The sequence below is a fragment of the Equus caballus genome, chromosome 25 (assembly GCF_041296265.1).
Source record: "Equus caballus isolate H_3958 breed thoroughbred chromosome 25, TB-T2T, whole genome shotgun sequence".
NCBI classification, from domain to species: domain Eukaryota; kingdom Metazoa; phylum Chordata; class Mammalia; order Perissodactyla; family Equidae; genus Equus; species Equus caballus.
The window spans coordinates 40,792,651-40,843,581 of record NC_091708.1 but is presented as its reverse complement, the minus strand read 5'-3'; the positions used below and the strand labels follow the sequence as shown (position 1 = coordinate 40,843,581).

At 60.3% G+C, this 50,931-nt stretch overlaps 3 protein-coding genes across 26 annotated transcripts; 2 read left to right on the top strand and 1 right to left on the bottom strand.

The window, feature by feature from the left end:
* Positions 1-8,295: 8,295 nt before the first annotated feature.
* On the top strand, positions 8,296-13,803 carry ASB6 (ankyrin repeat and SOCS box containing 6). 4 transcript variants are annotated; one of them, XM_023629109.2, is made up of 6 exons: positions 8,296-8,529; positions 10,145-10,326; positions 11,351-11,457; positions 11,554-11,662; positions 12,099-12,185; positions 12,313-13,803. In XM_023629109.2, exons 1-6 carry the CDS (start codon positions 8,417-8,419, stop codon positions 12,978-12,980), a joined length of 1,266 nt encoding a protein of 421 aa, XP_023484877.1. In that variant the 5' UTR covers positions 8,296-8,416; the 3' UTR covers positions 12,981-13,803. The 4 variants fall into 4 exon arrangements, with proteins under 4 accessions (XP_023484877.1, XP_023484880.1, XP_023484878.1 ...); XM_023629110.2 differs by lacking the exon at positions 8,296-8,529 and adding an exon at positions 8,742-9,057; XM_070251625.1 differs by lacking the exon at positions 8,296-8,529 and adding an exon at positions 9,696-9,858.
* A 162-nt stretch (positions 13,804-13,965) lies between these two features.
* Positions 13,966-24,183, bottom strand: NTMT1 (N-terminal Xaa-Pro-Lys N-methyltransferase 1). Of its 20 annotated transcripts, none has more exons than XM_070251627.1 (7): positions 22,987-24,183; positions 22,357-22,541; positions 21,831-21,917; positions 19,688-19,781; positions 16,617-16,830; positions 15,596-15,848; positions 13,966-14,759 (listed from the first exon to the last, which is right to left on the bottom strand). In XM_070251627.1, exons 5-7 carry the CDS (start codon positions 16,776-16,778, stop codon positions 14,503-14,505), a joined length of 672 nt encoding a protein of 223 aa, XP_070107728.1. In that variant the 5' UTR covers positions 16,779-16,830; positions 19,688-19,781; positions 21,831-21,917; positions 22,357-22,541; positions 22,987-24,183; the 3' UTR covers positions 13,966-14,502. The 20 variants fall into 20 exon arrangements, with proteins under 20 accessions (XP_070107728.1, XP_070107730.1, XP_023484884.2 ...); XM_070251629.1 differs by having other exon boundaries at positions 19,643-19,781; positions 22,397-22,541; positions 22,987-23,641; XM_023629116.2 differs by lacking the exon at positions 22,357-22,541 and adding an exon at positions 22,569-22,681 and having other exon boundaries at positions 22,987-23,124.
* A 133-nt stretch (positions 24,184-24,316) lies between these two features.
* C25H9orf50 (chromosome 25 C9orf50 homolog) lies at positions 24,317-30,571 on the top strand. 2 transcript variants are annotated; one of them, XR_011432618.1, is made up of 8 exons: positions 24,317-24,986; positions 25,256-25,346; positions 25,457-25,573; positions 27,822-27,934; positions 28,687-28,795; positions 29,559-29,724; positions 29,870-30,044; positions 30,344-30,571. XR_011432618.1 is itself a non-coding variant. In XM_023629113.2 (7 exons), exons 1-7 carry the CDS (start codon positions 24,461-24,463, stop codon positions 30,449-30,451), a joined length of 1,296 nt encoding a protein of 431 aa, XP_023484881.2. In that variant the 5' UTR covers positions 24,317-24,460; the 3' UTR covers positions 30,452-30,571. The 2 variants fall into 2 exon arrangements, 1 of the variants encoding a protein (XP_023484881.2); XM_023629113.2 differs by lacking the exon at positions 28,687-28,795.
* The last annotated feature ends 20,360 nt before the right edge of the window (positions 30,572-50,931 follow it).

Sequence of the window (50,931 nt, the reverse complement as noted above, 5' to 3'; positions counted from 1 at the left end):
GACAACGCGTCCCTAATGAGATACATTTATTAAAACTCTGTATATCATCACCCCGTCAGGGACGCTGAGCGGGACCCCGTCTCCCTCGTGGCTTGTTTCGGGTTAGCGGGCTGTGCGGATGGCCCCGCAGGCTGGCTGGCTCTCGTTGCCACTGGTCTGCCCCCATCCCTAGTGCAGCCTTCACCGCTGCATTTTGCGCCCGCTCCCCAGCCCCCATTCCCTCTGGTCACTCAAATCTTGGTCCAGCCCATCGGCCGCAGGTCCTTTACCTTCCCACCCCACCCCGGCCTCCTGCTGCTCCGTGCTGGCCCGTCAGGTTCCTGGAGGCCTTCCTCCCTCCCCAGGAGGAAGTACGCCTCTGTGGTTATGCCAAGGACTCTGCCCGAGGCAGAACTGAGTTCCAGTCCCAGCTCGGCCACCAGCCCTGTGACCGGAAGCCAGCTACCCAGTTTCCCCAAACTTTCATTTCTTTATCTGTCTAACTCTTGTTATCTCTCCACCCCCGGGATTCCCTGAGGCTGCCAGAAGGTTCTGCTGAGCATCCCTAGCATCTGCCTGGTGCCCGGCTCACGGCACATGTCCACTGACGGCAGCGGCCGCCGTCCCCACCTTCACTGCTTCCCCAGACCTAGAGCAGAGCTGAGCGCAGGGCCCGTGCTGTGCCCCGCTCCCTGCAGCTCACGAGCTGGACCTGAACGGGGGCTTAGCACCTCTATCAACACGTTTTTATCCAGGGCCTGCACAGCGCTGGGGCACAAGGGAGAGAGCAGTGATGCAGACAGCCCCGTCCCACAGAGACGGCAATACGCCAATCTGGGTAGGGAAGTACGCAGCAAGATGAGGGGAACTGTGGGGCATGGGCTGGAGGATGGGTCAGAGAGGACTTCCCGAAGGAAGGGGTGTTAAGCTGGCTCTTGCAGCATGACCAGGACGTAGCAGGTGACAGGGGGCGGGGTCTCGGGGCCACCAGGCAGGAGACCCAGTACATGCAAAGGACCGTAAGGCCTCCAATCTTACCTGCTCCAAGGGGCCAGGGCCAGCCGGAGCATCCTTTCTGGTCTCACTGTGCCTCACTTTCCCCTCCAGGCCAAGAACTCGAATTATGTTTTTAAACTGCTCTGCACGCACCAAGGTCAGGAGACATCCCTTCCACAAGTGTGCACTGTGCTCCTTCCTGTGCCCACTCTGGGCGGGGCCAGGGGCTGCCCTGGGGACCAGGTTGGAGCTGGCCCCTGTCCTCGGGGCTCACAGCTTACAGAGGAAGAGCCAAGACGATGTTCAACTCAGAGCTGCCTTCAGCCATCCAGTTTTCTGAGGAGGAGGATGGTCATGGGCCCAGAGTGGAGAGCGTATTCTCCGCCTACAGCCCTGTCTCGAGGAGCTGTGGGAGCCCTGTGTGCGCCTGGGGGCTCGGGGCGGGGGGGAAATGGTCTTGGAGACCCTGGGCAGGATTGCTAAATTCGGGAAGCTGGCTGGAGGCCGTGTCCGAGGGTTTGGCCATGGGGGTCAAGGCTGGGAAGCCATCTACTCATTCCAAGGTCCACAAGCACCCACTCTGGCCCAGCTGTGGGCTGGGGCCTGGGGCCTGGGGGGTCCTGCTCCACAGGGGCAAGAGAGAGACCAATGCCCCTGGCCCCACCTCCTCTCTCAGCCAATTCCTGCCCACGCGTGGCACCCGCTGTCACCACCGCTGGCTGCCCAGGCAAGGTCAGCATCTCTGGGCCCGGCTGGGAGCCCCTGCCTGCCTCCCTCACTGCTGCCTCCCGAGAGCCGAGCCGGGTGCCGGCACCACGAGCACAAAATAAGCAGCTGCTGAGGGAAGTCCTGACTGTCCCAGCAAGCCACGCGGCGCATCTGGACAGCATCCAGACAGGCCTGGGGGCAAACCCCAGCACTGCCACTCGTGGGCTCCGTGACCTTGGGCAGGTCATTTCCGCTCTCATCTGCAAATGGGGTGAATACAGGCATCTACACCTCAGGGGTGTCGGGAAGAGGAGTCCCCATGATGCGTGTGTCAGGCAGGGCCTTGATAAACGCTGGCACCAAGGGACTCTCCTGGGCCTGGCGATTTCTGGAAACCTCTGGAACTTACTCTCCTGGTCTGTCAAGTGGACCTTTACCTCTTGTCACTGCTGACACCCCACAGCCAAATCCCAAGGCACAGGCCGGTCACACCCCCTCTCCCCTCCTGGCTCTCCCATCTCTGTCTCTGGCTCAGCAGTCCTCTCTCTCTGCTCTCCTGCCTCTGTCTGCGTCTCCACCACGGTTTCCCTGTCTTTGGTTTCTCTGTCTCTGCCTGCCAGGAAGTCTGTCCCGGAGGAACCAGTACTCCAGGGCTCGACTGCGTTCTCTCTTACAGCAGTGGGATGGGAAGAGGGAGGGAGGGAAGGAGAGAGACAGAGAGGAGGGAAAAAAATCAAAGCCCACATATTGGTTCCAGATGTGGCCCTCTCTCACGGCCCTCTCCAGCAATTTAATTAAATTCCCCCAGACAGCCAGGAGGGTTTCTTAATGATCAAATTTCCCGGCTCCCCTCCTCGACCGGCCCACTCTGTCTCCCTGACGGATGGCCGACGGGACTCTTCCTGCCGTCAGCTTTGCCAAGCTGCGCCCGTGAGGGTGGCGGGGGGCTTCCTGGGGAGCACAAAGGACCCTGCCCTGCCCCCACCCCGGCCCTTCCTCCTTCCCCATGGGCTCGGAGCCCTCCTGGGCTCTCCTTTGGCAGAGCCCGACTGGGCCCAGCTGCGGTGGCTGGAGGGGGCCCACCGGTCCCTTCCTTTGAGGTCTGTCTCAGGTCTGGCCTGCCAGGGACTGATGCCAAGTGGGCACCAGGGGCTCCGATGGGGGAGTCTCTGGGATCAAGACTTGAAGCTCACAGACCAGCCAGAGAGCGGGCAGCCTCAGACCTCCTGGGCACCCTCCCCCCATCCATTTGGCAGCCTGAGAGACCAAGGCTCAGAGAGGGCAGGGCCTGGGCCAGGATCACACAGATCTGCTCTTCAGGGCCGGGAGAGGCAGAGGCAGGTTGACTAGAGGTTAGGAGGGTGGGTCTGCAGAGGGGCCCAGACTATTTCTTGGGATGGTTCCCCCATGTGGAGCTCAGGGTGACTCTCAGTAGGACCTCTGATGCCGGAGTGGGAAGGAACCTAGGCAAACCTTGGAACCAGCATCTTCTTGTGTGAATGGGGCAGGGGGCTGGGAGAGGGCCAGGCCAGAGCCCAGGCCCCAGACTCCCTCCCGTCTTGGGATGAGGGATCTGGGGGGCTCTGTATGGACTGAATATTTGTGTCCCCGGCCCCCAAATTCATATCTGAAGCCCTAACCTCCAGGTAGGGGTGGGGCCATTGGAAGGTAGGCAGGTTAGATGTGGTCATGAGAGTGGAGCCCCCACGATGGGATTAGCGCCCTTCTAAGCAGAGGAAGAGACAACAGAGGGCTCTCTCCCCGCCCGCAGGCAGGACGAGGTCGTGTGAGCACCCAGCCAGATGGTGGCCACCTGTGGGCCAACAGGCGAGGCTGCAGGATGGATCCTACCTTGCTGACACCTTGATCTTGAACTTCCCCGACTCCAGAACTGTGAGAAATGAATGTCTGTTGTTTAAGGCCCCCAGCCCACTGCATTTTGTACAGCAGCCTGGGCCGGCTAAGACAGGCTCTAAGCACCTGCTCACGCTGTTCTCCTGGGCTTCTGAGGCCCTGAACGCTCGCCTCACATGGAAGAGGCTGAGGGTCAGGCAGGGCCTCTGATGTGGGCACACGGGGACGGCAGAGAAAGGCGGGTCCCTCAGTGTCCCCTCTGAGGCTCTGGGCTGCCTACCTGGGGGCTTCACCAGAGCCCCAAACTGGCTCTCACAGGCCCCATGGCCTGGCCGAGCACCAGGACCACCTGAGCGTGTCTGGTGTGGAGGGGGGGGGCCACATGAGCGAGGAGGCTGGTCTTGGAGCAGGGGGCTCTGGCCAGCAGGGGCAGGTGTCCTGGAGGGGTGTATGATGGGGAGGAGCGGGGCAGGCCCCTGGGAGCACAGAGGTCCCTAGAGCTTGACTTTCCTGAGCGTCGGGGTCCCCAAAGTTCTCCTGGGTGCCCTTAGAAGAGCAAATGGAATGAGGAATGGGACAAGAAAGTCTTGCCCTGGCCCAGCCAAAGTCCTACCACTGGCTCCTGCTCCCAGCCTCCTGGTGCCTCAGTTTCCCCCTGAGCCCATCGAGGGCAGGGTGTCTGGGAGCAGAGAATCGGGGCCCTGCCCTTCAGCTGTGGGCCCCGAGGGCGGGCTGGGTGGGCAATAGTGTCCTGAGCTGGGCTCTGAGGAGAGGGGAGCACCAGGCTCTGGGTTCGAATCCCACCTGGGCCTCAGCAGCCGGCCAAGCTCCAGTTGGTCAGTTCTCTCTGAGCCTCGGTCTCCTGGACGATGACACGGGACTCTGCTGTCGCTTACTTCCTGGGTGTGAGGACAAGTCAATGAGGTGACGCGTGTCAAGCTCCCCATCTAATTCCTGGGGCGCAGGACGCACTCAGCCAAAGGCTGCTATTGTTCTCAACTGATGGTTTGTACGGCCCGGCTGGGCCCATGGTACCCAGAGCGCTGGGGAGGTCAGCGAGTGAGGCACAGTCCAGGCTGGGAGGGCCCCAAGGAGGGCCATCGGCAGAGGTGACCTGCATGCTGGGAAGGATGTCACTAGACGGAGTGGGGAGGAGAAAAGGCTTTGTGGGCAGCCCAGGCCTTGCTCTGCTGTTCATGGCTGTGAACCCTGAACCCCAGGTATCAGAGGAGTGTGCTGGCCTGATTCCCGGGCTGTGGCTGATTTACTGTTCTGAGTCTTAGGTAAGACACACTGACTTGTAAAAAGGTAGAAAATATCTTCAGAAGCACAAAGAAGATAAAGGTTCCCCGGATCACAGCCCTAGAAACAATCACCGCTACCACCCCAGCATGTGGCCGTCAAGAATTAGCCCCGCCCACATGTACATGCATACATGCACACACGCAGGCGGGCACACACACGCTTTTCCTCCATGGGATCACACAGTACCTACTATTCTGCAGCTCGCTTTGTTGAGCTGCTGTGGGGCAGTCTGGCACCTAGTCAGTCCCATGCGTCAGCTGTTATCACTGTTGGTGTTGGACAGCTGGAGAGGGTAAACCCTCCTTATGTGTGTTGATGGTTTTTCATGCTTTGTGACTCACCTGTGTGTGTCCTTTGCCCATTTTTCTGTTAGTGTTTTTTGCCTTCTTCTTGTTGATTTTTCATAATTCTTTATATATGAAGGTTATCTCCCTCTGTACATTGGATAGTCAGAGTGACTCCCAGACTCCCTGGGGAGTAGAAGGCAGGGACAGAACCTGCCAGGATCTGAGCACTGGGGGCTTGGCCCCAGGACCCCCAGCCTGTGAAGGAACCCTGGAGTTGGGCAGCAGGAAGTGGCAAGGTTATCAGGGCAGTGAGAGGCAATGACAAGGAAAGAAGAGAGAGGTCCAGAGCTGAAGTCAGAGGCTCTGAGAGACAGAGCCTTAATGGGAGGCAGATGGAGGAAACGAGGTTGCTCTTGCTGACAGGAGGGAGGTCAGGGGTCACAGAGCTTTCCAAAGATAGGAGGCTGGGCGACAAGTCGGCGGCAGGGCCTGGCTCCAAAGGGTGGTGCCGAAGGGCTGTGACAGAGTGGGGGTCAGCTCCCCCCACCCCCGCATGTCCAGACCCTCTCAGGCCCAGAGGCGGAGGAGCTGCAGGGAATCCAAGCCCCAGAGGCCAGACATATGCAAGAGTGCCCCAGATCTGAGCTGGAGTCCCAACCTAGCTGTGCAACATTGGGCAAGCACCTAATCCTCTCTGAATCTCAGTTACCCTGTTGGAAAAATGACAATACCATCACCTACTTAACAGGATCTATTGAGATTGTGATGTCAAGCCTTTAGCACAGCTGGCACATTGAAATGGCTCAGTAAATAAAAGTTAACTCCTGGGGCCAGCCCAGTGGTGTAGCAGTTAAGAGAGCACGTTCCTCTTCAGCGGCCGGGGATTCACTGGTTCGGATCCTGGGGGCGGACTCGGCAGCGCTTGGCAAGCCATGCTGTGGTAGGTGTCCCACATATAAAGTAGAGGAAGATGGGCACAGACGTTAGCTCAGGGCCAGTCTTCCTCAGCAAAAAGAGGAGGATTGGAGGCAGATGTTAGCTCAGGGCTAATCTTCCTCAAAAAAAAAAAAAAGTTAACTCCTTATTGGTGCTATCCTGGTCACGGGACAGCGATAGTTTTCCTCTTGGCAGAGCCCACCAGCGACACCAAGGACCTCTTCATTGGCTCCAAGGGTCTCCAGGTTACAGGAGAGGAAACTAAGGCCCAGAGACCAGAAGGACCAAGCCTGGGGTCCTCCATTAGAGCGGCTTCGTGTCCCCGAAGGAGGTGAATCCAGCCGTAGCCCCTGACCCCCAGGACGGTCGCCTCACTTGGAAATGGGGTCTTTGCAAATGTGATCCAGTTAACATGAGCTCATACTGGATTAAGGTGGGCCCTAAATCCAATGACTGGTGTCACGTAGAAAGGACAGGGAGATCTGGACAGAGACACGGACACAGGGAAGAGGGCTGTGTGAAGACAGAGGGAGCCAGAGACAGGAGTGGCGCCACCACAAGCCAGGGACACCAGGGGCCGCCAGACACCGGAAGAGGCAAGAAAGGAGGCTCCTCTGGCACCTCTGGAGGGAGCACGACCCTGCCGACACTGAGTTCAGAGCAAGGGACCCTGGATCAAATGACAGAGGCTGTGAAGCCCCTGGGTCGCCTGTGAGCTGCTGCGCCATCCAGGGCCTGGGGATCAGTTGAGAGATGGGGTGTGGAGCCTCAGAACAGGGAGAGATATTCCCATGCCCCAGGGCAGTGCCTGGGGACACTGAGGCACCTCGGAGCAAGTGCCCCGTCCAGATGCTCATTGTTGCCAGACAGGAGTCTGGGCCGGGTGCCCTATCTCCTGACTTGACAAGATAAGCTGGAAACCTCCATTCCTGTGTGAGCAAAATCTCCTGATTTCAGCCAAGGAGCACACACTTCTTTCCTAGAGCAAGAACCCAGGCAGACGTGGGCTGGGAGCCATGGACCCTGCGGTCCCGAGACCCTTCTGGAAGCTCAAGGTGGCCTGTCCTAAAGGGGCTTCACCCTGGCTGCCCACCCCTCCTTTTTGCCCCTTTAGGTAATGGAGGGGGAGGCCAAATGAGGCTTTGGAGCAACGGGGGTTTTGATAGCTTGTCTTTTGATCTGCACCACAACCTTGCAAATTTAATAACAGCGAGCAATTTATCCAGCCCCTGCTGCATACTTGACCTACTGGGTCCCCACAGCTGGACCTGGGCATGCTTTGGATTGGGTTTTCTCCTGAAATCTGTTTTGCTCTTGGTGGAGGAGACCCACTCTCCAATTTTTTATGGTTAATCCTAAAACACATCCGGTTGTCTTTAAACGTGCCTCTAACTTTTTCTCCTCCACTGGACAACTTTCCTTTCCGGTAGGTTGCAGCGGGAGAGACCCCCAAGCCCGCATGGTCGGGGGTGGGAGGCCAAGGCGAGATGTGCACCGCTGGGACGGGGACACCTCTTCATAACGGACTTTCTAGAATCGCGAAGACATCACGGCTCCGCTGTGGGACTCGAGGTTGGGGAGGCCTAAATGGGTGGCCTAAGGGAAGATGCCCAAACCCCAGAAAAGTGGCGCCAGGCTTGGTTCCTTCCTGCTCGACTCCACTTCACCGACGCTTACAGAGCTCTCGATCCAAGACCTTGGGTGGGTGCGATGATCCCGGTTTTGCAGATGGAGAAATTCAAGTTCACCGAGTCCATCACGCAGAAAGTGGGAGGAGCCAGCAGCCTGCTGGGCCACGAGCTCCCGGGACAGAGACCAAGGAAGGGTCAGGGTGGGTGGGCGTGCAGTCAGCGTTTGGGGAGGCGACAGCCAGGCCACGCCGGCAGGGGCCGTGGTCCGATCCGTGTCCAGGGTGGCTCGGGGCCCGGGTTCAGTCACCTCCTCCGCCCGGGGGAGCCGGGCCGCGGCGCGCGATGGGCGGAGCTCGGACGGCGCCCAGCGGCCGCTGGCGGGATCGCAGGGTGGCGCAGGGCCAGGCTGGGCCGGGGCGGGAAGGGGCGGGCCCGCGGCGGGGTTCCGACGGGCTGGGCAGCGGTCCCCGCGCTCCCTCCCCCGGCGCCGCTCCTCCAGGACTGCGCCAGCTCGCGCTCCCGGACGCGCCGTGGTCCTCCGAGCCCACAGGGGGCGCTGGCGCCACCGCTCGCTGCCCCGGGCCGGCGCGGACCGGAAGTGCGAGGGCCACTTCCGGCGCGGGCAGGCAGCGGGTCGGGCGGGTGAGTGGGCCGGACGCGGGCGCCGGAGAGGCGGAGGCCAGCGGGGCGGTGGCCGCCGGATTGCGCCCGGCCGCCGAGATGCCGTTCTTGCATGGCTTCCGCAGGATCATCTTCGAGTACCAGCCGCTGGTGGATGCGATTCTGGGCTCCCTGGGCGTCCAGGACCCCGAGCGGCAGGAGCCCCTGGACGGGTAACTCGCTCCGCTGCCACCGGCGCTGCGGCCCTTTCATTGTCACTGCGGGCGGGGCGGGGCTGGGTGGCCATGTCCCCACCTTACGGAGGAGGAGGCCGGAGTTGCGCGGCTTCGAGCGCGAGCTCCTGGGCGCCGGCTCGGCTGCCGCGCCTTGCAGGGCGGAGGGTGCCCCGGGCCGGCGCGGGCGGGCAGGCGGGCAGGGAGGGCGCGGGGCGGTGCGGGGGGAGCGGCGGGTGTCGGCAGGGCCTCCGCCCCGGGGCCCCACCCCGTGCCCTGCCTGTCCTGTGCCCTCCTCCTGCAGCTGCAGAGGAGCAGGCTGGCATCTGTGAGGCCCTCAGCTTTCACCCCAGAGCGGCGCGAGAGGGAACTTTCTGTAGCTGAGTTTGCACTTGATGTAGACAGGAGCAGGTCTGTTCGTGAACCTGCGGGGAATGTGCTAGAACGTGAATTGTTCAGGGTACATCAGTGAGCTAGACAGAACGCCAGCCTCCGCGATGCTTGTGCTCCGAGGAGCGAGCCTGTAATGTAAATACAGTGTGTAGTGTGGGAGGTGTAACGGGGAACAAAGCAGAGGAAAGGGGGACCGTGTGTGTTGGGGGGGATCCTGTGGAATTTCAAACACGGTGGTTATTGTGAGTCTCCTCAGGACCTTGGGTGGTAAGGGAGGCTTTCTTTGTCACTATTCCGCCCCCTCTGAGGTTTGTCCTGAAAATGCACCGTGAGGTGTTTCCTCACCTCCATGGTCGTCCTGGGGGAGGGTGGGGCTGCCTCGGGGGCTGCTTGGCCTTTTCTAGCCCCAGACATGAGGCAGGAGTTCTGACTCAGGATGTTTGCCTTGCACCCATGGTGCAGAGGGCACTCTTGGCTGGGGGGTGAGACGGAATCCTGCCAGGCAGTACGATGGACCCTTGATCCCACTAGTTGAAAGGGTGCTGATGGGGAGACTAAGGGGGTGGGGGGAGCACCCGAGGGGAAGGGGAGCCTCCCCAGGAGGAGGAGATGGTGGCCTGAGAGGGGTCTGCGTGCGTGGTCGTGGAGCTGCCCCCAAGCCTGCATTCTGAGGGAAAGTCGAGGCAGTTCCTAGTGGGCAGTGCTGGCGGGGGAGGTGGGTGGCTGGGGTGTGAAGGGCCTGTGTGTATTCAGCCTTTGGGAGGCCAGGGGCTAAACGTGTGGGTACGCGTGAGCCGGGAAGGAGGGCCGCTGACGGCTGCCTGGGCTGGGCTGGCACCCTCTGCAGCTCAGGGACGGTCAGTGTCGGAGGAAGCAGGGTCTGGGTCTGGTTCTTGCTCCTGCCCGCAAGGGTGCCCTTCAGTCCCGACAGCCCAGGTGGGTGAGGGTTTGTACCCAAGCCAGGGACCAGATTCTCTGGGCAACTTGGGAGGAGGCTGAAGACACCCCCAGTCCTTTCTCAGCAAACCGGAGGAGTCTGCTCCAGTTACAGGGTCCACCTGGGCCCGCCCTCTCCCAGCCCTCTTCCGAAGAGACTTTCTGCCCCATAGAGCCAGGGCCCTGCTGGGGGGCGATGACAGCAGGAGACTAAAAGCCACCACCCACAGGGTGCCCAGGCTGGCTGGTCCCACAGCTCTTTCCACCCTCGCCTCTCTTGCCCCAGGCCCAGTTATGTCGCCAGCGAGGAGAGCCGACTCCTTGTTCTCACTGAGCTGCTGGAGAGAAAGGCCCACTCTCCATTTTACCAGGAGGGCGTGAGCAACGCCCTGCTGAAGATGGCTGAGCTGGGGCTGACCCGCGCAGCCGACGTCCTCCTGCGGAACGGGGCCAACCTCAACTTTGAAGGTCAGCTGGAACCCGAGGGGCTGGGTGGGTGGGGGCCCAAGTGTGGGCGGCCAGGCCTCTGGGCTCTGCTTTCACTGTTCTCCTAGGAGCTAGCGTCCTCACTTCTTCCGTGGGTGATGACGAAGGAAACAGGTCGGTGGCCTGCCGTCTCCTGGGGACTTGCAGATGGCCGCAGCCACCTCTGCTCCGAGAGCCAGTTTGTTGCTGCTTCTCTCTTGTGATGGATTTAGCAAACCTTGCCCAGCCCCCAGCCAAGTCCCCGCTTCCATTAATGTGAAAATGTGGCTGCTGGCCCCGTGCCCAGAGCTAAGGGAAAGTAATTTTCTGCCACTTATTCTGAGCCATCTTGCATTTCCGTTCCTGCCATAGGGAGGGGGAGACAGATAAGCCACGTTGGGTGTAAGTCACTGCAGGATGTGTTGGCTTTTAGCTTGTAAGTTCCGGGGGGTGGGGGCGGGTAGAGCCATTTTCCTTTCTTCTCTGGCTTTTGCCAGGAGAGGGCAGGGAGACATGCAGGGGGACTGTGACCGAATGGGGTCTTTGTGCTGACACAGGATGTGACCAGGCCCCTCTCCCCTCCCTATCTGAGGACAGGCTCCGAGACTGCTGGGCTCCCGGAGCATCAGGGAGCGGAGGAGGGGGAGGCTGTTCTGAAGTCCGTCACTTGAAGAGCCGGCTCTGAGAACTTGGCTGTTACTGCCGGGCTTAAGGAGCCGGCACTCTGGGTGTTCCTCCCAAACAGCCCGAGAGGAGATGCCCTGTTTCATGGTCCCATTTCCCAGAGGAGGGAAGTAAATCCCAAACAGATTGAGTGCCTCACCCACTAAAATGCCCCCAGGGCCTGAACCCAGGTCTGACTGGAACCCACGCTCTGGCATCCCCTGAGGACAGCTCTGTCCTGACCCTCACGGTGACCGGAGCCTGGGCCTCTTCAGGTGGGAGTGCTGGGGCTGGGCTGCCAGGCTGGCTCCCGGGATCCTGCGAGAATGTGCCGGACTGACGTGAGCTGTGTCCGTGCCTTCAGACCCAGTCACCTACTACACAGCCCTGCACATTGCCGTCTTGCGAAACCAGCCGGACATGGTGGAGCTGCTGGTGCGCCATGGGGCTGACATTAACCGGAGGGACCGGGTGAGCCAGCTCCAGCCTGCTCTGCGGGGGCGTGGTGGGGGCCGTGAGCAGCCTCCCAGGCTCCCGGGCCAACCCGGCTGTGCTTTCTTGGCTCAGATCCACGAGAGCAGCCCTCTGGACCTGGCCAGCGAGGAGCCAGAGCGCCTGCCCTGCCTGCAGCGCCTGCTGGACCTCGGTGCTGACGTCAATGCAGCTGACAAGCATGGTGGGTGCCTCCCACGGGAAGCAGGCGGGCTGGGCCCAGGTGCCCCAGAACAGCGGCAGGTGGGCAGGCTGGCTGCGGCCTGTCTGAGGGTGCAGCATGGCCAGGCACGCAGGGGCACTTTGCTGGCTTTCAGAGGCTTTAAAGAGGCAGTGCGGTCATCGTCTGCCAACCCCTTGAGGCTGTCAGTGGGAGGAGACACCGTGTGCATGCCCCACCTGAGGGTGCTGTGTCTGGGTCAGGAGTCCTCCTTTGCTGGCCCTTCTGCTCCTTTCCTCTATGAGTGGAAAGAGAATGGCCAGGAGCCTGTCACCCTCAGCCATAGCTGAGGTCGGTCCTTTTTCAAGGTCATTTTCTGACCCCGAGCCGCTGTATCTCCCCTCCCTGTGGGTTGCCCTGACCTCGGCTCCCGGGCCTCCGCTCCCCTCTCCCTCCGCAGGAAAGACTGCTCTGCTCCACGCCCTGGCCAGCAGTGACGGCGTGCAGATCCACAACACTGAGAACATCCGGCTCTTGCTGGAAGGAGGTGAGGCGCGTCCCCAGGCTGTCCAGCTTCCCCCTTGGCCCCACACTCCCGTGTCTGCAGGCTCCCCCCGTACGCCGTCAGCGTTCCTGTGCCGGGGGTGAGGCCTTCTCCCTGCTGGCTCTTCCAGGGGCAGACGTCAAGGCTACCACCAAAGATGGGGACACCGTGTTTACCTGCATCATCTTCCTGCTTGGCGAGACGGTGGGAGGGGACAAAGAGGAGGCCGAGATGATCAACCGCTTCTGCTTCCAAGTCACGCAGCTGCTGCTGGCTCACGGGGCCGACCCCAGCGAGTGCCCGGCGCACGAGTCCCTCACCCACATCTGCCTCAAGAGCTTTAAACTCCACTTCCCTCTCCTGCGCTTCCTGCTGGAGTCCGGAGCCGCCTATAACTGCTCCCTGCACGGGGCGTCCTGCTGGTCTGGCTTCCACATCGTCTTCGAGAGGCTGTGTTCGCACCCGGGCTGCGCTGAGGACGAGAGCCACGTGGACCTCCTGCGGAAAGCCGAGACCATCCTGGATCTCATGGTGACTAATTCCCAGAAACTCCAGCTGCCGGAAAACTTCGACATCCATCCTGTGGGCAGCCTGGCAGAGAAGATCCAGGCCCTGCACGTCTCCTTGAGGCAGCTGGAGAGCTACCCGCCGCCCCTCAAGCACCTGTGTCGCGTTTACATCCGGCTCCACCTTCAGCCGTGGCCTGTGGACGCGAAGGTCAGAGCCCTCCCTCTGCCCGACCGGCTGAAGTGGTACCTCCTCAGCGAGCACAGCGGCAGTGTGGAAGATGGCATCTGACAGTCCGGACTGAGGGGAGCGGGCTGGGCGCTCAGCCTGTTGGTGGTCAAGTCCCCACAGCCACCTTCGGGGAGGACCTGGGGTCCCAGCTGTCAGAAGGTGCAGGCTGAAGCCAGACTTGGTCCTCTGAGACGGAGAGCCCAGTGGAGTGCCGCAGCTGCCTTCAGTCCGGTGGGAGAAGGCTGCTCTGCCCCAGGGTGACAGCCCCCTCTCCGGTAGCACCCTCAGTCTCACCCACCCTGGAAAGAGGAGAGGGCTTAGATTCGGGACAAGCTCACCCCTCAGCAGGGAGGCTGCGGGTCTGGGTGCTCCTGAGCTGCAGGAGGTGGTCCGTCCCGCACGGATGTGGCAGAAGCTGGCAGGAAGCGGGGTGGGGCTCTGCGGGTGCAGCCTGGCTGAACCCCTTCCCTGCTCTCGACTGGCGCTCACTGAGGCTTCTGGTGGGCTGGGGAGAAGGCTGAGCTGACCCTGCTGGCTTCTGCAGCTCTGGGACCAGGTCCCCGGGGAGCCCCCTGGCCAAGGCACACGGGTGGGCTTTGGTGGCAGCTGTTTGTGCCAAACCTGAGGTCTTGGGGACCACGCCTTCTACAACAGAGCAATCATGCATGACCAGGGATAACCCTTTCCAAAATGTCTTGTTTTGTGAGGGGTTCACCCAAGTGGAAGCTCCCAAGACTGAAAGCCGACTGTCCTGCCCCAAGCGGAGCCCCCACAAAGCTGTTCTCAAGTCACAGTGAACTGTGTAAACACCTTAGGGATAAGTGGAGGCAACAACGTGATATATTTATATTATAAAATTAAATGGATTTCTCTCGGCCAGCAAGCACCTTGTGTACATTTCCGCCCCCTCCCCGCCCCAATTCACAGTGAAGGACCCCCCTTCGCCAGTCAGAAGAGGTGGTGGCGTGGAGGTGCAGCACGTGGGGGCGGTTTTGGGGGAACGTGGCCCCGTGGCCAGTAAAGGACAGCACCACTGCAGACTGGCTCAGGCCTTCACGGCACAGGGGTCACCTTTTATTTTTGATTGAAAATGCCCACCAAGGAGGAGCCTCAGGCACAGCCAAGAGTGAGGAAACAGACCTCTCCCCATGCTGCAGGCTGTCGTGACGATCACTGAGGTCACCAGAGCCCCCTCACCAAACAGGACTCAACACGAACGCCCCCCCAGCTGCAGGAGACAGCAGGCTCGCAGCGCCCGGCCCATCCCCCCGAGGTCAAGTCCTGCACAGCCATGTTAAGGGCTCTGCTGCTCTTAAGGCCGCCAGGCCCGAGGCCATAGGTGATCCGACGGCCTATTTCTATGCAGGGCCTCCCTGCCCAGGCCTCGCCTCTGGAGGCTGCACAGCCAGGCTACCGCCTCACTGCCCCGTAGCCACACCCCTCCCCGCTGGGCCCCATTATGCCTTTTTAAAAAAGCCTGTATAGTGAGTGAACAGCAGACAGGTATATTTGGTGGCCTCACTCCACACTCCCAAACCACCAACGTGGAGCCTCTGGGTCTCGCCCGGCGGCCAGCCCCCGCTCATCGCAGGGCCAAGCTGTAGACGTGGTAGATCTCGTCGGGGAGGCCCTCCTGCCGCTCCTGTGCCAGGAGGCTGAGGCCCGCACTGTGGATGACCCTGTGGACCACCTCGAGGTCCCGGCACACGCTGCTGTCCACGTCGTCCAGGATCACGCCCTCCTGGGCCATGTTGTCTTTGATGACAATGATGCCATTGGGGCGCAGGCCCCGCTTGCAGCGCCGCAGGAACTCAGCCAGGTGCTGGTCGGTCAGGTGGCCTGGCGAAGACAGAGGCATGGTCACCACCGCACGTTTCTTTCAGCCACCACTTAGCACTTACTCTCTGCTTAACACACAGGGCCTCGCTGGCACTCTCAACAGTCCACGGGGGGTTTACTAAGCCCCGTTTTATGTAAGAAGCTGGCTCAGAAGTCACCTACCCGAGGGCAATCGCCAAGTATGCAGCTGGGAGTTTGCCTCGACTGGGGTGACTGGCAGGCCCCGCCCGACACCTACAGCCCGTGCCACCCGCCCCTCCCAGGCCTGGATCACAGGGAGGGCACCAAACAGTTCCTTCCCTCCAGACTGCAGCTTCTCAGGACCACAGAACACAGGGCCAGACCGAGGGTGTTCCCAAAGGGCTGCACTGTTCCCCGTGCAGCGGCTGGCCGACCGCTGGCACAGGCTGCGCCAGGCCCGCAGCCCAGGAAGGGCACCCTGGGCGCACTGCTGGGCTGCGCGGATGCACGGCAGGACGGCAAGGCAGCACCCCCCACTGCCAACAGCAGAGACAGCCAGGGCTTCCACTTCTCTTATTTAAGAAATCCTTACTATAACGCACCTCCACATTTCTGAATGAAGTAAGTTATTGGTCAATTAAATTTTTTCAACAAAAAACTGCCCCTAAATGGGCTGCAGCAGGTATTAAGTTGAAACAAAGGAAAGAAGGAGACGTCCTTTCTAGGCAGGGTCTCCGCCCGTCCTGGGAGCCCTGGGGGAGCTGAGGAAGCCCCGCGGCCCGCCTGCTGCAGGCGCCCCGCTCCCAGGCCCGCATGGGCAGCCCGGCTGCGCAGCGGGACAGCGCAGGGAGGTGGGGAAGGAGCGGAACGCGCACCTATCACCCACTGGATCCAGATCACGTCGTAGGAGCTGGGCTCGGGGCTGAAGTCCTGGAGCCCGCAGCAGAAGTAGTTCCGCACCCTCTTGCCCTCCTCCCCCAGGTAGGTCTTAGCTTTGACCAGAAAGTCCTCCGTCACGTCCACCATGTCCACCACTCCGAAGAGCGGCAAGAGCAGCCGCTTGGTGATCCTTCCAATGCCGGCTCCGCAGTCCAGGGCGCAGGAGGTTCCCGTCTTGTTTGGGCCTTCCTAAAAAGCGGAGCACAGACGCTAAGGAAGGGCTGGAGAGCCAGAGGGACGCTGTCACTGCAAATTCCTCATGAGCCCCAGAATCACTCAAATAGGACTGGGCACAGGCTGGTGGCCGGCGCTAGTGGGGACATCAGTGGGTATGAGCACCGCACACACTTTTCCTGGGCCACACGCTTCTAAAATGAAAGCCACTTCTACTTAGAGGTGACAGCTCGATCAGGTGCACTCATCTCAGTCCTGAGGCCCATTGAAACGACAGCAGAGAGAATGAAAAGAACTCAAGCAGTGAAAGAATGGAAGAGGGCAATGAGCAAACACCAGATTCTAACAAACTGGGGAAGGTGGCAAGTGGGTGGGGAGACCCTGGACAGACGGGGCAGCAGCAGCCTCCCGTGCTTGCCAAGGGAGAGACGAGAGGGCGGCGGGGGCAGGGACTCAGAGCCTGTGTTCAGCAGAACAGCCCAGACGCCACGGACATGGCAGAAGAGCAGAGGTTTCGCTCCTGGCCAAACCGACAGGTGAAAGGAAGACTACTCTGTTCTGGCCTCCGGGAGTCGCCAGCATTGCGGCCGGCTCCTGCCTGGTCACTTGAGCACAGAATAGCAGCTGCCCCCGCCCCACCCTGCTCTTCCAGGCCTGGGTGGTAGACACTGACGGATGACCAGAGACCCTGCAGTGTACATGGAAAGGTGGTGCCCCACGCAGACGGGCAGTGCCACCAGCGCCACATCCTCTCCTCCTGGAGAGCACACCAGACCTGCCTACCCTCAAAAACCTCTGCAGGAACTTCCGGGAGCTGTTGATGTCGATGCTGGAGATGTGGCCATACCCCCCGAGCATGCCGTCCACCGTGGGCGGGACTTCTTTCCAGTACGTCTTGGCCTTCGAATAGAATTGTTTCTCATCTTCTATCACCTCGCTCGTCATGCTGTCACCAGCCACGTCTCTGCTCAGGCACCCAACTCAGCAGCGGCACCTCCTGAATGAAGAAAAGGAGTGAAATCAGCCAGGTCGAGAGCCCCGGCCTCACACCGTGCTTCTCGCCGGTCACACAGTCCTGCCTGAGGCAGAGGAACGTCCAGTGTCCCCAAATCTGCTGCCCCTGGAGACAGTGCCTTCTGTCTCTTCAAGTCGTTTTGCAAAGCTCTCTTCCTATCAGAGCAGGGGAGCCAGCGTCCTGGCTTCTAGTGCTTTCCTTACTCTACATGACACTTGACTTAATGGCTTCTGATCTGAGAATACAGAAAACCTGATCTACACTCGAGAAAGGAGAGCGACACAGGGAACCCAAGTGTCCTGCATGGACATTGCCTCGGGTCCTGGAGGGGCCGGAGGAGTCCCCATGCCTCCCTCCCTCTCACTCCAGCGTGTGCACAGGAACAAGCTCACTGAGGGGGCCGGTCCCTCGTTAACCGTGACCGGCCCGTGTCAGGCACCCTGCTGAGAACCGGGGAGACAGCCAGACGGAAGATAGCTACAGACACAGGAATCACAGCTGTGCGAGGGCTGCGGAGCAGTACGAGGTGCTGGAGGAGCAGACCCCGGAGGAGCCCGACTTCACTGGGGTCAGGAAGGCAGCCCAGGGAAGGGACACCCCGGCTGAAACTCGGGATGAGGCAGGGCTGGCTCGGCAAACCGGGTGGGCAGACTGCTCCAGGAAGAAAGGAGCATGCAGGGAGCCCCTGTGGGTCCCATGGAGGGGATCAGACGGCGCCCTGCAGGGCAGTGGGCATGAAGAGGTATGCTCTGGAAGACTGCTGGCAGCTGTGGGGACTGTGCAGGCAAGAGTGCAGGAGCCCCCGGGAGCGTGTGAGCGGAACGGACGGAGGGGCATGCAGAGCACGGCCGGGCAGCGGGGCGCAGGCCCACGGCGGCGCTCAGAAGAGGGAGGACGGCCGGGCAGCGGGGCGCAGGCCCACGGAGGCACTCAGCAGAGGGAGGACAGCCGGGCAGCGGGGCGCAGGCCCATGGCGGTGCTCAGCAGAGGGAGGACGGCTGGGCAGCACCACGTGCAGCAGCCTGGCCACCTCACACCAGGGGTGAGAGAAGGCCCACACCTCTCCCCCAGGCATGGGCACTCCCCAACAAACGTCCACCACGTTCAGGTGCGCTCCGGCTGCTGTGAGGCTAGTTGAGAAAGGCTGACCCCGAGAGCTTCCCGTCCACTAGGAGAGATGGGGAAAATGGAACCAACTGAAACACTTCACTGTTCAGGGACAAGGGTTGGCACCACAACGAAGACAAGTTCCAATTGCTGTACTGACTGAAGAGCCCTCTGGGCTAACAGCCAGGGGGCCTCGGTTCTAAATGCTGCACCCTCCCATCCTGGCTCACGAGCGTCCCACAGGGTCCCAGCACCTGAAGCCGTCCTCCCCGACCCGGGAAGAGAGGGTGGCACACTGCTTCCAAGAACGAACTCTCACTCCAACCCTGAGGTGCAGGGCAAGCAGAAGAATGTGGAGGCCGTCCAGCCCCCAAGAATGCTCCCTGCAGCAGAGTGGGCCTCCCAGTAGCTCCCGGAGGGCTGACATGAAGGGACCAGTCTGATGTCACCACATAGCTGGGTTTGGGGGCTGCTTATGTGGGTGCGGTCTGAAAGGTCAAGTGGCTGCCAACAAGCACCACAGCACCCGTGTCAGCCCCTCCACCACTGCCCAGGAGGGACACCGTCAAAGCCGACTCTGCCAGGCCGCACCCGCAGCGCTCCCACTCAGACTGGAGCTCAGTGACGCCGGCCTGCCCCATGCTCCTCCCTGCCCCCTCCCTCAGCAAACTTCCGGTTCTGTATTCAAATCTATCTCCCCACTGGACTGGGAGCTCCTTGCAGAGGCAACACCAAGATGTAATGCTGTATTTCTTTTGCATCCCACGCAGCACCTAGGTATTCAACAGAAAGTTCACTCAGAGTAAATCTGGAGCCAAACACGTACCTGGCTGTACTCTCTCTGCCCTGTCTGCCTTCCCGCCCAGGATGTACGCTTCCTGGGGGCAGGGCCATGACCTTGTACACCATTAGCCCAGTACCTGATACAAAGTGGGTGTTTACTAATCAGCTGTTGAACGAATCAAAGAATGAGCTTTGTGCGGCTACAGTCCTTTTCCACTTTTAAGAAAATCCTACAGCCAAGAATCTAACCATTCAGAACTGACAACACTGAAGGCCATTACCGACAATATAATTTTTTGCTTTACCAAAAGCCTTTAAACATGATTCCTTTAAATGTCAAGGTTCCCCGAATAATTTAATTTACAGGAATTCCACTTACAGGCGGATTCTAGGAACAAGCCAGGGGAGGCATATCTAGGCCGGGAAATAGCGAGTATAACTTTGACATTTGTTCTAAAAGCTGATTCATTAGTAAACATGACTCTGGGGGCCCTGTCTGCACTGTGCCTCCCGGTGTCCAGATTGGAGTGGGCAGGGGTGGAGGAACGGCGGGGTCATCACATAGCAGCAAGTCCTTCCATACTCTGTCCACAGCACAGCAAGGCGCTGCATGGCTGCAGGGATGGGGAGGGGCCTGGGCACAACCTGGCTCTGTGTGTGCTCTGGGATAGCTCGGAGGGGAAGAGAAATCCTTCGCTCAGTGAACTTCTGCTCCTCAATGGTAGAATTTGTCTGCGCATCCTTCATGGTCATCTGGCCACCTCCCCCCGACCCCAAGGTATTCGAGGTGACACCTGGGCAGCCGCCCCAGCCACCTTCTCTTTTCCCAAGATCCATGGAAGAGAATGGTATTTGAACTGTCACCATCAGTGCTCTGCAGAGTCATCTCATCCTCCCCATTTACCTGCTCTAAGAAGCGGCCTGGCAGCAAGAGGAGGCAAGAGCCTACCTGAAGTCCCCTCCTCCCTCTCGAAGCCTGCTGGACAGGGCTGTTCCCTGGATCTGTGCGGGAGCAGCTGCACAGATGAGAATGGCAGGGTGCTCTATGAAAAAGAAAGAAAAGGAGGGAGGGAGTAAAAATAATAGAGGAAGAATGTAAAAACAAGGCTCTGATGGAATCAGGTCTGAATCCTGGCCTTGCTTCTCACCGGTTGTGTAAGCTCAACTAAGACACCTAAACTCAGTTAAGTAAGTTTCTTTATCTACAAAATGGGAACAGCAATATTGACTTTACAGGAAGGCTGTGACGATTAAATGTGGATATAAAAGCATAAAGTGATCCAGACAGTACTGGGCACATATTATCTTGACTTTATAAATCTCTGTCAAATGAGAGTCTCGTCAATTTTCTCTGCCAATTGTGAAGATCAAATGAGAAAAATGCACTGAAATGCCTTAAAAATTGTAGGGTGCCGTACACATCTCAGGGATCATTACTGTCACGCTGGGTGGTCAATCCAGCACACTCAGCTCTGCCAGTCTGCAGAGGAAGGGAGCCAGCTTCCCATCCGTGTAAACACAGAAACACCGCAGATTCTGGAGACAGCTATCTCTTGTGATTCTGTGGCTTCCGGTCTCCACCAATGCTTGTACCTCCAACCCTCCCAGTCCCCGGTTTACAGGACAGAAAAACGGTTCCACTAAAGGAGTGATGCACCTTAAAAAACACACAGGGAACCAGGAACAGAATAAGGAGGGAATCCAAACTTCTCACCCCAGTCAAAGCCCTAGTCTTCCCAGGGGCTCATCCCCTCTCTCTGGGCAAAGATCCTGTACACTCTGACCATGGGCAATACCGCCCCACCCACCAGCAGGGCCTGACCCACTGTTTCTACTCCTTATTGTACAGACGGAGAAACCAGCGTCCAGACAGCGCACACAGCTGACGGGCAGCAAAGCCTGGGCCTTTCGATATGGCAGCCTCTCTGCCAACAGGCTGACCTTGGCTCCAAGGGCTCTCGGCGGCCAGCTGTCTTTTGAGCGGCACCTGAGTCGGGCCGTTCCTGGGGCTGGGTCCAAGGTGAAATCCGACAGCAACTCCTATGCAACGGGCGCTACCCTGTGCCGCTCGGAACTGGGCACTGCACTGAATCCTCACCCTCACGCTCCGAGCGGGTGCTCTCCTTACCCCCGTCTCTCAGAGGGGAAACTGAGGCTCAGGGAGGGAAAGGGACTTGCTGCGGCCCGGGGGCCGGCGTGGGGGAGCGACCACCCAGGCGCTGGGGGCCTCAGCCTTCCTCCTCTACCCCTACCCCAGCCCAGGTCCGGCTCGCGGAGCCCCCGGGCGCGCACGTGCGGCCGCGCCGGCTCGCGCCCGGGTCACGTGACGGGCCGGGGCCTGGGCGCCCGGGCAGTTGGGGGCCGGGCCTCCCCTCTCCCGGCGCCGCCGCCCCCGCTCCGCCGCGCGCTACTCACCCCGGGCGGGGGCTCCCGGGACGCGGAGAAGAGGACGCGGAACAGGAAGGGGGCGGCGGGGAAGACCGCACCAGGCCACACCGGCTCCGTCAGACCGCGGCCAGACGCGCCACCGCGCGGCGCACGCCGCCTTTGTCTGCGCACGTCACTTCCGGTCGCCCGGGGGCGGGGCCTCGGCGGGCTCCGCCCCGCGATCGGCTTGCCCTGCCCATTGTGTCCTGACCTGGAAGGACCTCCCCGACTTAAAGGGGCCGCCGCGCCGACCCTCTCCCGACCCCAGCACCCGCACCAGTTCTTTTGGAGGCTGCAAGCCTGGACTTTTAAAAACGAGAGTTCTAGGGGTTTCCCACTGGGTAAAAAGGGGAGGAAAAAGCCTTATTCCTCAAATCCAACCCTCAACGATTAGCATCTTAAAATAATATACACATCCAAAAAACAAAGCCAAAAAGAATACCTTTGGCAGTGCCAAGGGGTTGCCACCCCAAATAAGCAGAACAAGTCCATGATATTTCTATTTCAAAAAGGTTGCCCTCCCTAGGCTCCTGCCATATATAGAAATTCTGGCGCAGTCCTTGAAGCAGCCTTGATGGAGATGTAATTTTGCAGGTGGCTAGACCTTGTGAACCTCTCCGAGCCTCAGTCTCCTCTTCTGCTAGACAGATGTGATAATTACTCACCTTTCAACGCTCCGAGGGTTAAACTTGTGGGATATTGTAGTCAAGCCTTCAGTCCTGCGCTTGCCGCTGGCTCTCAGTAAACAGAAGCTGTTATAATGACAATATTCATCATAAGTTCATTTTTCCTAAACTGACATCCTGGTTTTAGATTTACAGTGCCTTCTTCCGGGTGCTACACATAGGAGGTGCTTAAAGTGTGTACACTCTAATGAAGCGAAAGTTATGGGGGTGTGAGGGGGTGTTGAAAAGCCCCACCCGCAGCAGAGTCCCCCACATCTGCCTATGTACATATTATCTGGCACCCTCTCTAGCGGACTCCAGGTCAGACGTGGTTCCCTGGCCTGGGCCCCTCTCCCAAGCTTCATTTTCCACGTCTCCAAGGGAAAGGGATAAAGCCTGGGCTATCTCAATTGCTGGGGGTGTCCATAATCTTCTTTTGGGGGCAGCTCTGAGCTCTCCTGGGATGCCTGAAAATCCACCCTACATTTTTTTCCTGTTGATGGAAGATAAAGTCCCTTCCCCACACCTGGGTTCCAAGGCCTTCCCAGGTCTGGCCAGCCCCTGACCTCAGAGCCTCTTGCATCGAGTCCCCGAACATCACACGTAGTAGTTGCTCAATAAATGTCTGCGGCGGGCGAGAGCTGGAGAGCTCCTTTGAAATCATCCAGTTAATCTGGCGTTCCTCGTCCAGTTCTTAAAAACTCACATGCCCTTAGAATAAATATCAAAATTTCTCACCTTCCCCATTCACGATTCTAACTTCCCAAGGAGGTAGCCCTTCCATCCCTAGGGGAGGAGTATTTGCAGACAATGGCACACATTGTCTGTCATGCCTCCTCCAGGCAGACGCCCTGTGATTTGAATTACAAAGTCATTTTTTTCATTTTTCAAATTATAAAATTACACCAGGCCAGTGAAATTACTGGTCCAAACTACCCTTGTCCCCCACTCCATTTTCACAGTACAAGCTTCTTCCCTGCCCCTGCCCAGCCGAGAATCACCAACGCGGCCCACCAGTCCATTTGACCATGGAGCCCTGACAAAAGAGACTTGTCCAGCATCACACAGCAAACACAAGCACAGCATGGACTTGAAAGTGGTTCTCTTTGTTTCCAGGCCCACTGCGTTCCTACCGCCCAGCCCAAACATGACCCACCTGGGCCTCCGGATCAGGAAGGGGTAGTGGGACCCTGGGCCCTCTGTCCCTCCTGGTCAGGAGTCCTGCCACGGGCTTGTGACTGCAGTCTTGGTATCCTGAGCACAACAGCCCCGCCCTCTGCCCCCAGGCCTCAGTGCCCTCTGCTCCTTTCCTGGCCTTGGGTGGGGGCGGATCACAATGACCCTGAGGAGGCCCTGGAGGCAGCAGGGAGGGGCCCGCAGAGGGACCAGACCAGGAAGATGGGCTCTCCCAAGGACCGGCCCACCTGTTAGGGGGCTCTAAACTCACAGCACCTTCTCTGGCCCCACCCAGACCCCACCAGGGTGAGTGGGATGCTAGGAGCCAGCTCAGGGCTGACAACAGACTGGGAGTGGGCGTGATGGGGAGGGGCACACTCGAAGACCCCCAGTGACAGAAGCAGGCGGCAGGTCTGGGGGGTCTGCCTCACATATAAAAATACGTGTCTTGGGGGCTGGCCCCACGGCACAGTGCTTAAGTTTGCACGTTCCACTTCAGTGGCCCAGGGTTCGCCAGTTCAGATCCCGGGTATGGACCTATGCACTGCTTGTCAAGCCATGCTGTGGCAGGCATCCCACATATAAAGTAGAGGAAGATGGGCACGGATGTTAGCTCAGGGCCAGTCTTCCTCAGCAAAAAGAGGAGGATTGGTGGTGGATGTTAGCTCAGGGCTAATCTTCCTCAAAAAAAGAGAAAGTCTTGGCCCCACCCCAGACCTACTGAATCAGAATCTGAGGCACCTGTATTTTCAACAAGTGCCCCACCCCAAGGGGCTCTGAGGCTCCAGCAGGACCAGACAGCAGCTGGGCTGGTCTCTCCTTTCAAGATGGTTCTGGTTTCCCAGTTCCCAGTGGAGCGCCCCCAACAGTGACAGCCTCCAGGACTGAACACTCCAGCGCTAGGCCCTCCCTACTACATAGAGAGCTCTCTCCCACGATGTTTATTCCTTCTTACAAAGGAGCAGGTGCTCTGTTATCCCCATTCTACAGATGAGGGCGCTGCGAGAAGGGAATTCATTGGCTCCCTAGGTTACAGAGTTACAAGGTTAGGTTACAAGGTTACAAAGCTACTAAGTAGTGGAGCTGAAATTAAATCCTAAATAATAATAAATTTGAAAGTAAGAAGAAGAGCGGCTAGTCTTTGTTGCAGCAGGTACGACGTGCCTGCCACTATTCCAAGCTACTGACACGTGCTTGCTCATTTAAACGTCACAGCAGCTCAGAAAGGTGGGTAGTCTCTCCGTCACCATTTTTCAGGTGAGGAAACAGAAGCTGGCGAGCTCCAGCCTGAACCACTCACTGTCGGGGGAGCCGGCGGGCCTGCCCCCAAACCACACTGCCCCGCTCTGGGCACGATGGCCTGGGGGCTGGTCCATGCCCTCCTCTCCACCTCCCACAGCACCTCCCCGCCCCCACTGACGTGAGGATGCCCTGAGCCGAGAGCAGGGCCGGACATGCCCAGGCGTCACCCCAAGCCCGGGGCCCAGTGGGTGGCGCTCAAGGGGTTCCCGGGCGAGGGCGACGGCGCCCGCCGCAGGAGACCCCCGCTGCTGCCCAGGCTGCCTCCGCCCGAGCTGCGAGCATCTTGGGGCGCGGACGGCTTAGGGGGCTCGAGGGCCTCGGGGGGCGGCGCCGGGTGGTGGCAGACCCCCCGGGGCCAGGCCTCGCCCGCGGCGCCTGGGGAGGGCGTCAGGAGCCCCCCGCCGCGCCTGCCCGCCCTGCCCACCGTGGCCCCGCGGGCGGCGCAGGACCGGACGGGGCTGAGGTCGCTGCTGCTGCCGCCCCTGTTCCTGGCCCGCGCGGCCCGGGCACCGGCGCCCCCGCGCCCCGAGCCTCGAGAGTGCGAGGACCCCCGGAGGGGCCCGGCCAAGGAGGCCGCGGACTCCTTGGGCGCCCTCCTAGGAGAGTTCCTCCCCAGCAGGTTCCGGGAGTTCCTACGCCGGCTGGGCGTGGAGCGTGCGGAGCAGCCGCGGCCGCGGAGTGAGGCCCTGCCGGGGTCCCCAGGGGGCGGGGCAAGGGCGGGGCTGAGGCATTTCCAGCGGGGGCCGCCAGGATGCGCAGAAGGATGCTAATGTTGGTCTGTGTGCCTAGCAGAGCGCTGGCAGCCCCCCCTTGAGGGCGGGTCCACCATTGCCCCTATTGTACAGATGAGGAAGCTGAGAACCAAGGCCATATGACTAGGAAGAGCCTAGTAAGGACTGTCCCCAAGCAAAGGCTCATAACTCTTTCCACCTCCTTCTGGCTCCCAGCATCCTCAGCAGCGCAACACCAAAGGAGTGTGTCAGAGCGCTGCCAGAGGTGTCCTTGCTGTCCCAGAGCCTCCTTCCTCCCAGACCTGCAGTAAGTGTTGGTGACCTGTTGGTGGGGACAGGGTGACCGTGGACGCTCGGGGTGGGGGGGGGGGGGCGACTCTGACCACTCATGCCAGGTGTGGCCTATTTGTCTTCAAGGGGCAAGTCATCGTTCATCCGGAACAGTCTTAAGAAGATTTTGCTCCATCAGATACCTGCCCTGGGGACCTCGAAGAGAGACCACTTGCAATTCACTACGATCAAGAAGGCCAGCCAGTGAGTTCTGGGAGGATGGGGGTAGGAGAGTGGGGAGAAGAGCATTTCTTCCCTTCCTTGCCTTTGTCTTTCACCCATGAGTTTATACATTTCGCCACCTATTCATCCATCTATGTGTGTGTCCATGAATCAGGTCTTCTGCCAAAGCACCCATAATCCATCCCTGAAGCTCCCCATCCATCCCACCTAGCTAGTCATCCATCTGTTCACAAACTCCCAGAATTCTACCCACCCATCCATGAATCCAATGAGCAGTCATCTACAAATCCTCCCCTCCACTTATAACTCCAGGATGCTGTCCATCTCTGATCTAGTCATGGAGCCACCTGCAAGTCTGCATACCCATTTGCATAATCATTCATGCACCCTCCATACATCCACCCATTCTCCTAAGATCCGGTCCCTCTATTCCGACCTTTTCGTTAATTCATCCATCAGTCCGCCCGTCTACCCACCCACCCACCACTCTTCCACCCTTTTGCCCATGCCACCATTCATTCATCCATTTCTTCCTCTAACTTTTATCAGGTTTTACTATATTTCAAATCTTGGGGGGAATAAAATAAGGAGTGGAGATAGGAGAAGAGCCTGAGCCTTAGAGCTTCCTGGGCCTGGATGCCGTAGCTCTGATGAAGCAGGAGAGAATGCAGAAAGAATTCCTCCAGCTTAAATAGGCTCAAACAGGGTGAAGGGTGGACAGCACTGCCATGAATTCAAAGACCAGAGAGAGCAAATATACTGTAAAATGTACAAATGGAACATACATGCCATTCCTTCTCATTCGGGACCCATGGCAGACAGTACCTGTTGATCACAGCACTTTTCCCGGCTGGGCCTCAGAACCCTTCCTGACACAGTGCTCCAGGCAGACACCACTGATGGATCAGAGTAGGTGCCAGAAATGAAACACATTTGCCAAACCAGGAACTTTCAATCAATCAGGCCAAATAAACACACTACTTCGCACAAGATATGGTAAACGAAAGTATGGAATTCATTATCTCAAATGCAAGTAACAGCAGGGCTGGACATGTTCCCACTGTTTCCTACTCAAGAGCTAATACATGAGCACCGTCCGGTGTGTGAGATTGGCTGGTAGGCCCTCTGGGGGACACCGGGAGCGTTAGAACGGGCCCCAGCAGCCTTTGAGAGGAGAAGCTGAGATTTCAGACCTGTGGGCAGAGCTGGGGCGTGCCTTGGCCTGGCCTGGAGGCCAGCGCAGAGAAGGATTGATAAGCAGATAGCTTGGTAACCAGGTCCCAGTGCCTGTAGCCAGGGGCTGTCTGGGACACCGCCTGGCCACCTGGGTCTTCACTGGGCTGAGGAGAAGCATCCCGTCTGTGTCCACACAGACGTGAAGATGTGGTTAGATAAGCGGATGCAGATACATCACTATGTAAGTACTTGAGGTCAAACACGGCATTTCTGAACCACAGAGCCACGGACGGATCAGGCAGGCTCTCCTGCAGCCTTGCCCTTGGGGCTGAAATTAATAACAACAGAAGTAACAATAAGAGACACCCTTTACTGAGCGCAGGCCCGGCGCCAGGCCCTGTCCTGGATGCCTAACGTAAGTTATGTGATACTCACCAAACTCTTACGAGGATGCTGTCATCGTGCCTACAATATATAATGCATAATTTAAAGGGGAGACCTGCAAAATGGAGACGGGAGGGTGGTCTGCCCAAGTCACGTGCTGGGCAGGGGCGTGACTGAGATGGACGATTATATTAAGAATAGTTCCCAGTTGGAGATGTTTACTGTGGGCCCCGCAGACCCTGGGTGGGGTGCTCTGCAGCCCATTTCATCTCTTCACAGCCCTGTATGGTGGGCACAACGATGATCCCCATTTTACAGATAAAGAAAATGAGGCTCAAAAGGGTTAAGACTGAAACCCAGGACTGCCTGAATCCGGAGTTCATATCTATTCTCTCTGCTGAATGGCTTGATGTGGAAGAGCACTGGCTCTGGAGTCAGGATTCAAATCTTGGCTCTGCCCCTTACCAGCTGTGTGCTCTTCGGCAAGTTGCAAAAAATCTCTGTGCCTCAGTTTCCTCATCTGTAAAATGGGAGTAATAATCGCGTCTCACAGGGCTGTGTGGCTGAGTGGGCTGATGGTGTCCAATGCTTGTGACCTGACACGCTTGGTCAGCTGTTGTGACTGTCAGGGGCCTTCCCCTGCCCCCGCGCCTCTCAGCAGGCCCCACAGCACACAGGCCCCCCCGGCTCAAGGCTGTGTCCCCCACAGCTCCTCGGAGGAAGGCTCAGGGCACTGCAGGCGGTGCTCTCCATTCCGAGTGCGGTTTGCTGACGAGACCCTGCGGGACACAGCACTCCGCTACTGGGAGCGCAGCTGTGCGGGTAAGCAGACAGGATGGGGAGCCCTGGGACTCCAGAAGGTTCCAGCCTGGAGCAGGGAGAGCAGAGGCTAAGGCCCTGGCTCCCAGCGTAAGGGAGCAGCCTGCAGAGGTTAAGAGGCTACTGGCCCTGCCGGGGAGGCACCTCAACTGGCCTCTCCAAAGCATGTCAGGGTGACCTTCAAGGGCCAAGTAGAGGGTCCCAGGCCCAGCAGAGATGTCCCACGGCAGGTGGCACCAGAGGGCAGCTGCAGTGGTGGCCCAGGAGACACAGGCTGCCCAGGCCTGGCCACCACTGAAGGACTCCTCCTTGCCAAGGGTTCCCACCGCCACGTCTACCCACCTTGGAAGCTGCGCCTGCAGCCCCCAACCCCACGCCTGGCCTCACACACGGCCTACAGGGGCTGGAGATGGTTGGAAAGCACCAGAAGCATCTTCTCCCCATATCCAGGAAGGCAGACCTCAGGGACCTGGAGGAGGAGGGGCCCAGAAAGGTCCAGAAGATAGAGTCTTCTCTCTCCTGGGGAGGGGCAGCACCACATGGTATGGCAGAGAAACTGGGAACCACAGGCCAGGTCCCCCGCAGATGTGCGTGCTCAGCCCTCTGGGGATGGACGCGATGGTGTCCGTGGGCACAGTTTCCAGTGTTTTCTGAAGTGGGCGTCAGGAGGCAGGTGGGAAGATACCTGTCTATGCTCTGGTGTGCCCTTCACCAGCCCCCCCTTTCCCCATCTGCCCGGCCTCTTCTCTTCTCAGCATCCAGCAGCCCCAGGGCTTCCAACAGTCAATCAACAGCTTGCATCCATTTACCAAGCGCCTACTGCATGCAGTGTCAGGAAATAGCTGCCCCAAAGCCTGGCTGTGGGTAAAGCTCTAAAAATCCAGGACCCTCCCTGATTCAGGAGGGCCCCTGCCCAGCCCCCTGGGGCCACAGGAAGTTGGAGATAGAAGCTGGAACTTTGCACAACTTCTAGTTGTCTGCTGGGGAAGCCGAGGCCCTGGGAGCAGGTGACACGGCAGCCTAGAAGCCAGGTGCCCCCGGCCACTCCTGGGAAGCCAGGGAAAGGAGGAGGTGCCGGAGAAACAGTGTCATGCGAAGGGCAGTTGGCTGGCCTGGGAGACGCTGCGTTGTCAGCCAGTGGCCTCGAGGGGCTGTGGTCACACCCCAGGGCGGCAGAGTGGGGCTCGGCTGGCTGCTTCCCAGCCCCCTCCATCCTGAGACAGCCGCTGGGGAATTTGGGGTCTCCAACCAGCCAGAAGGGCAGCTGTTGGACAAGACAGACTCCGAGCCCCGAGATACCCTCCATCCCTGTAGGAGTCTCAGCCTCAGATTTCCATAGGGGAGTGACTGGCCCCCCTGCTATGGGAAAGGGGGCCCTTTTCGGGCTGGAGCAGGAGAGGGAGGGTGTGTTTGGGGTGGGGGCACAGCTTGGGTAATAAAGGCAGAAACAGTCACGCAATATAGTTTTAAAACCGGAGGCTTCTCTGGAGGCAGCCAGAAGGCGCTGGGGAGCCCGGGGTTGCCATGGAGACAGGGCTCTGCCTGGCTTCGCCTGCCAGAGGGAGGAGAGTGGGGGCGCGGGTGCCCCCTCCCGGTAGAGATCTCACCTGTGCCCTTGCTCCTCCAGTCCAGCAGGGCAGCCTCAAGAACGGGACGGCCACCCGGTCGTTGGCATCAGAGTGGGCGTTCGGGAGCCTGGGGAGATGGCTGGAGAATCTGCCCAAAGACCTGTACTCCAGCGCCAAGGCGGAGGCCGTGGCCGGCTCCCCATTCAGCTGGAACTACCCCTGCCGGTGAGGCGCCATGCACCGTGCCGGGCCTCCCCCTCCTCACCCTGTGGACCTCCCGTCCAGCCGTGGGCAGGCTGAGGGTCTGGGCCCTTGAGGGTGGATCTGGCACTCAGGGTCCATGCAGCTCACAGGCTCCTGTCCCCCTCAGGTGCACCCAGGAGCCGCAGGGCCACCTCTCTGAGGACGCCTCCATGAGGAGCAGGCTGCCCGTCATCCCCAGGGCCACCACCCAGAGGCAGCAGGGGGACCTCAAAACCTTCCCGGACACCCACAGAATCCTGGAGCAAGTGGGCAAATCGCCCTGCTCCTGGAGCCAGAAGCTGGTGAGCACCTGCCGGCAGCCAGCTGCCTGGAGCTGGGTGGGGTGGCTGTCACCGGGTAAAGCCTGACCTAAGCCCTTGGCTACGTGGTGGCTCCAGAACTGGGCTGCCTGGGTTCAGGTCCCAGCTCCACACTTGCAAGCAGGGGGGACTTTCTGCGTTTGTTTCCTCATCTGTAAAATGGGGCTGACCACGGTGCCTGCCCCCTCGGGCTGCGGTGCAGAATCCCCCTGTGCCTGGGGAACCCCATCTCCTGCCTGGAGGTCCCCACAGCCCCCAGCTGGTCGTCCTTCTCCCTCTAGGAGTCCTTCCTGCCCAGCTTGGTGCTGCACACAGTCCTGAGGCAAGACTGCCCTAAGGGGTACCAGCTCCTCCTGCCCTCTGCAACCTTGCAGCGGGCTCAGCGGTGAATGGCCACCGGAGCCCAAGCCCAGGCCTGGACACGGCCCAGGGGTGAGGGGAGGCCTTCCCTGCCCTACAAATAAACGCACAGCCCAGGCCGGGACCTGCTGCTTGGTCTCCCCCTACAAGCCTCTCCAAGTGCCTGGTTGCTGGTCTCCCGGGGGCCTGGACCAAGGGGAAGGAGGAGGCGGAGTGGGCTGGGATGAGTCTGAGAGTGGGGTGAGGCATCCCCAGGGGTCAAGGTTCGTTCAAGTAAACCCCTCTTCTGGAATGTGGGAGACCCTTCACACACCTTAAACCTGGGACCAAGCCTCTATCGACCTAGATCAGCCCATACCTGAAACAGCCACCTGCCCCCAGCCTCTCTCTTCAAGTGGAACCAAAGGCTGCTTGCTGACCTCCACTGTGGGGCGAGGGCGTCCAGACTCCCCAGTGGGAAAGGAGCCCTGTGTGGGCATGAAGGTTTGTCTTCTGTGTTCCCCAGGCCAGGGTCACACCATCTGGTCCCTGGTGGGCAAGCATCTGGGTGCAGCTGGGCCAGATGCTTCCCAGTCGTGGGGGGAAGCGGCAGTGTTCAAAGTGGCCACGTCAAGAGGTGCAGGTACCGCCCGAGTGTATCTGACCGCCGTACTGACCCCGCAGGGCCACCCGCATCAGCCTGCCTGCAGGTTTCGCCACACCTGGGTTCTAACTCCAGGAGGAGGTCGCGCCCCATCCCCGCCCCTCTCTCCTTGAAGCGGCGCCTCGGCCCCACCCCTCGCCAGGCCCAGGATCCGGGTCTTTATCGCCGCCTCCTGGCCAGGGAGGAAAGAGCCACGGGATCCAGGCCCAGGCGCCGCGCTGATCTGGGAAGGGTGGGATCTGGGGGGACGGGCGGTGGGCATCTTAGGGCCAGGGCGGCGTGTGGATGGGGGAGGCCTGTCTTGAAGGGGTGCTCTGGCTCCAGAAGAAAGGCCACAGGTCTAGGCCCGGTTTGCAGAAGCCCTGTGGGGATGGGAGGGGGCAGGGCTGCAGCCGCCCTTCACTCGGGGCTGGAGTGGGGTTTCAACCCGGGGCAAGAACTCTCCCCTCCGCCTCCTTTTCTGGACTGGCGCGCCCCCGCCCAGGGTTTCTATTTCCGGGAGAGCCGGCGGGTCTCAGAGGACCCCTGCTCCTACCGCACCTCCCCCGGTGACCTGGCGCAGCCCGCCTCACCCTCTCCGAGCCTCAGTTTCCCCCGGGGGCTGCGCCGGGCCCCCGCCCCTCCGCCGCCTGCCGCGCCGCGCCGCGCCCACGCGGGGGCAGTGTTGGCCTGGCTTTGGCGCCGCCCGGCGCGGCAGAAACTTCTCGGCCTCTGGCTCGAGGGTCGGAAACTTTTCCCCACGCCCCTCCCGCCACCTGCCCGGACCAGCCTGTCTCTCTGGCACCAGAAACTGCCCCGCCTGCGACGGCGCCGGTGCGGTCCGCAGCGAGCACTGGGAGCCGAGTCCCGCGGGGGGCGCGCAGGGCCGGGGCGGCTGGGGAGCCCTCGGCGCGTCTGGGGCCCCCGAGGCGGGACGGCGGCGGGGTGGCCGGGCGGATGGAGGGGCGCCAGCGGGCACCAGACGGGGGTGGGGGGGGACTCGCCAGCCTGGGCCCCTCCGCGGAGGCGCAGGCGGGCGGGGGGCGATGCGGCGTCCCTGCACCCCCTCGCGCCCCAAGAGCGCGGCGGACCCCCGCCGCCCCCTGCCCGCCCGCCTTGCCCGCCTCGTCCGGGCCCCGGCCTCCTTTTCGAAATCCTTCCCGCCCCGCTGTCCCCGCTCCGCGCTGCTCCTCCTCCCCCTGCTCACGAACACGGATTCTGTGTCAAGAGGACCTTGAGCATCAGCTCGAGCCTCTCATCCCGCCAGTCACAGCGCAGACCCAGCGACACTCGGGGACACCCGCGCACGGGGCCGCGGAGACGCACCCGACACACACACACACACACACACACACACACACACACACGGCAAACACGCCGCACACACAGACACCCGCAGACAGGGCCCGCGGAGATGCACACTGTGCACACCACACACACAAACACCTGCACACACACGCAGACACACACACAGACACCCACAGACAGGGCCCACGGAGATGCACACTGTGCACACCACACACACAAACACCTGCACACACGCAGACACACACACGGACACCCACAGACAGGGCCCACGGAGGTGTACACTGCGCACACCACACACACACAGACACCCACAGACAGGGTCCACGGAGATGCACACTGTGCACACCACACACGCAGACACACACAGACACAGACGGGGTCCATGGAGATGCACACTACACACACACACACAGCAGAAGGCAGGGCCCATGGAGACACACATGGCACACAGACACCACACACAGCAAATACACCACACGGAGACACTAGAGACACACACACAGACATCAGAGAAACATGCACTACACAAGAGATGCACACTCCACAGAGACACACCCCACAAAAACATGCCCCCCAGACACCAGCCACGCATGCACACACAGATAGACACACTACAAGCACGTGCCCACACCTGTGCATACGCAAAGACCCACACCACACACACCTGGAAACACCATACACTTACAGACACACACATGCCTACCCTCCCACAGTTAGCGTCTCCCAGTGACCGCAGCCCCCACATTCTGGGGTCCACCTGCTGACCTGGAGGCTGAGATGCGCCCCCCTCCCCCATGCCACCCTCCTAGGTCTGTCCACCGACAGGCCCCTCCCCCAGCACAGGCGCAGCTTGATCCTGACCCCCGGCGACCAGGAAGGCTGCGGGGGGGGGATGCAGTGAGGGCTGGGCCCCCTTCCAGCTGTCCCAGGTCCTCAGTCTCACCCCCGCACCAGGGCTCCCAGTTAGGGTCCTCTTCCTGGTACATGTCCACTCAGGATGGCAGGTGGCGGTCCCTCCTGGGCTCCAGGGGGCAGTGGCTGGAAGGCCCGGAAAGTGGGGCTCCAGCTCCTGCTCCCCAAACCTCAGAGCCCCTGGACGTCTGGGGGCGGGGCAGGGGCACCCCCCCTACTGGCCTCTACAGTTCCTGTCTGTCCTTCTCACTCTGAGCAGTCCCTCCCCGCCCTGCCCTGGCCAGGGGCAGCCCTGTGCCAAACCGCCCCTGTGCCAAACTGGAGTGCGGGGCAATGGGAGCTGGGTCTGGTTTGGGGGTGGCGGAGGGGGAGGAATGACTCCCAGCCCAGGGTGGAAGGAAGGGATGGGGGAGGCAGGAAACCACTGCTCCTTTCTCCTGAGCGTCCCCGCCTCACTGGGCCTCTCCACCCACTGCGAGGCCATCTCCTTAGCAGATAAGGAAACAGGCCTAGAGAAGTCAGGGAGTCAAGTCCGGGCTGTGGTGTTCTCTCATAAGCCACTGAGATGAAGAAACCAAGGCACAGAGAGGTTAAGTCACTTTCCCAGGGTCACACAGCTGAGCTCCAGATAGGATATCAGTGATGAGAGCTGGGACGGGGAAGCACAGGCAGGTGCTTGGGGAGCCCAGGGCAGCTGCCTCCTCTGAAACTGAGGTTCCAAACTCCAGATGGTAAGCTCTGTGCACACCTCGGTTCCGTTCCTTCTTCTTCATTCACTGAACACAGTTTTTTGAGCCTCCACAAGTATCCAGCTTCGTGCCGGGCCCTGTGGACATGTGTTCCCGCCTCAGGGAGCCCCCTTCTTGGCGACGGAGACACAGGCGTGTGACCCCCACCGTCAGGTGCACAGAGCTCCTAGGTCAGAGGGGCCCTGCACTGGGTTTGATGCCCTGCTGTTGTCATCTTGAAACTCTTAATCAAATTTGACTTACTTTTATTTATTTACCTTTTTGAGGCAGATTAGCCCTGAGCTAACATCTACCACCAATCCTCGTCTTTTTGCTGAGGAAGACTGGCCCTGAGCTAACATCCATGCCCATCTTCCTCTGTTTTATATGTGGGACGCCTGCCACAGCATGGCTTGATGAGTGGTGTTTAGGTCCGTGCCGGGGATATAGAACCCCGGGCCACCGAAGCGGAACGTGTGAACTTAACCACTGCACCACCGGCCAGCCCCCAAATTTGACTAAATTTGACCCTGCGTTTCCATTTTGCCCCAGGCCTTGCAAATTGTGTAGCTGGCGGTGGACGCAGACCTTCAGCTGCTGCAGAGCTGGGCTGGGGCCTTGGGGAGGGCGGGCCCAGGGTCCAGGAGGGTTTCTCAGAGGCAGTAACGGATTGGCCCGGAAGTGGGCTTTGTCCTGACCCCAAATCCTGACCTGGGTCCCTGGATCCCTGGGGGCAGCTCCCTGGGAGCTGGGCCGGTGTCAGACAGGAGGTCAGGCCCAGCTGAGTTCCAGAAGGACGTTAGGAATCGCCCTGCCCTGTCTTCCGGAGACAAGGCCGTGGGCGCCCATGTGTATTTCTGGTGGTGATTTCGCATCTCGCTGGCCGCACCGCTTTCCTGTGCTTGGCCTTCTCATTTCACCTCTAACTTCGAGACCACTGAAGGCTCTTTTAGGGCCTTTAATTGTGTAGATGGAGAAGTTGGGACCCAGGGGGTCACACTGCCAGTGTGGGGGTTCTGGTCACCCACGGGCGGCTCCTGGCCTCGGCACAGTGCACTCTGCATCCCTTTGTGTGATTCCGCCCCAGCCCTCCCCCTCAGCCTCCCTCCTGTCCTAGTTTCAGGACTACGGTGGAAGGAGCCAGAGCTCTGTCCTGAGAGGGAGGTACTGTGACGATCCCCATTTCTCCATGAGGCTCAGAGAGGTGCACCCACCGTCCTGGGGTCACACAGCTGAACCAAGACTGGAACCTGCGAAGCTGCACTACCTGCCAGGAACAGGTTCACGTTCCCAGGGGTACAAGACTCCTTGCCATATACTCACAGCGTCCTCGGTGCCAGATGGGGAAGCCCCGACTTCAGTGGGTGAGAACTGGGCAAAGGACCCTTCCAGCTGACAGCCAGCAGGATGAGCTGGTGGGCGTCCCAGCAAGGCCTGGGGGGCGGGGCAGGTGTGGGTACCCGGCCCCCTAGGCCCCAGCTGCACGGAGGCTCCTGGCACACCCCGGGGCGGCCCGCGCCTGTCGCCAGGAAGGCTGGCATCAGCTGGTCGACCGTGCCTGGGGCTTCGAGTCAGCGTTTGGGTTCGAAGTGGTATTTTCATTGTGTTTTGTTTATTCCACGCTTGCCTTTGAAATCTGTTTTCGCACCTTCCCATCCCAGAGAAGGGAGCTGGTTTGGCTACAACATGCCGTGTTGTCTCAGCCTTAAAAATGATTCCCCTTGAGTTGGGGGCTCATCATCCCTGAGCACAGGTGGCCCCTCAGGTGCTGGTGTCTGTGGTGGGTCTGCAGGACAGGACGGCCCGACACCCTTCTGCTTCGGCCGCGCTGGGCCAGGCGACAGGCAGCCCTCAAACCCTGTGCCAAGACGGAACCTCCAGGTACCAGGGACGCCGTCAAGGCTGGCACTGGAGGGTCAACTGATGGGGGGGGGGTCATGTGATGAAAGCTAAGGGCCTCATCTGTCCAGAAAAACGTACCTGCACACAGAGCTTTCAGCCAATTCCAGGAGCTTCTAGGACCTTCTGAGGCCCATTCAGAGCCCTCCCTCCAGCTTAGAGCCGGTTCCTAAGGGAATCCCACACTCAGCCTTTTCCTAATCATAGTCGCTAAAATTGAGCACTTGCTCTGTTTCAGGGACTGTACCGTGGGCTTCCTCAGATTAACTCATTTGCTCCTCATAATTGAGGCACAGAGATGTTGGCTCACTTGCCCAAGGTCACACAGCTGGCAAGTGGCTAAGCCAGGATCTAAGCCCAGCCAATCTAGCCCAGTCTGTACTCTCAACCTAACACGCACACATGCGCACACAGGCATGCACATGCACACATGCACATGCATGGTGCCTGGCCCCTGAGTAAACCTGTGGGTTAGGCCCAGGGTGAACCCGGGGTGGAGAGCCCCAGGTAATGCGCCTGGGCTTGGGGTCTGGCCAAGCTGGGTGACAGGGTGTGGTCCTTGTGAGGGTCAGATAAGACCCGCACGGAGTCTCGGCCCAGCGCAGGGGCTCCACTTGGGGTGGGGGGAGCTGATAGTACTGGGATGAAGGAACAGACTGGGGGGGCAGGCCCCCCTCACAGTGACTGCCATCCACACAGACTCCTCCCTCCTCCCCTTCCTCCTGCCCTCTGATTCCCTCCTCCCTCCCTCTCTCTCCTTCTCTGCCTCCCCTTCCTGCTGGCTCCCCCCCTTCCATCCTCCTTCCCTCCCCTCTGCCTTCCTCCCCCCGCAACACCCTCCCCGAGAAGGATGAGCCTTGCTCGCCCCCTATAAGCAGCCGTGCTCAGCCTATGGCCTAATGGCCCGGCCCTGTCCACAGTGCACTTCTGAGAAGCCCAGACCACGTGAGGGGGCCACTGCTTGTTCCCCATTTGCACTTGGCTGAGCCCACAAACCAGGCCAGGCCGTCCCCCCCCACCCCCCAACGGAGCCTGTGCCGCCCTCTCTCCTCCCCACGGCAGGGCGGACGCAGCAGCTTCCACCATCCAGGCCGGGATCGCCAGCGTTTGTGGAGTTAGGGCCGTAATAGTATTTTCCAACAGCTTTTGGTGGTTTAATAGAATTGTGGGTAAATCTAACTTGTAAATTTTCCCTTCTGATCTTCCTCCTTCTTTTCACAGCAGCTGAGCAGGGTTTAGAACAGGACTGGAGCGGGCTCCCTCCTCAGTCCTGCTCCCAGCTAGGGTTCTCCTGAGGTGTGAGGTCCTGGGCTGGCCCTGAGGTGGCCGCTGCAGGCTGGATCCCTGGTTGCCAGTCTTGACTCTCCACCCCCACCCCAGCACTGACTGGCCCAGGCAGGCTGCTCCTCCAAGCCCCAGGTCCTGCGGCTCTGCCTCCTCCCTGACTCCTCCCTCCATGCTCCCCCTCACTCTGCAGCAGGCTTCTCGCTTCTTTTCTACTCTCCTGAGCCAAACTCCTTCATGCCCCAGGGCCTTTGCACATGTTTCACCCTCTGCCTGAAATGCTCTTCCCACCAGCGTCACCAACTCCTACTTAACATCAGGTCTCAGTGAAGCTGAGGTCCCCTCCTCAGGGAAGCCCTCCTGGATCAGAATTGAACAATGGTAATAGGACTGGCTCACAGAGGACCCCTCTCAGCAGACCCTGAGCTCCGGGAGCGCAGGGATTGAACAGGCCCCTAACACAGAACCTGCCACACAGAAGACCCTCAATAAATGCTGGGCAAGGGGGTGGGAGCCTCTCTGTGGGCTCTTCCTGCTGGGTTCTGAGCCTCAGTTTCCCTGCCTGTAAGACGAGGGGCTGGGTCCCACTCCTGCGCTTCCCGTGCGTTGATTCCCCGGTGCTCCCTCTGGGTTTCTGGCGAGGATCACACTCATTTCACGGTATTTGACTTCCTTGATTATCTGATTTTCTAGGGAGGAATGTTAAATCTCTGGGTGGGGTGGCATCTGCCGGATACCCGGGCGCCCAGCCCATCCCCCAACCACATTGCACCTGACACCCTGGGGCGGCCTCCTCTTGGCGGGTGAGGCCTGGCACCAGAAACCCTTCAAGGGCTCGGCACCGTGTGCTGTTTGGCCCGTGGGGGATGGTGGGGGGGTGCCACTGCTCTCTGTGTCCAGAGCTACTGAGCCGGGCACTAGCGCTCAGGAGCCAGACAGGCTGGCTTCAAATTCTGGCTCGGTCCCTTCCCTTCTCTGTGCCTCGGTCCCTCGGCCGCATAACGGGCAGAATATCAGCACCTCCCAGCTGGGGTTCTCAGGCTGACTGAGATGGGTCCCTGCCTGGGTTCTGGGGGTCAGGGGCCCTGCAAGGCAGTGGCTAAGCCTCAAGTCTCTGGAGGCAAAAAACCCAGGTCAATACCCAGCTCTGCCGCTTAGCTGGCTGTGTGACCGTCTAGTGCCTCAATTTTCCCACCTGTAAAATGGGGGTGAGAGGGACACCTACCTGCACTCAGTGCCACATCAGTGTTTGCTGCCGTTATTCCCAGCCCAGCCTCACCCCACCACAACGGTGATCAGCAAGGGGGCAGCAGGCATGCGCAGTGAGGAGAGAATCCAGGGAACCAATGCGTCCTCTCCTGGGCTCGTGTCTGGTCCCACTTTCCAGGCTGTGTGACCTGGGGCGAGTCCCCTCTCTGAGCCTCAGGGTGTTCACCCGAGAAAGGCTGTCTTTAATGGACCACATAGGGCACTGTGATGCCCATGTGGGACCGGGTGTGGCTGGTTATAGGAAGACGCCATTGTTATTATTACTGTTGTTGTTACATCAAAAAGAAGGGCCATTTCCCTGAACCCCTAGTTCACTGATGGGGAAACCGGCCTCAAGAAGGGACGGTTCGGTCTCATCAGTGAGCAAGGACGTTCAGTGTCTACCCCATCAAGCTTCTAGGAAGCTGAGCCCAGAGCCGGGACGATGGGTCACATAGAATCCCTGAGACACACCACAGTCTCGGAGAGAACCCTCCTCTTGGATGGGGTCGGGGGAGGGGGACTAAGGAGCAGGCACCCCGAGGTGAGCCCTGGCTTCCTGCTGGATCTCAGCCACCGGACACCAGGGCATCTTCGCAAATGCTCCTCCCCAAGAAGGTCCCCGTCCCCGAGAAGGTCCCTCCTTCCCCAGAAGGAACCCCCCCCAGAGGGAACACCCCCTCCCGGAGAACGAACCCCTCCCCAAGAACGACCCCCCTCTCCGCGAAAACGACCCCCCGCCCCGGGACGGAACCCCTCCGCCCCGAGAGGGATCACCCTCCCCGAGAAGGAAAGCCCCCCGCGCCCCGAAAGGGAATCCCCCCTCCCGGAGAACGAACCCTTCCTCGAGAACGACCCCCCTCTCCCCGAGAAGGACTCCCCTCCACGAGAAGGCTTCCTGGGCAGGGAGGAGGTCAGCGAGGCACAGAGAAGGGCCGGCCCGGCCTGAGGCCGCACAGCCCGGCCGCGTCCCCAGCAGCGCCGCCTGGTGGCCCCGCAGCCCCTGCCCCGCGGCCGCCGGGCCTGCAGGGACGCGCCCAGCGGGGACGCGGGGCCTCCCGGGGGTCTGCGCCGCCGAGCCGGGATGAAAGGGGCGTCCGCCGAAAGCTGCCTCCCGGCCGGTTCGCCCGCCCTTCCGCAGCCGGCTCAGGCCCCGGCGGCGGGCTTTGATGTCGGCGAGCGGCCCCAAGCCGCCGGCTCGGGAGCCTCCGGGAGGCCGACTTGAAAGGGCAGCCGCGGGCCGCCCAGCCTTCCCCGGACCCGCCCTGGAGGGGGGGCGGGAGGAGGCGGGAGAGGGGGCGCCGAGGCCCCGAGAGCCCCCAAAAAGGGGCGACGCGGGGGTTTGTCCTCGGCATTCAAGGCCCTGCCTCCGCCACCCATTGCCACGCTCCCACTCGCCCCTGGGCCATACAGAATAACCGTGGTTCCCGGGTTCTGCCCTATCTCGGGCCCTAGCACACGCTGTTCCTCCTGCCTGGAACGCCCTTCCCATCTTTTCCTGCCGGCCTCAGGGTCAGCTCCTCGGCTGGGGCTTCCTCTCTTCTGGTGGCCCTTCCTGGAAACCCCGCTGCGGCGGCAACCCCCATGGCAGCACAGACTAGTGATTTCCCCACCCAGGGTCCTGGCTGTGAGCTCCAGGAGGGCGTCCTTCCATCCCCAGCCCAGCCAGCGCGGTGGGTGCCCGGGAACCAGGGAGAAGGAGGCCTTCTGATAATAATGTCTTAGGGCCGTCAGTCTGAGGGGGCTCCCCCCCCCCCGAGAATCCTGGAGTACATCACAGGTTCCTGGGGCGCCCTATCCTCGGATTACAAAGCTGGGTGGCCCGTGTCCCCGCCTCCCGCCCGGGCTTGCCCTCCCTGTGAGCGCCCCCCTGCTGCTGCCTCAGCCCTGGGCTCAGGCCGGGACAGCCCCGGCCTCCTGCTGCCCTGCCCATGGTCCCAGGATGCTCTGCGGCTGCCTCCCCGAGCCCCCCCCCCCCCCCCCCCCCGATTTCCCGGGCCTCTCCCAGCACCCAAGAGGCAGGCTGCGGACGGAGTTTTAGTTCCGAGTTGCAGATGGGGACCCCGAGGTCCACAGAGGGGTCCAGGTCCCAGAGCTGGAGGGACAGAGCTGGTGGTGATTGGCCTCAGGAAAGAGAGGACCACCCCCCGGACTCCATTCAACCGGGGCCTCCTGGGAGAGCGGGAGGGCCCAGGCACCGTGCTTGGGGGGGCTTCCAGATAGCAAACATGAGAGCAAACAGGCTGCGTGCCTCCAGGGAGGTTCCAGGGCTTCATCTCAGGAGCTGATGCTCACCGGGTGCCACATAACTGGCTGTCAGGCACACAGATCCCAGGCTCCCCCACCCCCAGACGGGCCCTCCGCTGCCTCCCCAGGAGGGAAGAGCGTGGGGTTAGGGGGGTGTTGGGGTGGTAGAGATGCAGGGATGGTCTGGGTGGGTGAAACCAGGTGTGAGCATCAGCCTCCCTCCCTCCCCGGGGTGCTGGGGCTTCTGTGTGCAGCTCCCTGCCACCACCGCCTGCACCCCCCACCCCCAGCCCACTCTCTGCTCTCTCTGGGGTTCAGCAGACAGGGGGGAGGGGAGAGGGAATGGAGGGCTGGCCCTGGGGGTGGGGGGAGCAGGCAGGAGCCCAGATGGCCCCTGGGCCAAGCTTCTCAGCCTCTTTTCTCATCTTTCCTGGAGCGTGCTGGAGTAATTCTCCTTCTTTCCTTTAACAAATGCTCACTGAGCACCAGTTACGTGGCAACCCTGTGCTAAGTGTGCAGATTCTCTGTGGATGGGATAGAGCACAGAGTTGAGCCAAATAGACCCATAAATAAGGGCTAACTGTGGGACTCCAGGCAGCTCTGAGAAAAGGCTGTAATCCAGACACAGACATCAGGGAAGGCTTCCTGGAGGAAGTGGCACAGATGACTTGAAAACAAAGGCCAGGGGGAGGAGAGTGAGGGGTGGGAGGGGAAGAGTGTGGAGGCAGAGGAGTGAGTGGGCTAGATTGTCCAAGTGGGAAAGCGAGGAACGACTTGTTGGAGGATGGACAACAGAGGCCTGGGGGCAGCAGGAGTCTGGGCAGGGCCCTGGCTGAGCAGGGAACCCACAGACTCTGGCCCAGCGTGTGCCCACTCCCCAGCTGGGGGAACTCGGTGAGTGGGACCCAGAGAAGCAGGAGAGGTTCTGCTGGGGTTAGAAGAGACTCCCAGCCTGGATTTCAGACCCCGCCTGGAAGGGACTGGCCAGAGGCTGAAGCGGAGACACCCACGCCAGGCTCTGAGGAGGGGCGATGGGTGGGGCTGGCCCCCACTGGAGGGCAAGTGGAAAGAGCCTGTGGCCCACTCTCCTAGACTACCCTGCCTTCCCGCCACCTTGGTCAAGCTCCTCCCTCCCCCAGGACCCGATCTAAATGGCCCCTCTCCTGGGAAGCCTCCCCAGACCCCCAGGCTCTTCCCCTCTGTGGTCTCAAGATCCTTAGAAAGATCTAAAAACAGCCATCTGCCACTGAACACCTCCTCTGTGTCAGGGACTTGCTGAGCGCTTTGCCTCAGAGAGAACCCGCTGGCCCAGGTCCCACCGCTGGGAAGGGGTGCAGCCAGGCTGGGGGCCAGGACCACCTGACGCCACCCTGGCCCTGAATGCCGAGCTGGGTCCCCTCCCTCTGTGCTCCGGGCAGGGTGGGGTCACTTGCAGACCTACTGTTCCCTGCTGCTCCCAACTGCTAGCTCTCAGCCCAGGGGTCCCCTCCTCCAGGAGGCCCTCCCAGAGTGGCTCTGCGCCTCCACCACTCCCCAGCATGTTCTCCCCCCTCCTTCATCTCCTTCATAGCTCTTTTCACAACTGCAGTTTTTTCCCTGTTTATTTATGTGGTTATCAACTCTCCCCAAGCACACAGAGGTTTCTGGAAGGCAGGGGCGGTGCATCCTGCTCACAGCTGTGTCCTTGTGTTAAAAAGGATTTGGTTGTGCTTCAGATAATGGTGATTTAAACAAGAAAAGGGTTTGTTTCTCGTTGGAGGAAGTAGAGGCAGTCAGGGCTGGTATGGGGCCTGGTGGCCCTCAGGGACTGGGGCTCCTAGTGTCTCGGTGCTCTGCCATCTTCAACGCGTGGTGTCACCCTCATGGTGCTTTGTGGCTGCTCCAGCTCCCGTCTCAGTGCTCACATTCCGGTCAGCAGAAGGGACAAAAAGGGAGGAGGTGTCCTTCTGTCCTTTAAGGAAACTCCCAGGAAGTGATCCAAACCACTTCTGCCCACATCCGTTGGCCAGGACCTGGTCACGTGGCCACATCTAGCTGCAGGGGAAGCTGGGGAATATAGCCTGCAGGCCAGGCAGCCAGGTGCCCAGCTAAGGACTGGGGGTGCTGTTCTCCTGGGAGAGGGGAGAAGTGACCCACAACCTGTGCCACAGCCTCCACCTCCTGGCTCATAATGATAATGAAAATAACAGCTGACGTGTGTTTAGGACTTTATTTAGGGTCATTCATTTAATCCTCATGATAACCCTCAAGGTGGGGACCCGGGGGGCAGTATTGGTGCAGTTGCCCACCTCCCCCCCCAGGGCCACCTGGCTAGTGAGGAGCGGGGCTGGGATCTGCACCTCGGCCGACTGGCTCCAGAGCTCACATGTCTGCTTCTCTGCAGTGCCCGCTACGTCGCGGTAGAGTGAACCACTGACTGCACTGAATTTCCTCTTGTCCCACGTGCCCCATAAGTGGACTGGGCGTCCCTCCGTGTGGGTTCCTCTCTCTGTCCCTCGGGCTGGCTCAGCGCCTGGGCTGTGGCCCCCAGGACCGAGCCTGGCCTGACGGAGGAGACTAGGAGAGGCCAGCTCCCGGTTGGGGTGGGGGCTTTGCCATTGGGATGGAAGGGACAGCTGTGATGGAGAGTTCCAGAGAACCAGGGGGAGGGGGGCATGGAGGCAGCCTCTGGGACTGAGCCAGCGTGGACAGAAGACCTTCCCAGGGCAGGGCGGAGCCTGGGGTGGCGCTGCCCGGGCTTCCGGCCGCTGGGGTGTCCTGATCCTGGGGGGACAGGTCGGAGATGCAGGCGGCGTGGGGGCTCTTGCCTGGCCCTGCAGGAGCCTGCCCAGCGGTCCCCCAGCGCTCTCTCTGGGCTGGGGCCGTGGCTGCCTCCCCCACAGGGTCTCTGCCACGGAGCGCCTCCCCGGGACGTTTTCCTGCTCAATCCCCCCAGCCCCTCGTCTCTCCCCCCACCCCGGCTTCTGCCCCCCAGCCCCACTTGGACACCGATCGCCCGGCTGCCAGGCCCCTGCCAGATTCCCCCAGGCCTCCCGCCTGCACTCCGGGCCCGGAGGTCCCCATCCCTGTCCCTGCACTGGGGGGTCGTGACTTTTTCTGTGCCACGGACCACCCACCGTGGCATTTGGGGACACCTTCGTACCCCGTATTGTTTGTAAACACATAACGAATACGTAGGATTACACCGGAAGCCCATTAATTTGAAATACAGCTATCAAGATCTTTCTTAAAACCACATTTGTGATGAAATAGTGAATACGCTTCTTCCTTAAGCATTAACAAGATCCAGCAGCGGGTCTAAAACGAAGGAGCGATGGGCCAGACTTTGAGAAATCCGCATCGACTTTGATGTGGTCTGAGGATACCAGTGATTTCGACCGGGGTCAGAGCCGCGGGTGGCGCTGAGGTCAGGGCGCGCCCGGCACGTTGTCACTGAAGGAGATGCTGAGCTGTAGTGAGAAGGCAGTGAACGCGAAGATGTCAGTCTCTCCCAAGGCCGTGAATGCCCTGGGTTCTCTCCATGCCACGCCCCAGGCTAAGGACCTCTCCCCTGCTCCGATAAGTGGGGTACAGACGTTCCCCCCCAAGTGTGGAATTCTGGGAGGGCAGGAAAGGGAGGTTGGGGGCGGGGCCAGTAGCTAAGGGGGAGGAGTCCTGGACTCCGCGGAAATGGAGGGAGAGGGCGGAGCCAGCTTGCTGACTGGCTTCCAGCCTGGGGTCCCTGATGGAAGAGGAAGGTCAGAAAGAGGGCAGACAGGAGTGCACCAGCCCGAGCTGGACCCCGCTGGGAGACGGAGAGCGTCAGCCCCTACCTGGTTCTGCTGTGCTACCCACCAAGCTGCAGGTGCAGCGGCCCCTAACCACCAAGGCCTGCGTCTTGCTCGAGTCAGGCGTCGGCTGAGCTGCAGGTCGGCAGCAGAACCTTTGTACCACCTCCTGTCCGGAATCCAGGCAGAGACATTGCTGCTTTCACGGTAGAGGGCAGGCCTCACGAAGGCCTCTGTCCCGCTATTTGTCTCCAGCATCCTGAACCATTCCTGATACGCAGTATGTGCTCAGCCACCTGCACTGAATCCCCCTGAGACCCGGGAGGAGGGCTCCATGCTTATCTCCATTTTCCAAATGGGTCCCTGGGGCTCAGAGACGGAGCAAGACCCCCCCAGGGGTGGCCCAGCAGGTACATGGCAGAGCGGGGATTCCCTGCTCCAAGTTCCCTGGAAGTGTCCTTGGTCCCAAGTCCTGGAGTACTGTCCCCTTCACCCCTTGGGGGAGAGGTCCAGAGCCTGGTGGGGCCCAGCTAATTGGCTCCCGGCACCATTTCCCCAAAGCAGGAGGTACCAGTTAGGCCTCAGGGACTCCATACAGGACGTAGGAGTCCCCGCCAGCTCAAGCTTCAACTGCTCCTTAAGCGGCTCTTCCCTCTGCAAGGGAGTGGGGAGGCGGTCCTCCGGTCTGGGCCCAGAGAGCCCGAGACCTCGGAGCATCCTGACGCCTTCCCAGAGGGCGCGGACAGGGTCTGCCTGACTTCTAGGCAGCAGGGCTGGGCCGTCCCTGTCCCGGGCATGAGTGGTGGGTGGGGAGGGGGATGCCGGAGAGGCGCTGCTCAATCCCCCAGGGGTTTACAGGCAGCCTGGGGGGCGGGCGCATGGTAATCACAGAGAGAGCAGGAAGGTCAGAGCCAGAGAGAGCGATGGAAGGTGCTGTGCTGCTGTTTCTGAAGGAGGACGGGGCCACAAGCCAAGGAATGTGGGCAGCCTCCAGAAGCCAGAAGAAGCTAGGAAACGGATTCTCCCTAGACCCACAGAAGGAACACAGCCCGGCCGACGCCTTGACTGTGGGACTTGTGGCCTCTAAACCATAAGAGGATACATTGGTGTTGTTGAAGCCACTAAATTTGCGAGTGTTGTTTCCGCAGCGACAGGAAACTGACACGGAGCGTTGCAGCAGCTCTTCTGCCAGGCCTTAGCCAGCTCCGATGTTCCCGAAAGAAAAGAAATAATGTGCTGTTCCCTTTGTTTGGGACACTTGTCCCTTCTCCTCCTCACCGACTGGCTCCTCAGTCTTTGGATCTTGGAAAGCTGCGGCCTCCTCCAGGGAGCCTTCCCTGACTGCCACCCCCACTGGAGCGACTGCCCCTCCCCTTTGACCCTGTGGGACCTCCCTCCCGTGTGCTCCCCTGGTCTCAGCACTAACCACATTGTACAACGATCACTCCTCAGGTTGCTTCTTCCCTCCAAGGCCCTGTGCCCCCTGAGGGCAGGAAGCCAGGATGCCTCGGTCTCCCCTGTCACCCAGTGCCCAGCACAGGGTCCAGCCCAGAGCAGATGCTCAGAACACTGTTGAATGACGAACAAACAAATGAATGAATGAATGCTGTCTGGCTGCATGAGCAAGGAGGCCGCATTACAGACATGTGCACGTGCGTGCTTGCTCACCGCAGGACAGTGTACAGACGTGGGCTCCTGCAGTGAGAGCTGGGCGACAGCAATTTGGCCAAGGAGGGGGCTGGAGCAGGGGGAGGCCAGAGCACCGGCCCCCCTCCTGGTCACCTCTGCCTGCGCAGACAGTGGACTCATTGCGGTTGCTGCCTCGTTGGAGGGGGAGGGTAGTGTGGAGGGAGAGGGCAGCGGATGCCGGCAGCCTTCAGTGCTGACACGGTCTGCTCCTTCCTTCCTCTGTGACCTCCCTGTGACCTCCATCGCCAGCCCGGGCCCCTCCACTGAGTTGGAGAAGAGGCAGGGACGTCCCGGTGGCCCCAGGGGATGCCCAGCCCAGCTGTGCTCCGGCCCCGCCCCCTGCATCATCACCCCCCAGCTCCACCTGGGCCCTGGGGAGGACCTGGTCAGGCCCGAGGCGGGCAAGCCGGGGCCCTAACTCCGGGGAAGGTGGGGCGAGGGCTCAGCCGGCCTGTAGTCCGGACAGCCTGCCCTGTCCCTCACTCATGCCTAGGCGAGGCGGGTCACTCCCCCTCTCTGACCCTTAATCCCGTCGTCTGTAAAATGGCACAACAGCACTTCCTTGCCGCGAGGAGCGATCAATGAGATAATGTTTACAGAAGGCTTGATGCCGTGGCTGCCGTGGAAAATGCTCAGTAAGTACAATTTTGTCATCGTCACGATTGTTTCCCCTCTCTCTCCCTCCCCCTTCCTCCCTCCCTGTCGCCTTCCCGCATTCAGGACACGCAGGTTTGGCCCCAGTGCACCCCTGGCAGAGGGACAGATTTGTCTTCTCTCTATCCCCAGCCCCCAGCACAGAGTCTGGCACCTAGCAGCTGCTCAAATAATGTTTGTCGAATGAATGAACCAGCAGAGCCATTGCGGGGTAAAGCGCTTCCCCTCTCTAGGCCTCAGTTTGCCCGTGTGTAAAACTGTCCACAGGAGCCAGCCTGGTGGCCCAGCGGTTAAGTGCGCACATTCCGCTTTGGCGGCCCGGGGTTTGCCGGTTCGGATCCCGGGTGTGGACATGGCAGTGCTTGTCAAGCCATGCTGTGGTAGACGTCCCACATATAAAGTACAGGAAGATGGGCACAGATGTTAGCTCAGGGCCAGTCTTCCTCAGCAAGAAGAGGAGGATTGGCAGCAGTTAGCTTAGGGCTGATCTTCCTCAAAAAAAAAAAAAAAAAAAATTGAAAACTGTCCACAAACCAGGAATCCCCAGTCCTTCTGCTTTGAAATCAGGACTGGATGTCATGGTCGCTGCCATGCCGAGTCTTGGGTCCTATTTTTTTGAACATTCATGCCAGCTGATGCGTCCCCAAGTCTCTCACCTGGACCACGAGCCAGCCTCTCACTTGGCTGCCTGCTTTGCGCTTTGACCCGAGTCTCTGTCACACAGGGCCGGCACACGGGTCTTCAAAACAGAAATCTCTGCCCGATAAAGACAAGCGTCTTTAACGTCGTGGCTCGCAGGGCCCTTGGGAGCCTTTCCAGCCTTGTGTTGAAGCCCCCAGCAGCTCTACTGCCCAGGATCCCTCTCTGCTCCTGCTCCTCCCCGTGGCCCTCCCTGTCCAGGCCCTTGGCACATGCTGTTCCCTCAAGCTGTAATGCTGTTCCCTCCCTCTTCAGCTGGGTAACTCTTGCTCATTCTCCAGATCTCGGCTCTAGGCCACTCTCTCTGGGAAGCCTTCCCCTACCTCTCCTTAGACTGGGTTGAATCCCCCCATTATCGACTGCCTCAGCCCGCCCCCTCTCCCTCCCAGCGTAGGTCCAGGTCAGAGAGTCACAGCTGCCTATGGGATAACGGGTGTGTTTCCGCCCGAGGCCGTGTGCTCTGTAGGGCAGCCCGGCTCGGCTCCCCCTGCAGTCGCTAAGCAGCAAGGAGCCTGGCATGTGGGAGGTACTCCATAGAGACTGGCCATTGCCGGCATCCTCCCCCTGGAGAGGCGTCTCTGAGGCTGTCTGCAGAGCACCCCGGTGCCAGGGGCCAGGCGGCCACACAGTAGGCAGCGTGGACTGGGTGGAGGTTCACACTTGTCCTTCGGGGAACAGAGCACCCATGGGGAGAGGATCAGGGCAGTGGCAGGAGCAGGGTGACCTCTGGGTCTGCGTGCCCCATCCCTGCCCTCTGCCCCATGTCACAGCCTGCCCTCAGGAAGGGCCTGCATTAGCCAGGACATATGGAAATTAATCCACTTCTCTGAGTTTGGCCCCTGCTGGAGAGAGCCAGGTCTTGAAACCTGGGATGAATCCCAGCTCCACCACTCATTGCTGTGCATCCTTAGGCAGAGCCCTACCCCTCTCTGGGCCTTGGTTCCTCATGTAGAAAATGGAGACAATACTAGTCCCCACTGCGAGGGGTGGGAGTCAGCAAGACCATCTGTGCTCGGCTCCTGGCATGGGGCTCACACAGCACCCTGCTTGGGCAGGAGGGCACTCACCTGGGCAACAGGTGCCCACGGGGCGATGGGGGGTGAAGTCTTCAGGGGACGCCCCAAAGCCACGCTGCAGCTGGTCTGCAGGAGGCATTAGGGAAGGCAGTAAAGAGCACCCAGACAGGCTGCCACAAGGGGTTGAGGCTGAGTGTGTGAGTATGTGTGTGAGTGTGTAAAGCTGGCAGGGAGGGAGGGAAGGAGCTGGAAAAGCTCAGCACTGCAGCAACAGAGAAGCCGGAGGCCCAGGGGCGGGAGGGGGCCTCACAAGGCCCCCCACAATCAAGCAGGAGAAGGAGGGTGGGCCTGGATGGACCGGACTTCCCAGACCTGGGGGACGAACCGAGGGATCCAGATCTGAAGACCCGCTTGGTTCCGGGCGTTCCTAACGCCGAGCGCCTGCACTCTGCCCCCCCAGAGACCCCTGCTTGAACCTGGGCTCTGCCACTTACTGCCTCTGTGACCCTGGGTCCTTTGCCGCTCGAAGCCTCAGTTTCTTTGGTTGTAAGATAGAGATGACTGTAGAAAATGCCTGTGTCTTCGCTTCCCAGCGCCCCCACACCAAAGGACCCCAGACCGGGGGGCTTAACTACAGAAATTTACTTCCTCCCGTTCTGGAGGCTGGAAGTCCAAGACCAAGGTGTGGGCAGGGCTGGTTTCTTCTGAGCCTCTCCCCTTGGCTTGTAGGCGGCCGTCTTCTCGCTGCATCTGCACGGGGTCCTTCCTCCATACGTGGCTGTGTCCTAATTTCCTCTCCTTATAAGGACACCAGTCATACTGGACTAGGGCCTGCCCATATGACCTCGTTTTAACTTCATCACCTCTTTAAAGACCCTCTCTCCAAACATAGTCACATTCTGAGGTCAACCTACAAATTGGGGATGCAATTCACCCCACAACACCGGTTTTGGTCTGGGCTCCCTGAAAGTAGGCTAAAATAAAGGCTGATGTACGTGCCGTTTGTTTGGGAGAGCATTCCCAGGGGCAGGAGTGAGGGATGAGGGAGTGGGGAGAGCAAAACAGGAGAGGAAAGAGAACTGATACCCACATGAGTGGAGGTCTGGGCGCCTAGTCCCTGGAGCATTGGCGATTCCTTGTGAAATGTGTCTCAGGACCTCTGCCCAGGGGTGGGGGAAGGGGGAAGCATTTATCCCCTGCCTCCGTCTCCCATGGATCGAGGGTTGGCCTGTAGGGTGTTTGAGTTGAGCACACTGCCTGCTGAGCAGGGGCCTGGGGCTGGTGGGTATCCCACCCTGGGGCCTCGGGGAAGTCCCAGGGCAGGAAGCGAGATGCAAGTCGTGGGCCTCGGGAGCGGCATCACCGGGGACAGCCGCCTGGAGCCGGCCAGAGCCTTCTGAGCTGTTCACCTGGATTAGGAGGCAAAGCAAGAGGATTGAAACAGTGCATGAGAAGGGTCCAACGCAGTCCACCCTTTGCCCCACTCAGCTCCACCCTGCCCTCCACTGGGTCCAGTCCACTGCAGTCCCCTGCAAGGAGCCAGCTACCTGCGGTTCCTGCAAAGACTACCCAGGACGCTAAACAGGCAGCAGCCTCCGGGGCTATCTACCCACCCCTGAACGGTGACTGCTTTCTCTGCCTGCTGGTCCCCAGCACAAGGACCCCAAATGGTCAGATGGCAGTCGAAGCTTTTTAGTTCAGTGGGACCCAGACTGTGCCCCCTGAGCCCTCCACCTCTCTTCCCTGCTCCCTTCCCTCCTCTCCTGTCTCAGGTGACCAGGACCTCTTATCTGACAAAAGCCAGGGTTGCAGGGACGAGAAGTACAAATCCCCAAGTGAAGCCCTGGACGTGATGGAGAGGGGGCAATCCTATTTCTATAGCTTGTTCCCGGACTGTGCATCCTAGCTCCTGGGGACAGCACCACTGACTGGCCGTGGGCTCCATGCACAGGGTGTCACATGGGCTAGCGGCCCCAGCATTCCCTCAGGCCCATGGCTGCAGGTGAGACCAGTGGATACCTTGCCCGTGAACCCACTGGGCTCCCCCTTTGCCATAAAGTGTGTCCCTTGATCCGAGGCACAGGTGGACGGGATCCCACATCTCCAGATTCTGTAAGGCCGTGGATGTGGCAGTGCTGTGGCATTCTGTGGGTGGTCCAGAGCCGTCGTTGCGGCTGGCATACGTGCAGGGTCTGGAGTTCTGAGGGGTGCAACAGTGGGTGGGTGCAGCACAGTGTCTGGCTCGGTGGGCCCCTACTGAGCCACGACATGCCCATCTTCCAGACAGGGACCCTGAGGCTCAGGGAAGAGAGGCAGTTTGCACAAGAGCACAGTGCTAGTGGACATCAGCCACGTGGGGACCCAAGCCTTACACATCCTGTGCCCTTAACTGCGAGGAAGGCTGTCCCGCCTGCCTCTCACAGCTGACTGAGCACC

Excerpts from the sequence above, each read along its gene's own strand:
- ASB6 (XM_023629109.2), top strand. The coding sequence starts at position 8,417 with ATGCCGTTCTTGCATGGCTTCCGCAGGATCATCTTCGAGTACCAGCCG. Across the intron at positions 8,530-10,144 it reads CGGCAGGAGCCCCTGGACGG|GCCCAGTTATGTCGCCAGCG; the intron begins GTAACTCGCTCC and ends CTCTTGCCCCAG. Across the intron at positions 12,186-12,312 it reads CCGGCTCTTGCTGGAAGGAG|GGGCAGACGTCAAGGCTACC; the intron begins GTGAGGCGCGTC and ends TGGCTCTTCCAG.
- NTMT1 (XM_070251627.1), bottom strand. The coding sequence starts at position 16,778 with ATGACGAGCGAGGTGATAGAAGATGAGAAACAATTCTATTCGAAGGCC. Across the intron at positions 15,849-16,616 it reads TCCTGCAGAGGTTTTTGAGG|GAAGGCCCAAACAAGACGGG; the intron begins GTAGGCAGGTCT and ends TCCGCTTTTTAG. Across the intron at positions 14,760-15,595 it reads CTGGATCCAGTGGGTGATAG|GCCACCTGACCGACCAGCAC; the intron begins GTGCGCGTTCCG and ends TGTCTTCGCCAG.
- C25H9orf50 (XM_023629113.2), top strand. The coding sequence starts at position 24,461 with ATGCCCAGGCGTCACCCCAAGCCCGGGGCCCAGTGGGTGGCGCTCAAG. Across the intron at positions 25,574-27,821 it reads ACGATCAAGAAGGCCAGCCA|CTCCTCGGAGGAAGGCTCAG; the intron begins GTGAGTTCTGGG and ends TGTCCCCCACAG. Across the intron at positions 30,045-30,343 it reads GCTCCTGGAGCCAGAAGCTG|GAGTCCTTCCTGCCCAGCTT; the intron begins GTGAGCACCTGC and ends TTCTCCCTCTAG.